Source organism: Carassius auratus, unplaced genomic scaffold (genome assembly GCF_003368295.1).
Source record: "Carassius auratus strain Wakin unplaced genomic scaffold, ASM336829v1 scaf_tig00003219, whole genome shotgun sequence".
NCBI classification, from domain to species: Eukaryota; Metazoa; Chordata; class Actinopteri; order Cypriniformes; family Cyprinidae; genus Carassius; species Carassius auratus.
The window spans coordinates 49606-121694 of NW_020523509.1; the positions used below are offsets into that span (position 1 = coordinate 49606).

At 37.1% G+C, this 72089-nt stretch overlaps 2 protein-coding genes across 7 annotated transcripts in view; both read left to right on the top strand.

Moving 5' to 3' along the window:
* Positions 1 to 7871: 7871 nt before the first annotated feature.
* On the top strand, positions 7872 to 25178 carry LOC113070165 (spermatogenesis-associated protein 20-like). Its single transcript, XM_026243377.1, has 3 exons — positions 7872 to 8072; positions 9769 to 9849; positions 24514 to 25178. The coding sequence occupies exons 1-3, from the start codon at positions 7914 to 7916 to the stop codon at positions 24682 to 24684; spliced, it is 411 nt and encodes a 136-aa protein (XP_026099162.1). The 5' UTR covers positions 7872 to 7913; the 3' UTR covers positions 24685 to 25178.
* An 18012-nt stretch (positions 25179 to 43190) lies between these two features.
* The window catches only part of LOC113070166 (voltage-dependent T-type calcium channel subunit alpha-1G), a 175081-nt gene continuing 146182 nt past the window's right edge, over positions 43191 to 72089 (top strand). For 3 of the 6 annotated variants that reach the window (XM_026243382.1, XM_026243381.1, XM_026243383.1), the window contains exons 1-2: positions 43191 to 43799; positions 44407 to 44712. In XM_026243382.1, coding sequence (XP_026099167.1) covers positions 44414 to 44712 — 299 coding nt within the window. In that variant the 5' untranslated portion in view covers positions 43191 to 43799; positions 44407 to 44413. Of the gene's footprint in view, positions 43800 to 44406; positions 44713 to 72089 lie in introns of those variants that run through there. The other 3 variants (XM_026243379.1, XM_026243378.1, XM_026243380.1) reach the window with 1 other exon arrangement.

Consider the following 72089-nt stretch of genomic DNA (forward strand, 5'->3'; position numbering starts at 1 on the left):
CCTGTCTTCGGTTGGATATTTCAACAATTGAATCAAAAATCGCATATACGATAATTGTTATGGATTGTCTGAGAGGTTGTCTGAATCGTGCTTCTAGTCTAATATTACCCGATTTAATTAGTGAAACATGATTCGAACAATCTTCATCAGGGGTCAAATTAAACGCGTAGAGCGTGTATCCGTTTAGAAAATCCTGACGGTCTATTACAAGAGGTTGATTTTTAAGATGTCTTCCGGTAGCCGTCACGAGCTGATAAAAGTCCCTAACGGCTGATCCGCTCTCATATTCCGGTTGAAACGGTTTGGATGGAATTTGGACGCCGTCTTGATATAAAGCCAAAAACTCCAGGTTAAAATGTTTAAAAGCAAATGGGTTTTTATCATACGCCCCTGAAAAGGCTGAATTTTCGGTCATTGCTAAAATGATTGATTTTGGTAGTGTCCCTAGAAAAAGATTTTCTTGATTAGATACGCGAGAACCGGCTGGGATAGAAAAATTCTTCACACACACCCGGTCTATGGGGTATTTAGCAGTAGTGCCTAGAAGCGCCTGAGCATGCCCCAACCGGACGCCTGGTGAAACAGTAACTTTTTTGACAAAAAGAGATGCTGACACAATATTGAGTCTATATGCAACTGTATCATCGCGCATTAGACAGAACTCATCTTTAGCTCTTGTCATTCTTATTTTTATATCTACACCGTTCAACATTAATTTTTCTTGAAAGAAAATGTCACTATGAATGGGGGCTAGTAATTCTATCACATTACTAGCGTTGGTAAATGCAGCTCTCTTCATTAACCCCGTATTTTCTCCAGCGGGGTCCGTAGCATCCATGTGACCCGGTGTATCTTTGTAGAACAAACCGGCTGAAAAGACACTTTCGAGTGTATCTGTTCCAAAATTAATCAGAGCTTCAATCAAACATCTGTAGGGGTAGGTACTGGAACTCTGGGTTATCAGACGATCCCCCAGAGACACATCCACCTGTGAGAATATACATGCTCCCGGATAGTTTATTAAACCGACAGGTGATCCATCTGGTATATTAGAACCGTCGGGTCCGGTTATTTTGAGTCTAGTGTATAAAAGAGTGTTATTAAGATCCAAATAATCCTCTCCCGTGCCAGCGATAAAAAATTCTAACGGTGATGAATCGTTTATTGCGGATAGAGGTGGTATTTCGACGTAAGTATTTTTTTCAATGGACGTCTGTGTCATGGGGATCGTAAATAAGTCTAACTCTGATTTAATACACTCCTCGGACATGCGATGGAATAGAGCCATGATTAGAAAATAGTATTCAGAAGTCTTTTGGTACGGACGGTTTTCTTTACACGTTTAGTGCGGGGACGCCTGCTACGTTTTGGGGCAACGCGTTTGTTACTGCGACGTTTAGCTTTCTTCACACGGCCACTCCCCCTACGTAGACGCTCACCCGGTGGTTTAAAAGAACCTCGTGACATCACCATTAACCCGTGGCCATTTTGTCCGTTATTATTATTATTATTGTCGTTATACGATCTTGATAGAGCGCTGGTCACAACATCGCTAGCTATATTTCTAGCAGCAGTTTTTAGATGTGGTTTTACTATACTAAAACCTCTTTTCAACAGAGGTAGTGCCGTCCTAAAAAGAGCTTTGAAGATGCCACCTATGCCTGCTCCATACATAACAGGACCGCCTGCGTATCCTGGTAACCCGTTACCCGCCTGGTTCCTGTAGTATGTAACATATCGCTCGGGGTCCATAGCCGCGTAATAGTTTTGCTAAAACTAAAAACTTATTTCACCGGTCTGAAGTGAAGTTTAACCACAACTTTACCATAAGTGAAACGCACGTGTTTGTTCTGATCGTCTTTAACCTCAATGCAGATATCTGTAATATTAGATTTATTCACAGGTACGTAATGCGGCTTGTCGAATCTAACACTGACGCTGTCGTTAGATGTACCGTCTATATGTACAGTTCTCAGTAGCGGCACGTACGAATCACCTACTGATTGATATTCGATCATATCACTGTATATGTACATGCTATAAAACGCACCTCTTATGTCAGCTTGATGCGGTGCGTATGTGACGACAGGTACACCGTCAGAACTATTTTCGGGTGATTGCTTTGTAGTTCCTAGAGACACACCAGAGTTTAATCCTAGAATAATAGCCAACTTCCCATAAAATATCAAAGATGTATTTGTCGGTGCTTTTAGAAATATCCTGTTTTTGATGTGATCATAACCAAGTGTGACTTTTGGTGGAAGGTTGGCGTTGATTTCTCTAACCAGAAATAGTACATCTTCATAATAACCAGGCTTTAACTTATTGCACACTTTAGATACATTTTGTAGATTTTTTTCTTTAATGTAGATAATCACATCACTGTCCTCTTTGTAATGTCTCTCATCATATCCCAGTATATTAGGATCTGTGTTAATAATAAATGCGGCATCCTCCTCATTAAATGTGTACCAGGAAACAGTATAATAAAATTCAATTAAACCGACTTCCCATTGGCCCTTGAGGTTCATACTTCTTGCTAGTCTCGTTTTGTAATTTGAGATACGATTGTCAGGGTAAACATCCATAGATGCATTACAAGGTAGTGTGATATAAAAGCCGCCCTCACTCATGGTGTAGTTTTTCACAAATGCTACTTATGACTCCTCGGGTTGTTATTTTAATGGATTCTGTATGTCCACGATCTCCTTTTCTGGTAACCATGAGGAAAACTTAGCAGGCCAGCCCAACCACTTGACAAGACAAAGCACTTGGCGACCACTCTTTTTTCGATCTAAAATCTTTTCTATTTTAAACGCTTTGTCTTGGTTCACAATGATTTTTTGTAATTCCTTTTCATAAAAGCAACCGTCGATAACATCGCCATCATAATCTTGTAGTCTGTACACTGGAGGGATTCGTGGTATACGAGCGGCTATAGTGAAATATTCCTCGGTGTAATTCTGTTCATAACCCTTCGAAAATACACCTCTAACTTTTGAAACTCTAACTACATCTCCTATTTTATACTTAAAGATAGGTGTTCCTTTACGTAACTTTCCATACAGATTATTGAACACGTCTGTCTCGTTTTCTTTATTAACGTCCAACGGTCGCATTTTAATACTTTTGTGATAACTGGCATTATATCCTTCTATAAGATCTTGTAAGATATTGTAGTAACGCTTTGAATTGATAGCCGTTAGAAACCGCCACATAAATGATTTAAGAGTGCGGTTGAAACGTTCAACACAAGACGCTTTCACATCACTCGCCGTAGCAAAATGATGTATGTTATACTTTTTCATCAGTTGTTGGAAATGTTTGTTGAAAAATTCTGTACCTTTATCAGTCTGTAATTTTTGAGGTATGCGGTTTTCTTTGAGTATAGAGGCGAATGCTTTCGTCACCTCTGCACCTGTCTTATTCTTCAGCGGACGCACCCATGCATACTTGCTAAAAACATCTATACAAGTCAGTAAAAATTTTATACCGTCGTTTTCTTTCGAAAAAGCAGACATGTCGACAAGATCTGCTTGGAACTGTACATCTTTTCCGTACACTATCACTCTATTCCGTTTGTATTTGATAGGTGCTGTCTTGTGTAATGTATAAGCGTCCTGAGATGATAGCCAATCTGATATTTCTTTATCCTTCAGAGCTACCCCGTATTCCTGTAGTACACCACGTTTTAATCGTTCTTTACCACCCAAAGAACCAGGGTGTGCAGGGTTGTAGTACACTTTTTTCATTAATTCAGACATCTTACCACCACTACTGTTTACACAAAACAATGACAGAGTTATTAGGTCAAAAGCTTTTTATTTGCAATCGTTGCAGAAGACGCATACAATTTCAATTTGATTGGTCCTACATTGTCTAATTATACATCATCTAGATATTGAAGGAATTTCACACACATTAAAACATTTTTCTCTATCATATGTTCAACTAGCATGTCAATAATTTTATATACGTCTATCGGGTCATTTCTTGACAACAACATTACACACACATCGGTTACATAAGTACAAAGACATAAAATGTTACCTATTTTAAGACTTTCTTCACATTCAGGCATAAGTTCAAGAATATTTTTAACAGTCATTTGTGGGTTATACGTGTTTGTGATGCACTGAGTTGTCATAACAAACCACACCTCCGACATGCCCCTCACAGTTAACATTTGTTTTTTTAATTTCGTTAAACGTTTATTGTCCACATAACATTCACTCTCATCATCTATAATCTTATACAATAAAAAAGTTATTTCACTCTTAATTCTTTGTTTAAATACGAGTTTTTCCAGACAGTTTGTGCTGCAGAGGTTACCCATGTCCCCACGGTTAATCAGAATCAGCAGGTGTACTCTTCTTCCAGCTGTCAACAGCGTCGTAAATGGCCTGCTCGCAAGTTTCATCCACAAGTTTCGTCCGGAGTTCTGCCAGACCTTCCACTATGTACATCTCATCTCTGAGCTCACACAGAACGCCGTCGACTACCCCCTGAATTCTTTGCTGATGCGGTGTTAAACCAAACAGTTTCAAGGTTTGTGCCAGAATGAGTTTCAGATCAGGTTTACACAATTTATGCGTGAGTTGTTCAAAACATCCTAGAAAATAGTACGCAGGTGCCTCATAGAGACATGAATGTTGTGTTTGCGAAGGATGATCGACCTGACAGCCGTAGCAATCTTTCTTCAGCTGCTTGTCAACCAGATGTTCCAGAATTATGGCAACCACAGCTTTAATGATCTTATGTCCAATCACCCCGATGCAACCGTCGACGGTGTCCGAAACGTTTTCAGGATTCGCCGTGTCAGATGGACCAGCGTGGGGAGGTGGCGGATTGTACTTTGCGAGGAAGGCGAGGTTATGGTATCCCAGTTCTGTACAGAATTTGTTCAGCCAGGCGTCATTGTCCTGCGTTGACCACGGGTCTGATGCGTTGTCATCGCATACAAAGTGTGGAGGTGTCGAAGTATTTTCTTGAGTCATGTTGGTGGTGGTGATGTCGCTCAAAGTCTATTTCCACAGAGGTCCCTGACGTGGGTATTTAATGATTATAGATGGTAGGCGGGGCCACATGAGTCCCTCTCCGGCTGGCCACACACCATTCAGGGTGAAACAGTTTCACTTTTATGTTGTTGTATCTGTCAAACGCCTCGCACCACTTAAACATTTTGTCTATCTTTCCAAATATCTCCTCTAACGCAGGCACATCTTTCCACTGAAACAAAAATTTAATCTTATAGTATTTAAGATGGTCCGCTTCAGATATCGGCCATGCGCGTTCAGGTAAATCCAGGAGACGGTCGCTGCAAAGAATATATATATAATCGTCAGCGTACTTGTTAATGTGATCCCCAAGCACTCTGTAACGCATTCCTGGAATGACACCATTCCATTCGCCTATGAATAGAGGATCATCGCCTCCATCTTTTAAATCCCGCCAGACATAATTGTAAAATAAACACCAATCTTTTACTGTGAAAAACAGATCGGGATCCTCGCACGTGTCGTACGTGACCCTTTCATCACTATCCACGGTACTCAGTCTGACCTCGCGGTTGCTCTTGTCAAAATCGTAACTACAGATACGATTGCCGGATAGATGAAACTCACGCTTAACATTGTCCAAAGGTTCGTGAAGGAAATTAGCCAGACACGGCCCATGTTTTACCTTCCTCGGGGCCAGCATTAGCTGTTCCATATCTAACTCGATACTCTTCTCAGGAGTTTTAGGTAATGATGTCGTAGCCATTGTTACAGAATAGCTGTCCAATTTTTCAATTCACAAAAAAAAAAAAAACACCTTTCGTATTTTACAACTAAGTACGGATAAATTTGCTTCAACAAAATCCTCTTTTTAAACACTTGTTACACCCAAATTGACGCCGCTATCACGCCTACAGCGGGGCAGTCTCTAGCGCCGGAGGCGTGGTTTTTTTTCCGGAGCATTCCCCGAGCCTCATTCTAAGTGTGTCAGCGATGATGTCAGTATCGCTCAACGGAGATGCCTTGACACTTTGCTGTGAGATCTTTTTTTCTTTCGTCTAACTCTCTGTCAGTAACACTCTCGATTTTTAAAGTTGTAGTTAGTGGTAAAGTACAACATAGATTTGATTTGAAGGATCTTGTCTGATGGATTTTATTTTTGATCCGCGTAATGCCTACCATATTTTTTCTTTTCTTTTTAACTTTTTATAACATCGTGACAAACGCCAAGTTTTCTGGTTTGTATCGCCGCTTTACATTCATTTCTTTTTTAGTTTGAGGTAAGGTACAAATGCTAAATGCTTTCTTTTCTAACTGGTAACAAAACACCTTTTTAAATTTTTACAAGCTCTCACATCTTTTTCACATGTTGCTTAACTAAAACACATCTGATAGTTTTGACTTGTTTAGTTGTTTTAGATAAATAACCAGTAACCTATTTTTTTTTCTTTTTTTATTTGTTACAACTTTAACAACGTTTTACACTTTTCCAACTACGAAAACAATCATTACATCGTTCCCATTTTGTTTGTGTTATAACCTTTTTTCTTGAAATGCACTGTGTACTTAAAACCTTAATAAAAACTTCCCTTATACCATTTTCATGATTTCATCCCTTTCCACTGTTTTAAAAAAAAAGCACATAGATCCCAACACATTTTCACCCTCCCTCACCGAAATTCCTTCTTAGGGTCGTAAGTTCATATCTAGGTCACCGGGGTGTACAGGGAGGGGAGGGGAGGGGAGGGGTGGGGGTGTACAAACAGGTGTCCAGAACAGATGGCTTTTTATGACCCTCATCAATCAAATTTTTGACACATGGTATACTTTATCCTCTCTCTATTATTCGCGCAGTTATTAGAATCCATTGCTCCACACTTCACTGTCACTTAATCCAGCAAATAAATTTAATTGTTGCTAGTGGTTGCTAAATATTTTTTATTGAAACTGTGACGCTTTTTTGAGGAATAACATTTATTTGAAATAGAAATCTTTGTAACATTATAAATGTCTTTATGCTCATTTTAATGAATTTAATGCATCCCTGCAGAATAAAACTGTTATTTTCTTTTAAAATGAAAAAATCGTATTGACCCTAAACTTTCGATCTGTTGTGCATCTCGGAAAGCTACAAAGTAAATGCAACAAAATAAAGCACAAAGAATGCACATTCGAGGTGCAGCTGATGCTTTTTATACATGTTTCCTGTGAGAAAGAGAACACTGAGAAATAGTTTGGTTACACTATACTGTCTCCTCATAAACCAGGTAAATCATTTGTATTTTTTGGCAAGTTTTATTACTAAACTCTTCACACAAGCTATACAAACCAGTTTTACCTCCAACATTCGTAGTTACAATTTTTCATGTTTGCTCAGCTTGTAAATGCAATCATTCTGACTTGACTTGCACGCATTAAATGGCCATGTGTGCTGCATGCGTCTTCTAAGGAGCAAGCTACCTGATATCATCTGCATGAGTTTAGTTGGAACAGCATTGCTGCTATTCATCAGTCATCGCTTCCATCCCTCTCAGCTCCCAGATGCAATCAGCTCATTACACTGTGACACGAGGCACGGGAACCCACTCCCAACACCCCCTTTGCACACGAACAAAGAGCAGATAAAGAAAATCAACTCACAGCTCCAGAACCACTTCACTTGTGATATCAGACACTTATAGCTCGGCTTAAACTGATAAATGTGCTCCAGTTAAATTGATATTGCAACCATCAATATTACGATGCAATTTCTTCCAGAAGCCAGACTGTTTGCGTCAGTGTGTTTGAAAACATGGTTGCTATGCTGGACTGGACTTATCTGACTAAAATGCTATTGTATCATTTCCTTTGTTTATTTATTTATGTATTTTTACAGATCAGGATGGTGCCGAACCCAGTGCGAACTCTGTCTCAGCCATGAACTTGCTACGACTGTCCCACCTCACAGGCCGGCAGGACTGGATACAACGCTCCCAGCAATTACTGACTGCCTTCTCTGATAGACTGATTAAGGTTCCAATCGCCCTGCCAGACATGGTCCGCAGTGTCATGGCCCAGCATTACACCCTTAAACAGGTAACTGCAGTCTCGTCCTGAACTACTGAATATGGAGTTTAAAAGTCCAGTTTCACTTGTCACATCATGTCCAACTGATGCAATGGCAATGAAATGTTATTTTTTTAACCCTGCTTGACTGTGAATAATACAATAAGACAGACATGTTCTCAAATCCCTATGGTAGAGTCAGACTCCAATCTCAAGTCTTGACAGTGTTTTCACTATATGCTTGTGGCTAGTTTAATATACACTTTCTAAGGTTTATATTTGAAATATTGTCAATATTTATGATTGAAGTAAAACTTTTTTAAACTATAAATCAAGTATGTATGTTTGTTATCTTATTTGTTATTTATTTATTTTCTAATTTACCATTATTATAATTAATATTTGTATGTATTAGCATTATATATTTATTCATGAATATATTTACATTTATTATTAATTGTATTTATTTATATATTATTGTATTTAAATATTTATTTACATATAATACTACTACTACTACTATACTACTACTACTACTACTAATAATAATAATTATTATTATCAAATGTAAATATTTACATATAATAATCATTATTAACAATAAATATTGTTTACAAATTATTTATTCATTTACTTTTTTTAACCCAGAAGTGTTTAAAATAATTATTGAACAATTCTTTTTGCCTTAAATGATTATTTATTAAGACTCCAGGCAGAACTGAACTAAGGATAGACCATTGATCAAGGGACACAGTTCTTAATGATTTTCCTGTTCCTACTGGTTTAGATATCCTGCAGGTTGATCAATACACCTGTAGTGTTATATGCAGCTGACCGCACCACCCTCTGTACGTCCTTCCGGTCCAGTGTTTTGCTGCTACTGTACCAGATAGTAATGCAGCCTGACAGGAAGCTCTCCATCATGCACGCAAGTTTAACGATCTCAGCATCTGGAGAGCCATCCTTAACTTCCCTAGGCATGTTTTTGCCATGCCAAGCAGTCTGGAAGATACAACTTAGATGTGTCAAAACCAGCCAGTGAAGCTGGTTGACCACAAACGTCTTGCTGGTTAGGATCTCTTGGGGGGAAAACAACAAATCAGCATGTGAGACACATATGCTGGCATCACATAGTGTTATTGTTAAAGTATCGATTAAAAATATAAATAAAAAAAAGAAAGAAAGACACTTACTGACCCTAAATTTCTGAACCCTACTCTCTAACCTAGTTGATATATCTGATCCCTGATTCCTAAGCTTTTTTTGGGATATCAGTATGACCCTAGTAGGTACTGTAGTAGGACCGATACCCAGTTCATCTGTCTTCACTATGAGGACCATTAGTGCTTGGATCTGTCACAGATCAACTAGAATGATACTGCTGGATAAAAGTTTTCCCTGTCAGGCCATTTTCCCAAAGTTTCCTCTTGTTCCTGGACAATTGTATGAGCTGTGAACATGTCATGTGAACATGTCAGAGCTCACCAGCGGCAGAGAAGTCATCAGAGTAGGAGGAATAACAAGACAGAGGTCCAGCTAAGGGCAGCCCACTGCACATCACACCTGCCCACCATATTACAGCCCCATACAAGCAGTCCTGACCCTTTCTTCTTATTCTTTTTCATTCTTCTCGTATTTGTTCATTTGGTGGTTCATGATTTTTTTTTTCTTTTGCTCACAAGTTTGTTGTTCTTTTCTGTGTAACAATCTCTTATTTTTCTTGTAGATTGTTATCTGTGGCCAGCCTGATTCTGAGGATACTGCGGGTTTGATTTCCTGTGTCAACTCTCTATTTCTGCCCCATAAAGTAAGTGTGCTTTACTCTCTAAGGCAGAGCACTGTTAGGGTTATTAAGGTCACTCTAATTGGGCGTTTCAATCAGTCCATTTAACTTTGAAATACTATACGAGACAGGGTTATTATAGTTTACCAAAAAGTAAAATACCAATTCTCCGCCCACAAGTGACTTTTAATTTTTTTATTAAAATAGAACTGAACTGAAATCGACGTCTTTTTTAATCTGCCATAATTGACATGTATATAATAGATTTTATTTTTTGTAACACTGGCTGATTTTTTTCAGATTTTTTTCTCATACATGACACGTTCATTGGTTTTCACAGAATACCTTGTGCATTGGAGCACAGTCATGTTAATGAGTTCACTAAAGTAATCTCCAGCGAAAGGTCATGTTGTCCGATGCTGATGCACACACTGCGACGCAAGGGGCTGGGTACAATGGCTACCCACCACACCACATTTTACATTTTGGAATAATTAGTAAATAGTTACGAGTTTTCTGTAGACGTTAGCCTTAGGCTTGGCTTTATGTGGATTTTTTTCTTTCGCTAAAGGTCATAGCTCAAGATAGCATTTGCACTCTTCCTGCCCTTGTCCCTCCGACTGCCCTCTTCTCTCACAGGGTGACAGAAAGAGGAAACACACATGCTCGGCACACCTGGCCTTACAAGTTTTAAGTGTGAAATACCAATAGCAAGCACAACAGAATACACCCCGAGGTAACCTTTTGCCATTGATCCCTGTCCTTAAGGTAGGAATAATGTTAAAGTTTGTTTTTAAACTAAATGTATGAGAGCGATCAGGAATGGAAAATTCGTCCCATTTCTCTATATTTCTGTTGTTACTGTAGGTGGCTCTGTAGCATGGTGTTGGGAGTTTGTAAGCATGTGATCGTACACTCCATCAGGGAACCCTGAATGTCATATCTCGTGTCGAAGAACAATTTCTGAGTTTGATCTCCTCATGGTGCATCATTTGTTCCTCCCTGGTGGGGCAAAGGCTTTGGTACATTCATCTTTTTTTCCTCATTATACCCACATTTATGTAATCTTAATGATACCGACTCTGTGAATGACAAATGTAAGGTCAAGTCACATTCATTCATTCAGTCGGCTCCATGAACTAGAAGTTTATTTTTATTATTTTTTTTGTATTTTATTTGAAGACTTAATTTAAAGATTTATTCACTTTAATATACTCTTATTGTGCATGCTCTTTGGTTTGCAGAACCTTTCATTGGGATTTAATAACTTTCTTTGCTTCTAAAACAAATTTTCTGCTGACATAACCAAATCTGTGTAGGTAGGAAAATGAGCAGTATAAATATATTATACAGTCAAATCCAGATTGGAAAAATGAAGTCCTTTTCTACATTGTTTCCCAATGTATATTCTTTTAGAAATGTGTCGCATTTTACAATTGCACTTTAAATGTTGCTCTAGGTTGTTTCTGCAGTCTTGGTGTTTTCGGTTTTTCATAGTAGTCTAGTAGGTATGAGAAATGTAATGTCTCTTGCTCCTGGCCAAATGTAATATTTGACTTGTTTAGTTATGATTGCTTCTTGCCATGTGCACAATATATAGCATGATTCTTTTTCTGTGTTTCGGAGATACAGGAGTGTGTGTCCCTTAATGCAGAGAAGTCCTGCTCCTGTCAGTTATTTGTACAAATCCATCCCTGCCAGTCTGATCACAATTAAGCACATTTACTGTTGGTTAATTATGGGAATTTAAAAACATAATTCACCAAATAGTGAACATTTATTTGCTCAAATCCATGTCATATCAACCACTTATGATTGATTGAGAGACCGATTTGTGTTTGTTTGTTTGTTTTTTCTATGGGGCACACAGAGGGGACTAAAAAAATCGTAAAAAGGTTTTGTTTTTTCGCAATTTTTTTTTATTTTTATAAAACCTACTTTTTCATACTCGTCCTAGTTGTGACAATTTTTGATTGTCACAAAAATTTAACCAGATTATCTTCAGACCATGCTAGCCAAAAGTTTATGTAATTAAAGTTTCGTCTAACCGTTCTTAAATAACACGCAAAAGAGTTTTAAGAAAAGCACGTAAAAATGCATGTGAGGCTGTATCTCCACAACGGTTAGACATATTAAGACCAAACTTGATGTGTGTTATAACAAGCATGACCTGAGACTGAGACATTTTCCCATGTCAGCCATTTTGGGGCATCAGCATTTTTACATTTTGTCATAAAATGCTATAATTTACGAACGCATTGATGTATCGTTACGAAACTCAGTAAGCATCTTTGACACCATGCCTGATGGTACTCAAAAAGTTCGAGTTCCAGTACCGTTGGTCCAATTTTCACCAAAATCTAGTCAGATGATTTTCCGACTGGTGACTAAACGTTATGGATTTGGATAGTGCCAAACTGCATCTGAGGCTGTATCTGTGCAAATATTTGACATTGACACCAAACTTTGTATGTGCCATTGTCCACCTCACACCGACCATGCCACATTAATTTGGTAACAGCGCCACCCATTGGTCAAAAGTGATATGCCAATAAATCATATTACTGGTCGTATTTATGATTTTTCAGCAATTTTGACTAAAATAATCGTAAAATGGTTTTAATTACTCATTCCTGCAGTTGGTCTGAATCTTGCTTCTGTAATGCTTGGCCCCATAATTTCTTCTATATAAAATCTCATAGAATTGAAGTAAGCATCTAGACCGGTCATTTGCCTTGGCCAACTCATTTCTCATCACTCATTTGATCCCAGAGCATTTGAGCACAAACAAATTCATCATAATGACATACACTATGAAAGAAACATAGTACTGAAGGCCTCTGAGAGCTCCCTGTCTTTCAAATATACAGTTCACAAATGCAGTTCCTGAATGCAGTCTTACATGTCATTCTGGAGAAAGAGCGTCTGCTAAGAGAAGAACACAGCAGCTCAGTCCCCTTTTCATTTTTAATCTAAATTCAATTGTATGTGCTCATCTGTTCATTTCACATGTTAAACAGGGTTCACATATCCCTTGGATTTGATTCAAGGAGAGAAGAACTTGAAACCGTTGCCTAGGCACAGCAAGATGAAAACCAGAAGAGGCTGCAAGTAATGAGTTCGTCTTAGTGAAGCCAGTTAAAAAAAATGCAGAATTTCATGATAAAGGAATTGCTCTCTCTTTTGCTCTCTCTCTCTCTCGCACATACACACATACTTCTCATTGCCTGGCTGTGACTAAGCCTTAGATGGACCCTGGTCTGAATTGTTTGTTTAATTGACTTGGACATGATAGAAAGATCCGCGTGCATCAGGTCGTTGATTGCAAAGTCGGAAGGGCATACTGAAAAATAGATGACTCTGTTATTGAGTTGAACCAGCAGTCAAATCATCATCCCTGCCTTAAATCCCTCAAGTATCACTATTCTTAGACAAATGAATAAACTACATTCTTTACCATGTCATATTCTCTGCTAAGAAACCAGCTTAGCATGGTTCAAGATGGTTAATGCTAGTTAGTACTGGCTCATGCGGTCAGTTTATAATCAACCTACAGCAGGATTTTGCATAGTTGAATCATTGTGTAATATTAGTCTTTTGCGGCATATTAGCATGCAAAACCAAACAAAAGGAGTCGGCTATTTAGCCACCTAACTTCTCAACATTGAGATAATATGAAAACCTTATTTTTCATTCACTTGTGGTTTTTCACACACAAAACTAAGGCCATTAATCCAATGAATGCATATACAGTACATAATAGATGAAGCAGAGATACAATTGCTTAATCTACACGTGCAAAAGTTCTGTAACATTATTTATTTATTTATTGATATAAATGAATGCTCTTATTCAGCAAGGATGCATTTCATTTATCAAAAGTGACAGTAAAGGCATTTGTAATGTTACAAAATATTTATATTTCTAATATATGCTTTTCTTTTGAACTTTCTATTCAAGAATCCTGAAAAAACGTACTAGACTTTACACCAAAATATTAAGCTTTTTCAACATTGATAGTAATAAGAAATGTTCATATTAGAATGTTTTCTGAATGATCATGTTACACTCTACACTGCTGTAATGGAGACATTATAAAGTATATTGAAACAGAAAGCATTTTAAATTTTAATAATATTTCACAATATTACTGTTTTTACTTTTTTGATCAAATAAGTCTTGGTGAGGATAAGAGACTCCTTTCAAAAACATTAAAATCTCATATCGACTTCACACTTTTGGATTGGTAGTGTACGTAGATGTGTTAGTTCAACTTGCAAAAATTTGAGGGTGTGATTGTGGTCAGACTAAAGAGTGTACAAAAAGATCATTTAGCGCTTTTAGTATGGCTGAAATTTAACTTTTAACATTTTTGAATTGTGATTAGAGGATGCTTTCATGTACCATGGGCTGACATGTCTGTTTTCAGTTGCATGGAAAGATTAAGCTACATTTCTCTCTCCTTTCCTAATCTGTGTTTTTCATTTGAAACAAGAGAAGACACATAATTAGAGAGGGATAAATGCTTCTCACCTGCAGAGTCAGGACATGAATTAAACGTAATGAGAGCCATCATCTTAAGTCACTGAATCCGCTAGAGCCAGCGCTTTGTCTCCATGGCATTGGGTATTCTTTATAAACAAAGAAAAACAGAGCTTGCTCTTACTCATTGTAGTCATATAAATCCTGGCAATGGAAAGATCATGCATCAGTGTTCCTCAAACACACACATACATATTACTTGCAAATATTAAAGGCACAATCGGGTTTCCTGTGTGAAAAATGTGAAATTGAATCTGAGGCCTTGAGACTGTGGAGCTGATGAGCTGATGCATTGTGCTCTGCTTCCCGTCTCTGAACCAGGAGCGTCAGTGTGACACTGGCTCACCTTGCGTGTTTGTGTAGATCTAGCTGTGATGGATTTAACCTGAACTCACCAAGGGTTATCAAACCAGCATTATCATTTAAAGTTGCACTGCCTGGGTTGCCTGTCTGCAGTAAGAGGCTGCCTTTAGTGTGCACTTCATAGTATGTACCCCTTCTATTATCAAACCTGTTTGTTTAGCTTCACTGGAAATCTATCCATCCATCATTCCATCCATATCTATTTATATAAACAAACCTTTGTCAAGTAGTTTAAAGTTAAATACAAATTGCTATTATTCACCCAGTTTGCTGCGTAAATAGAAATGGCATTATTATTTTTTGTTCTTAAAGGGGGGGTGTAATGCTATTTCATGCATACTGAGTTTTTTACACTGTTAAAGAGTTGGATTCCCATGCTAAACATGGACAAAGTTTCAAAAATTAAGTTATACGTTTGAAGGAGTATTTTTGTTCCAAAAATATCTCTTCCGGTTTGTCACAAGTTTCGGAAAGTTTTTTCCGAGTATGGCTCTGTGTGACGTTAGATGGAGCGGAATTTCCTTTTATGGGTCCTGAGGGCACGTCTGCCGGAAGAGCGCGCGCTCCTGTATAGCAGAGCACTGAGAGCACAGACATTCACTAATCAGAGTGAGAGCGAATTGTCACAAAAGAAGTGTGTTTTTGGTTGCCAAGGCAAGACAACCCTGCACAGATTACCAAAAAAAAGAAAACAGCATTAATGGACCAGTGGATGGAGTTTATTTTTACAGAGCATCAACGGAGTTGTGCAAGTGTTTTTGTTTGTTCCCTGCATTTCGAAGATGCTTGTTTTACAAACAAGTCCCAGTTTGACGCCAGATTTGCACATCGTTTATTTCTTAAGGATAATGCAGTCCCAAAAAAAAAAGGGTCACAATCGTGTGTTGGCACCGCAGGCGGTGAGTAAAACTGCTTCAAATATCTCTGTGTTGTTAACTTAGCTGTCGGCGTGTAAGCACATCAAGTAAACAACATGCGATGTTGTCATCAAACTGCACTTTCCACATTTACAGCTTAAAAAAAAAAAAAAAAAAAAAAAGACGACATAAAGTGGAACTTAGTCACTTTCCAAAACCGCTTAGCAAATATAAACAGTTTCAATACACACCACATAGAGACGTCCTGCTGTAGTCATTGCTGATGCTGCTCTTGTTAAATTTCAGCCTCTGGATCTGATTCTGGATCATAAATATATGCTGAATCTGACTGTTAGCCATGGTTTGTTTTGGATGATGGTTTTTTCCTCACGGTAATGTCACAGCTTCCTGCTCTCAACTCAAAAGCCTACTGGCGCTTGTGATTCTTTAGCTCCGCCCACACGTCACGCCTCCAGGCGCTCGTGTTTTTCCGGGAAAAATTGGTACAGACTATCTTTCTCTTATAAATATAATAAAACTAAAGACTTTTTGGAGTTATGAAGGATGCAGTACTACTCTATAGGTACTCCAGATTAACAGGATATTGAGTGAAAACGAGCATTTCACCCCCCCTTTAATGGTGCACAACTCTAATATTTAAAATGGTGATGCTAGTCTATGTAAACTGAATCGGCTTATGAACGTGTGGCCCTGAAGTGATCTGAGAATTGCAACTAATTCTCTGTTCGTTACCTGAGACCTTACTGTACGCTTCACTGAGTTATACAAAATGAATTATTCCCGTTCCACTGAACTTATTGGGTATCCCCTGATCGCCATGCCTTTGATGCGATAATGGCGTGTTCAGCCTCATTGAGCATTTGGTGCAAAGTATATTAAAGGTTTATGAAGACAGACCTAGCTCGAGTGTGTGTTACGAGGACCATACCGAAAGAGCATTTTTCACGATACATTAGCCAACCACACTAGAAAATCTCTTTTAATTTAAATCCAATTATTGTATCATCTGTTCCTTCGTTTTAGGCCGCAGAGTTTAATTGTGGGGAATGTGCTGTATAAGAATCTCCAGTTTTTGCAGTCTCCGTTCTCATCTGTTCTTACTTATTTAATTCAAATTTGCTAGAGGGACACTCGAATTCAACACACTTTTCGAAATCATTTAATCCCACCCGTTGCGTTCTGCAGGCATGATTAAAATCGCTGGAATTAATTTATCCATACTTTAATTAGGCAAAAACCCATGTTGATTATTAAGGTGGTATGGTAGGGGTGCAGATCCTCATGGGGCTTGTTACAGTAGAATACGAGGCATTAGAACAGCCACTGACTTCATATCCCTGATGATGGCAACCAGCTGCTCACTTCAGTCATGTGATTTTCTTGTGCTCATAGAAAGCCTGTTCTGAGATCAATTTAGTTCATCCAAATGCATAAGCATATATTAACACTGACCAAGTCTTCTATTGCCCAGAGAAAATGCTTGTTCATTTAAAAGTGCATTTAATTATAACTGCAATCCAGGGATGTGGTTTTCATACACGTTATTCCTTTGAGTACAGAGGAGACTGGAACCTGTTAAGTGCTAATATTTCTAGTGTTCATCTGAGATGGGATTTCAGCAGTACAGTAGAGCATGGACCTTTGTACCGCAAGAGTTCTAGACTTCGTCTGATTACTAAGACAAATGGGCCTGAATCGCTAACAAGGCCTCGAGACATCCCAAGAGCCTGAGAGGTCCCCAGACTACCCAACGAGAGCGAAAGAGTACAAAGCAGAGGTTTTAAAAAGCCTTAGAACCTCAGAAACAACACAATGGTGGATTATAGTAGATCTTAGAAAACTAAATTGTGGAGCAGTAACACACAGTAACCAGCATATTATTTTCAAACTTCACATTTCTGATATTTCCTGAAGAGATTGGCAGAGTCTCTGATTTCTTTTGCCTTGTCTTTATAATAATAATTAATGTCAGCTAATCTCTTGTCTCATATTCTCAAAGTCAGGTCACGCGTCATCATCATCACTCATGTCTAATAAACAGTCTAACTCTGCGTCTTCTTCTTCAGGGGAGATGCTAAAATACACCCACACACAATCGGCAATACTTTCCGTTACGTCTGTCACACAGATTTTGTGTTTAGAAACAGTTCCTGAAAGTAATATCCGGTAGTCTAGCTTGTAATATCTATGATAAAAGCCATTTTTTATTAATTATATTTATTTATTATTAATACAATTAAACGTAAAATGCTATATTTTTAAACTGAAATTTATATTACATTATTGTACCATTCTGCTTTCTTAAGACTAGTCAGAAGGCATGAGATTAATTGTGATAATTGTGTTATTTTGACAGTTTAGAAATAGTGAAGATAATTATTCATTTTTATATATTTATGAAGAAAAATTTGTATATTGTATCAAATATATTTAATTTCAACTCGATTGTAATATATTATGTTAGCATTCGTTTATTTTGTTTATTTACATTTATATTTATTAATTTATTTGGTGAAATATTTTGCAAGGAGGTCACTATGTTTTGGGGTTCTAGGCATCTAAACAATTAAAAACCCTTAAACTAAGGCTCGTCCACAGGGAGACGCGTTTCTGTGAATACGCACAAATTTTTTATCGGATAGGCGTTTCGTCCAAACGCATCCGGCGTTTTCGTAAGGTGAAACCGGGTCCCAAAGTGGATAAATTTGAAAACGCCGTCTTTGCGTTTTCGTCTGGACGGCTAATCCGTATATTTTCACAAACGATGACGTCATCAGCCCACGTCTCCCCCCTAGTCAGACAGCTCTACGTCACGTAACAGCAACAAAAACATGAACAAACACTGAACGATTGTCTTTTTATTAACTAACATTAACACAGATTAATAAATGTATTATTCCATGTTCGATTGTGTACCACGCGCAAGGTTTATGAGCATAGTCCAAGTCTTCTTCTCTGTTTTTAGTGTATCTCTGTGTCAGAATTACAGCGCCACATACTGCTCTGGCATGTATACTACATCGTTTTGCGGTTTCGTGTGGACGCAGATATTTCTTGAGACGAGGAAAAAAAAGATCGGATTGGGGTAAGCTCCTTCTCCGTGTGGACGGGGCCCAAAGCATGATTAGATATTGTTCATGTATTAGCTAAACATGTAATTTAGCTAATTTGTGGCAAATTTAAGCAAAGGGAGCAAATCTTATTGGACATTATGATTTACAGTCTGTGTCCAGTCCTGTTTATTATTTATTTATTTATTTTTTATTTATGTCCTGATTTCAGATCAGTGTAGTGGCTCGGCCTGTCAGCAGCTGTGATATGTCACCAGCTCTCTGTATCTAGCACTCTGCATTTAATACACACTCACACACCAGATAACATCGGCCTATGAAATCACCTTAGATGTGGACCATGAGGGAGATGGTCCCTTAAGGGATGGGATGATGGGTTGTCTTTGTCCATCATCCTTAAATCAGCTGCACTCAGATTAAACAAGGTCTTTGTCTGTGTTAATCAGCATCATGACGAGAAATGTTTTTACTGCAGTCCTTCTCATTTCCTCAGAAGCCTTTTTTTTAGATGCTCTGAAGTGTGAAAGTCACCAAAAAGCTTCTTGAAATAACCAATCAAATTCATTTGGTACTATTCCTTCCTCTGAAAGTATAGGAAATAATCCTTTTAACTGAAAGTGCTTCGTTAAAGGCTTGAAAATGTGCACCTGTATAATATACTGTATAATATTATTGTCCACCGTGCAAGATACTTCCATTTCCATTCACTTTCCTAAACTAAGTTGAGAACTTAATGATACGATTACCTGAAAAAACCCTGGAAAAACCTCACAGAGAGAGACTTTTAGCCTAAGCCTATGCAGACAATTAAAATACCTTGCAAGTCTTTTATCCTCCTTGCGAGAGTATTTCCGCAGGTACTCCACCTCATGGGAAATTGTCACTTTAGTGTTTCTTTGCCACCGGATGAATCCCTGACAAGCTTTAATGAGCACCCCAAGAGAGAACTGAGTGATTAGTAGGAATTGGGCTTTAGAAGGACAAGCCAGTGTTCTTCATTTTCAGCTAGCTTAGCTGTTTTTAAAAATGGTGCAGTCTAATTTATGCTCGGCCTATGTATTGCCCATTTGGGATCTGGACACCTTGTGAGTCAGGGTCGGAGATGCTTTGACCATCTTACGAGTTGATCTTGATGTATGCGTAGACTGACCTATGCATAAACCTTACAGGAACAGTCAACCCTTAACATCATTATAAACTACACAGGATCACAGCCACTCAGACCAGAAGAACAGAGTCTGCAGAGGTCAGGCGGTAGATCAGATGAAATAGATCAGAAGAAAATGTTCTCTGCTTAGGTGGTTGCCCTTTTCACACTTTTTTCTCACTTTGAGTTGTGGACATTGCAGGAAAGTATAAGCTTCTTCCTGTCGCATTGCTTCCTTATCTGTTGAGTGTAACTTTGCTGATTGTGGTGGTGAGGTGAAGCAGGTCTTAGGCCTTGTCCACATATTTACAGATATTTCTGAAAACAGTTTTCACCTTGATTTATTTTTAATTTTTTATCTTTTTTGTTATATTCTTTTTTTATTTTTTACCAAAATATATTTTAAATGTGGTCATAATTTCAGTTTTTTTATGGTTAATGTTTATTTTACATTATTCAAATTTTCATATTTATTTTACAGGTAAAATGTACATTCTTTTCTTTGTTTTTAAGAAAAGAATAAAAAATTCAAAATTTTGTTAATATTTCATTTTCATTTTTCACAAACAGTTTTACAGTTTTAATCCTCAGTTTTGTATTTAAATCTTTTCCACACCAGTGTTTTATTTATTTATTTATTTTTGTGAAAAACTTCCTTTTAAAAATTTAAATTTCGTCAATATTTCAACATTTTCACTGACTTCAGTCAGTGTTTTTACTCAGTTTTTTATCCTGTGTTATCATTTATTTATTTATTTTAAATATATAATATACACATTTTATATTACAACAGATACAACATTATATGACAATTTATATTTTTAATCAAAACATGAAAAACTCCCATTGATGTTTCATCATTGTATCTGTTGCTGAAACACTTGAAATACCTTCTACTCCACCTACTTATTCTGTACAGTGGTCTTTACCTTTGAGGGAAGTAGACGAAGACACCAGAATCAATGAGGTCATGATGCTCCATTCCTCTCCAACCAAGAAATAAACGTACGGCAGATAATTAAATGACTAATGGCTGTGTGCTCCACTTGTGCGCGCTGACAGCCTCAAGCTCTCCAGAGAGGCTCCATCCTGCCAGGAGAAGAAGCTGATGAAATTCCCCAGACTAATCAACTGTTTGTGTGTGTGTGTGTGTGTGTGTATGTTTGTGCCTGATTTTGTGTGTGTGTTTAGGTGAGAGTAGGTAGGAGCTGACAGTCTGGAAGAAGGATATCAGTGCATGCTAGCTGGGATGGAATCACGGCTTAGCTCATGGGAATTTGTGAATCAGAAAACAGAGGAATAAGAGATGGATTCATGTGCGGAAGCGTTTGTAGCATAAGCACAAAACACAGAAGATGAGATCTAATCCAAACAACACTGGCAAAGCCAGCTGCTATAGACAGACCAAAACACCAATCTTTCGTCCGCTAGAGTGGGGGAAATATTTATTTGATCCCATGCTGATTTTGTAAGTTTGCCCACTTACAAAGAAATTAAGGGTCTGTAATTTTTGTGGTAGGTTTATTTTAATGCATAGAGAAAGAATACCAACCAAAGAATCCTGAAAAAAACATTATATAAAGGTTAGAAATGTATTTGCATTTCGGTGAGTGAAAAATGCATTAGATTCATTATTATTTGTATTAATCAGAACAAACTGTTGTTCAACTATTCATGTATTCCTTGTAAAGTACAGAAGGAGGTCTCAGATTTACTCCCCTACTCAAATCTACCATTTATAATAGATGAAATAGCATTTGAATATAGGATATGACCGATATGAACTTTACCACCAACAGCCTGTAGATTGAAGGTATTTTTTATATATACTTTATTTTTTGACAGATTTTGTTTAAGAACACAAAAACAGAAAATGTAAACCAAAATATTTACCACAAGACACTCGGTTTCAGAGAGAAAAAAAAAAAGAGAAAGAGAAATAAAAAATAAATAGAAAACCATCTTTAAGAAAAAAAAAAAAAAAACTTTAATTACAAGATAACTATTACATTTATTCAAACCCTCTGGTGTGACCCCTAGAAACATAGTGGGAAATGGCACATCTATGTTAAAGCATATTACCTTTGATATAAATTGGCCTGCCCTTCCCCAAAAATGCTGAATATGAATATGAAAATGCATAACCAAAAAATCTGCTTGTAAAGAACCGCACTCCCTCAAGTAAGGGTGCTGTTTCCCAGAGAACTTAAATTTTTGCATAGGGGTTATAAAAAATCTGATTAAACTTTTTCCATCCAAAATCTCTCCAGATTAATTAATGAGTCATGAGTTTTTCATGAAAGAAGCCATACGTCTTCTGATATTTCCTTCCTCATGTCTTTCTCCCATCGCTGTCTGACGTATTCCGTAAAATTTTTAGTCATTGAAAAGACAGCACTATATAGTTTGCCTATGTCCCCTTTGATATTTTCACCCTTATATGCATCTATAAAATCTGGATCAATTAAGAAAAAATATCAATTAATGATAAAAATCCTGTCTGTTCGATCCATGAAGGCCCCACCTTCAGGGTTCTAGTGGAGTGGAGGGCTGTTTTGGCAGCAAGAGAGGGGCCAACACAATATTAGGAAGGTCATAATGTTACACCTGATCGGTGTATATTAGACCTCTCCTAGATTTATTCTATTTCTCTTTGATAAACTGATAACCAGTTACACTTTTTGGTATTTATATTTAATTCTAAGACTAACTCAACTCGCAGCCCACAAAACCAAACACATATGTTTGTGCGGCACCTATATATGAAATTATAGGTACAATTATCTCATATTAAATTATTTTATTATGTTAAATTATGTTATCTATATATGAAATTATGTTATTATGTTATGACTTAGACATTTTTACACATATGAACAATATTATTGTTTCTTTTAATAGTACTTGGCGGCCCACCTGCAATACCATCACAACGCGGCCCACAGGTTGAAAACCACTGTTCTAAGATATTATTACAATAATTTTAGAAATTTTGAAACTTTATTCTGGATATATTACTACTTTAACCTTGTAATTTTGTTACTTTATTCTCAGATTTATTCTGGTATAAGCCCTGTTATGAGATTATCAAAAAAATAATAATTTTGTCCTCTTAATCATATTTGTTATTTTAACATGTCACTAAAATTATGGGAATTTTAAACTACGAATTATTAAGGGTGGTTTGAAACACTGCATTATTACATTATAACAAACTCCACAAATGAACTTTGAGAAAGTCCAGTCGTTGCTTAACCCCAGGCCTCACGCATCTTTCCAGTTTTTGTTTTGTCTGCTTGTCATTTTTTTATATGTTGCCTCAGTGGACTGTCACAGCTCTTTGAGTCAGTCTGGAGACAGCCTGCGTGAGGTCACAACAAATATGACAGAAAGCCTTGCCAGGCTGCTAGCGGGGAAAGTAATGATGCGGAATTGTCTCGGCCCCTGAGATGGCAATGACGGCAAGATCCTCGCAAACAGACAGTAACAATATATCGTGCTTAGAAGTCCAGGGACAGGTTTCGCAGAGTTGAGTTGTTAACCACGTCTGTCAAAAAATCACACAAGAGTGTGTGAAACCCAGAAAGCAGAATGTCTGGAATATCTTCCAAAAAGCTGGTCCTAAACTGAGCCTTGAGAGCTGGCCTAAGATTTAACCTCTGTCATATTCACGAGCACTTTCCCGTGCTCTCCTCCTGGATTTCACTGAGCTTGGGCTTGGCTGTAAAATCGTCTCACCGAGGAAAAGTAGATTTACTCTTGGCCACTGGGCAGCTCAGCCTCTTGCTCTTCTCTCTTCACTGTCTCCCAACCTGCTGTGATTTTGTTCAGTTAAAGGATTTTTCCTTCCCTGCTACGGGGGCAGGATCTAGTGTAGCTACCACAGTGTCCTCCCCTGCTGCTGTGCCAGTCAGCCCCCCCGACTAGAAATGGCCCTGATTGAGCTGTTTCAGACCCCCCCTCCTGTGAAAGAGGTGAAGGAGCGGGAGGGGTGTGATGCTGCAGTATGCATCAATCAATTGAATTGAATTATTAAGGCGCAAGCTTCTTTGCACAGAGCTACAATTGCTTTTTTAATGCTTTTCGTTTAATATTTTAAACATTGCAACAAACTTTATTCTTAACAGTAACCCCCCCCCCCCCCCCGAAAACAAACAAACAAAAAAAAAAACAATACATATTTATACTTCAATCACACACCTTTAACCCCGATGTGGTGTTCATATTTTTGTCGTTCAGCCAGTGTTTGTGTGTCTGGTTGACTTGCCGCATTTTTGGGTTTTTAATTCAACACAATCAAAAATTGTTATTTTAAAATACTCTCAACAGCTATTTAATTCAACTTGAACAGTGTGTTAGTACTGTTTTATTCATATTATATTTTATGCTAATTAGTTAAAAGTGTGAATGTGACCAAGGACAGGTCAGAGTCATCTCTTCCCATAAAAGCTGCTTAATAGGGGTCCCAGATATAAACAAAGACTGTAGAATTGGACCACTGATGGGTCTGTCACTATATTCGCCCTGCCCTGTACTTAATCATGGGTTATTACTTGCCAAGAAAGCAAAAAGAGCCCTTTGGGTCATAAATTTGGCATTATAGTAAAGGTATATTACTTGTGCTCTCCTGCTCCCACCATCTCACCTAATTGTCATCATGACTGATTTTTCTTCTGTTTTCTTTCAGGTCCTGATATTGGCGGATGGTAACACAGAGGGTTTCCTTTATCAGAAGCTGCCTCTTCTCTCCTCCCTGGTTGCTCAGGACGATAAAGCCACTGCGTATGTGTGCGAGAACTTCGCCTGCGCCCTCCCGGTCACCTGCCCGCAGGAACTGAGGAGACTGCTGCTGGAGTGAGAGCTGCCGTCACACCACACAAACATCACTGTGCCATCTCTCCATAGTCAGACCTCTATATCTCATATTATTATGCAAGTAGCAAACTACAGTCATCAAAAAAACCGTCACACTGTAAATTAAATGCACTATAAGACATTATACAGTGGCAAGGCAAACCTCTGGGGCTGCCCTAGTTGTGATGTTCTGCCTCATTTTAGACCTGTTATACAAGATGGTAGTCTTGGGAAATGGAAATACAATTGAATTGTGAGAAGGAACGCTGAGATTAAACCTTTCAGAGGTTTGCCTCATGGGATCAGTTGATCTCGGTCAACCTGCTTTCTAAACGATCAAGCATGTGACGAAGCAAACCTTTCTATGCAGTGCAGCTGATCAGCCCTGGATAAGCAACATGCTAAGATTTAGAGTGGAATGTCACACACAATGTATGTATACTAGAGCTCAGACTAAATGTAATATAATAAATACTCACTGAGTAACCTTGTGTGATGTGGTTAATCTGTCCATCCCATTAACGTGCTGCTCAGATTTACAGGGGTCTCATAACAAACATGACGATCAACTAGAAACGATATTCAACAAAACATTCATAAATCGTTTTTTTTAGTATGTACACAACTGTTCAAAAGTTTAGGGTCATATATTTCTTAATGTTTTTGTATTTATTTTTATTATATATTGCACTTTAGTAACATCTTTACTGATTAAAGAGTAAAGATTTTACTAAAGTAACTATGTTAATATTGTGAAAGGGGTCTTTTCAAATTTATTGACCCTTTTTTAGACTCCTGAACAGTAAACTTAATATGTGTAAACTTAAAGATATATTATGTACAGTTTTTTCATAAGTTTAAGGTTTTGCAGGTTGAGCACTTGAATAAAGCCTAAATATAGAATGTACATAAACGTTGCATTTCTAATAGTTCAGTTTTTGCCATTGCACCAGTTTTGATGTACACTAAACGGGTGTAACGCGGGAAGCCATTCTTTAAGTGCAAAACCATTGGTTAAGACTCAATAACTTCTATACACGACCCTTGTGTAATGCAGTTGTTACAATTTTAATGGAAGAGTGTAAATCCTGTCCCCCTTCTTCAGTGCCTGATCAGAAATGTTTTATTGTAATATTTAACCTAACCACAAGAACTATTCTTTACCACTTAGTACTGGTCATAGCTGTTAGCTTACTAAATGAATGTAACATTAAAACTGAGGATTTTTTTAAAATCTATGTTAATTTTATGCAATGTGTCATTGAAAAGCCATAAATACACTGTAAAGTGGATGTATAATTTCTAATCAGGCACCAAATAGTAAAAATAAATACTTATAATATAATGATAGATTTAACGATAGGATCTTATCCAGCTCCGGTAGAATTAAAAGGGATCAGTCCAGTATAAACGTCTAATGCAAAGTATACACAGCAAGTGCCCCCCAAAAAATATCAAGAAATATGGCATTGCAGTCATGCTGAGCAAATGTGTCTAATTATAATACCGTTCAGATATGCGGAAGAAGAAACAACACTACTTGAGTTGGGTTTCTTGAGAGCTGCTGAGCGATGCGTCTGTTTCAGCGCGACAGCTCCTTCCTCTTCCACCCCCGCGACTTTCCCAGCCGTGGGTGACACAGAAAGATAAAATTAACCCATCTGCAGAGCTACAGTACCAGTCCATTGTGAAATATGCTCAGGTTTGAGTGTGCCGAATATTTCCTGTGTTCTCTGTATGAGCACTGCATTGTACAGATGGCGTATAGCAGTGACACCATTAAAGCCCAATGCTAGGAAATAGATAAAGGAAAAAACACAATCCATTTTCCTGTGTGAGGAAAAAAATTGCTCTGGCCATGCTAAGCAATGCGGCAGGCTAATGCAGACATATCTACCGTCAATACATGCTGATTTCAGCTGCCTGTTCTCCTCTTGTAGAACTGCCGGGAGCCACGTTTCCCAGTGTTTGTGTGCAGACAAGTGCAGATTTTTTTTGCGGAGGAGGAAGGTGAAAAGGGGGCTCTGCTCCAGTTATGTCGAGTCCTGTCTTTGTGTCTTGTCAGGAGTTTGTGCAACCATGCTTTCGTCTGTCTTATTTTTGCTCATTCCTTCAACCAGCTGAGGGTGATGAAAAGCTCTTTGGAAACTCAGTATCGGGGACCTATGGAACCTCAGTTTGGTAACATGATGGTAGGACATCTTTTGTTGTGTCTGCGGTCCCTGCAACAGTCAGTATTTTGTTTACAACTATTCGGTGACAGGCTACCTGCTGGAAGGACCTCTGTTCCTGTCACATTAGAAGGTGGCTTTCGTGTACAGTTCACTCTAGTTTAAGTCCGTTTTGAAAGAATAGCTGCCGTGTTGCTCAAGGGCCGGGACTCTAAGAGCAAAATCCCTTTGGAGATCATTACTGCATAAGATTTGTGAGCATCACTGAACCCTCCTTACCTTTGCAAGATAGCTGAGTAATAAGGCCACAGGAGGCTCACTGTGCCCCGCGGTCCATGAGCCAGCCTGGTAGACTAAACCTACTAGTATTAAAAATTATGAAATTATAGTATGAAATAGAATATCAAATATTATTCGTTTTATTATTTAATGATAGTAGCGTACAAAAATGAGAGTTGTTATTAGAATATGTTCAAATATAGGCTTAGATTTAAATATTGGTGGTATTTTTATAAAGAGTTTTATGCATGCAGTATTTTCTTCGTGTAGGCTGTTTTTTATTTATAAGAATATGTAATGAATATGATGAATAAAATAATCAAACCTAATAAAGAATTGCAAGATTCAAAATCATAAATTCAGGTGTAAAATTCAAACCATATATTCGGTTTTTCTTCAATTGAGACGTGTTGTAGGCGGCTAACATCATTAAGAACAATTTCGTCATCTGAATTGTTTTTATTGACAACCATTAATTGACTTTAATGATCTCTGTTTGTCAGCCTGTCAATCTTTTTCCAGCAGTCCCATCTTTTAAAAGCAGGCTTCTTTAAGCAACTTCCAGTGGGTCCTCGTCAATGCAGACTGGGGAAAATGGCTCTTCAGCTGCTAAGTGTGTGAGTGTGTGTATTGATTCTGCTCTGTGTGAGACCTTGGCTTATTGGCTGATGGCTGGTAGGATACCTGTCCCAGAGAGAGGAACCAGCCACTCACAGATTTTTTGATTGATTATGGATCATATCGTCGAAGATTGCAACTTTCACACAAAAAAACTGCTCACAATACTTACATTGTATGACCTCAATATCACAAAATTATTGTGGACAAAAATTTACAAAAGATTGCAAGACCAATGGTAATTTAGCACTTGTTGAAACACACAATTTTTAAAACACAGGTGAAAACTGTTTTTTTGCGCCCTTGAAGGGCACTTTGGGAAGTGGAAGCCATTTGTAGGGACGTTTCAGACGAAAGTAAACAACTGAATCACTTTGCATAGGGCCCTCCCAGAAGTCTGTTAGCAAAGGGAACAAGCCATGGTCACTTCACGGAAGTGATTTCCGTTTGTGATCATGTGATCTTCAGTTAGGAGATCTTGCAATGCATTTTAAAACAACGTTGTGGTTGATTTAGACTTCACATACAAACTTAAATACAATATGCGGTAGCACTTTATTTTACAGTCCTGTTCCTCATGTACATACTATGTATTTATTATAGTAATTACAATAACTATGTAATAACTAGGTACTAACCCTGAACCTACCCCTGAACCTAACCCTACCCCATATAGTTACCTTGTATTACCAGAACTTTCTTAGGTAAAAATACACTGTAAGTACACTATAAGTATGTTAGTACACATACTGTAAAATAAAGTGCAACCCAATATGAAAGTATTCCGTCTAAGTGAGCGTGCAACTCTGTTAGACAGGCAACACTATCACTGCCCTTAAGCATCGTGCAGGATTCCCTGCACAAGTCACACTCACAGTGTGGTATCGAAAGGGAACAACTTTTATGTCATGTCGAGATCACAAGAAAAATAAGTTGTGATAACAAGAAACAAGTTTTGTTATGTCGAAATCACAACAAAAATAAAGTCCTGATCAAGAGAAAACAACTTTTACAGATGCATCTCAATAAATTAGAATGTCGTGGAAAAGTTAATTTCAGTAATTCAACTCAAACTGTGAAACTTGTGTATTAAATAAATTCAATGCGCACAGACTAAAGTAGTTTAAGTCTTTGGTTCTTTTAATTATGATGATTTTGGCTCACAATTAACAAAAACCCACCGAAACTTAAAAACAGAAAACTTAACAAGACCAATAAAAAAAAGCATTTTAGTGAATTGTTGGCCTTTTGGAAAGTATGTTCATTTACAGTACATGCACTCAATACTTGGTTGGGGCTCCTATGCTTTAATTACTGCCTCAATTCAGCGTGGCATGGAGGTGATCAGTTTGTGGAACTGCTGAGGAGGTATGAAAGCCCAGGTTTCTTTGACAGTGGCCTTAAGCTCATTTGCATTTTTTGGTCTCTCATTTTCGTCTTGACAATACCTCATAGATTCTCTACGGGGTTCAGGTCTGGTAAGTTTGCTGGCCAGTCAAGCACACCAACACCATGGTCATTTAACCAACGTTTGGTGCTTTGGGCAGTGTGGGAAAGTGCCAAATCCTGCTGGACAATGAAATCTGCATCTTCAAAAAGCTGGTCAGCAGAAGGACGCATGAAGTGCTCCCAAATTTATTGGTACAGTAAATGGGTGCAGTGACTTTGGTTTTCAAAAAATAAAATGGACCAGCACCAGCAGATGACATTGCACCCCAAATCATCACAGACTGTGGAAACTTAACACTCGACTTCAAGCAACTATGAGCTTCATCACCCATTTCTTCAGACTCTAGGACCTTGGTTTCCAAATGAAATTCAAAACTTGCTCTCATCTGAAAAGAGGACCTTGGACTACTGGGCAACAGTCCAGTTATTCTTGTCCTTAGCCCAGGTAAGACGCCACTGACATTGTCAGAAAACACATAGTTTGCAGACACCACCAGTTATTCATAAGTTTTGGGCAGTATTTTTTTTTGCTTATTTTTTTATTTCTATTGTATTTTTTATTTTAATTTATTTTATTTTAGTTTTCATTTCATTATATAATTTTTAGTTTAGTATTTTTTCCTGGAGTATTTTTTTCTTCACACTAAATATTCACTTAGAAACTGCTTGTAAATTTCACAAATTACAATGAAACAACAATTGACACACTTTTGGAGTTGAAAGATTGAGCTAGTATTTTCTTGCTAAACATACACCAAACATATTTTATTTACAACTTTCAACTTGCCAAAAAAAAAAGAAAAAAAAAAAGTTTTTATTTTAGTTATGGCATTTTAGGGTGGCAAAAAACAAACAAAAAAAAACTATTATCATTCTAATAATATTTTTTATTTCGCTCTACAATTTTTTATTTCCATTTTTTCTGTGTGTGGCTTTGTTTTGTTGTAAATATCTTTTTATGATTCATCTAGATCTTTATTTTTATTTATTTATTTTTTTTATTTTTTTACAGTGCAGTTTATTTAGTTTTTAGTTAAGATTTGCTATTTTAGGGTTGCCAAAGGCAAAAAAAAAAAAAAAAAAAATGCATTTCATTTCTGGAGTCATTTTTGTTTGCATTTTTTCAAAAACGATGTTTTTATTTTGTTTAGTGCCACTGTTTCATTTAGTTATTGTTTTAGTTTTCACTACTGATAAATAACACTGTGCAGGTTGTTTTCTGAATATTAGAAGACAGTTTGATTGTTTGGGAAACCTGTTTGAAAGTTATTGTTTTTACAATTGATTTAAGTGCAGAGAAAACACATTTAAACTTTACTAAATTTAATACAATTGTCTTTTCCTAAACCATTTAGTATTTTCCCCCCTAGCTGACTGATTGGTTGTTTTCTCTTTCAATTTCTTTTTTTGCAAGCGCATCAAAGCTAGCGGCCAGTCTTCACAGAGGAGCATTTCTGCCCTGGTCTGCTCTTCCCAGAGGAGACAATTAGCCATCACTCTGCCACATGCTCACATACAATACACACTCCCTGACCAGCAGCATGTGTCACCCAACTGGAAAATTGTTACCATACAGCAGCAACAATGTGACTCCATGTGTCATCAGCTGGCTGGTAGCCTAATTCTTCAGCATGTATTGTACTTTTTTCTTTCTTACAATGTTTCTAGCTAGACCGACTAGATGTAGTGTGTGGTGGGTTTGCACTGACACTGCCGGTGATTGATTTGGTTTTAGTATTCTCTGTTGCCCCAGTGCCCTGCACACGAACTGTTGTTCAGGAACGGACCTGGCCATACATATTCATCAGTAAAGAAGGTCAGGGAAGAGAGGAAGAACACAAACACAAGGGACCGTGTTGAGGCAGTAAATTCACTCCAGTGCGTCGCGGCGGTCGGCGATAGACGTGACATTTCATTGTGTACATACAGAGAGTGGCAGACAGGGAAGGAGAGGTCAGTCATTTTTGTTGCGTTGCAATTGGGTAATCATATACAGGAAGACACAAAGGAGCTGATGTGGTCAAGCGAGGTCAGTGAGCTCTTGGCAGAAGATGCCTACTGTCACGCGGCATCACTTCAGCATTTAGAGGCTGCCTCTGTTTCCTGTCCGTTCTTTCAAACCATTACATAAATCAAATGCAGCCATGGATCTCTCTGTGCCTGGTTCCTGGCTCTGTTTCTGATCAGTTCCGGCTATTACATGCCTGTATTCTTGATCGGGAAGATGCAGTCCTATAAGGTGATGCTGTCCCAGAACTCAGTCCTGCAGGGTATAAGAACATAACAGACCTAATGTGTTGAATCGCTTTATTTTCTGCTCGGCTTCTATTGTGTGGGTGCCATCCATTCTATTGAAGATTTTAAAGTTGTTAAAGGATTGGTTCATTTTCAAATAGAAATTTCCTGATAATTTACTCACCCCCATGTCACCCAAGATGTTTACGTCTTTCTTTCTTCAGTCGAAAAGAAAGCTCTCCATGACTTGACGTTATATGTAATGACATTGAAAAGGTCAGGCATGATGTTGGTCGAACTACTTGTTTACAAATGTGGAGAAGGAGGACAGTTGAAAAGTTATTGTACGTTCAATAACACATATTCAGATTTTTTTTGTAAACGGCATTTGACTTTGCACTTTCAACTTGTAAAAACTGAGTCAGTACTTCTGTCTTCATCACGCGTACACTTTTCAACATAATTACGTATTACGTGAATTCATGGACTCGCATCGCAGAGCAGCGCAAGGTGAGCATTTCTGTTTATAAAGCATATAAAATTTATTTTTAATGACCGATCGTTTCTCTAGATAAGACCCTTATTCCTCATCTGGTATCGTGTAGAGCCCTTAAAAGCTTTACTGAAACTGTAATTTTGACCTTCAGCCGTTTAAAGTCCATTATAAGGAGGATAATCCTGGAATGTTTTCATCAAAAACCATAATTTCCTTTCGACTGAAGAAGAAAAAAGATGTAAACATCTTGGATGACAGAGTTGAGTAAATTATCAGGAATATGTAATTTGAAAGTGAACTAATCTAAGATTTTTTTCCAATAAAAACAGTAATAGTGGGAAATATTATTACAATTCTATTTTAATATATTTTAAAATGGAATTTATTTTAGTTTTTTTTATTTATTTACTCCCGTCTTCAGTGTCACATGTTCATTCAGAAATCAATCTAATATGCTGATTTGGTGCTCAAACATTATTACTATTATCGTATTATTAATGTTAAGAACTGTTGTGTGCTCAACCTTTATGAAATAGCCTAATAATAAATAAAAAAATACAGTGTTTTGAAATTAAACAGATTAAAGCTGCAGTCCTAACTTTTATTTGGTTAAAAATGATCCAAAATCAAAATTTTAGCAAGTACATGTCCAGCCACTGTTCAAACTATTGCCTTTAGCCCGATTCACAACAGTCAATTAATAATAATGTTTTCTCATTTGAAGTCTACATAAAATCAAAATTTAGACCAGGACATTGTTAATCTTGATGTAAACAATTAATCCACTGAAAAAAAATGGTTTGACTTTTGTAATCTCTAATCAAAATCTAAACATTTACTTTCGCTCTGGAATGGCATTCCTTTTCTAAAGACGTCAGTTTGACGGCTTGGGCAGAATATTCTTAAACACACAACCGTTAGATTGCTATGAGTGACAGAGTGGAGAAGCGCAAACATAAAACCATGCCCTCTATTCAGTATTCATCAGGCTTTTATGGCTCATACAGTATGATAAAAGAGAATATGGAGCTAAAACAACAACAACAACAACAATTCATGAACAAAGATGTGCAATTTTGTGTAGTTTGCTGGTTATAATAACACAATGTAAGATGAAATAGATTGTAATGTAAATCGATGACATGTTTATAAAAGTATAGCAGACTACATAAAATGCAAGATGCATGCAACTATCAGTTAACACTCTATATCCTCAAATAATATGACTTAGATGATATTTAAAGGCTTAGATTTATCATTAAAGCTCATAAATTCTTATTTTTGGGTGGGCTGGGGTGCAGAACAATGATGATTAAGAGATGAAGACGTTAACATAACGTAAACATTTCTCCAAAGACTGATGTATCATATTTGATACTTCAACATGATTTTTCTTAAAAGAAAAAAAATACTGTATGGAAAATATTAAATAAACCTGAGTTACTTCAGGCCAGTAAGTGTTCACTTTGAAATATTAGTAATGATACAAAAGTTATGGAAGATTTATATTCTGCAAATTTTGATGAGCCTACCACTTACAATAAAATTTTATGATAATAGTATTTCTTGGTTTTGTAACATCTGTTGTCCTTTGCAATTGCAAATGTGTCCATAGAGTTGTATCAGTGATGTCCCCATGGCCTCATTGTTGTTATATCTGTTTAATCTAGTTTTAAATTAACCATGTATGTTTATGAATGCAGATCTGTTGTTGTTTTTCCTCTTCTTATAAGAATAAAGGCAGACAATCAGTGAATGCATTTAAACAATTGCCATCTAGAAGTAATGGTAATACATTTATGATCAATATGTCTCTAATTATTTCAGGGTTACTCTTTGTATTTCACTCTTGGCCTTATTTATGTGCTGATCATTCAAAGCTAATATTTATTAATTTAATTACATATATACAGAGGAGGAAGTTCGATAAGAAAGCCTCCACATTCAATTATCCACATACAGCCAGAAACCCACGTTGCTCTCCCGCACTTGTGAGATTTATTGGGTTTCACCAGAAAGTTCTTGCATGTGGGATTCATGCTAACTAGAGCAATGGTGGCTAGTGGGAAAATGGAGAGACTAGTTCATCATGTTAACCTAGTTACCTGAAGCAGACGGAGGCGGCAGGAAAATCAATTGTGCCTTTCATATGCAGCATCACTGCCCTCCTCTTACATATTCTGCCCTAATGATACAAATGACCATATGGCACATGTGGAGTGTAACCCCGTTTCTTACTTATTCATATATATGTCATATTTAGCAAACGCTCCTGATCATTTTCTCCAGAACTGTTCACTGGGTTGATTGGTCCTTGCTTACATCAGCTTATTTCAATATAGGTGATGTGAGTTTTATCTTGTTTTAAAAACTCTGACTAATTATACTGTATATGTGCCAGGAAGCATGTTGTTTCACTTTTTGTTGATAGGATGAGGTTAACTAAAGGCTTTTGCATTCAGGATGCATCTATTCATCATATAGAGAGATTCTAATATCTCAGATGAGCTGAGTCTGATACTGTCATCCTTGGGGCTGTTGAAGGTCCCAGGATACTTTGAAAAACTGGGAATGAAGAGAGCAGGCCAGTGCTCGACCAGAAGTGTGGCCTGGCAAAACCAGCCCTTGACATTTCCTTGACATTTGTTGACATTTCTGAACACGTGTTGACAGGAGAAGAGGAGTTAATCAAAACTGGGCGAGAATATTGATGCGCAACTGTCAACAGGCAGTGCCATCTGTACCCTCACGGTCACGGAGGTTAACTGCATGAGCTACAGCTGCTGTACTGTTGTTGATGATGGGTGACTGCACACATCAACACAAAACTATGTTTTGCCACTCCTGGTGTCACCAAATTGAATTTTCAAGCAGGATTTCAGATTCAAAGGAAAACCTCCCCTGTTAAAATAAGAAATACTGTCATAATTCAAAAGTCATAATTTCATGATATAAAGTCAGATTGTGCACTGTAAGAAAGAATCTGTAGAGTAATTTAAAATTTATTGGTCATTTTTTGTGCCAGGAAATAATCATTCAAGTTTACAGACATTTCCTCTCTCTCTCTCTCTCTCTCTCTCACACACACTCTGTGTGTTTGTGTGTGTGTATGTATGCCAAAGCTACTTCGACCCAACCAGTATTGTATAAAGCGCTATACAAATAAAGGTGACTTGACTTGCGTGTGTGTGTGTATTCTATGATAATTAAATGTTCAAAAGAACAGCATTAATAATACCTTTCCCCCATAATAATAATAATAATAATAATAATAATAATAATAATAATAATAATGGTATGAATTTTTTTTTTTTAATATCTCAGACTTTGGATGTTGTACAAAATTATATTGAACACATAGTACACGTAAAGTAAACATTTCTAAATTCTAAGGCATAAATTGTGATAATGGAATTTTTTTTCCACTAGAACTAGAAGATGTAAATGGCATTCCGTAGTTTTGTAGTTCTGAATGAACGATTTCTTTTTTTATTCCAAACACTGCTGCCTCTACATCTACATTTCAAGAGAAAACAGAGCATTCTTCAGAAGCATTTTCATGAACTCATGCTAGCTCAATGAAATCACTACGCAAGCGGCCAGCATTCTTTCCTGATGTGCTCGCTTGGACATTATATCGCTGCAATTAAAACCAGCCAATGCCCTTTGTACAAATATGGAGGAAATTATTTTTAAGAATTTTATCTAAGCTCTATTATCGTCAGTGGCAATTAATATGACTCATTCGGGCATTCAACGTGCGACAGAAATGCATGCACATTTCAGAGTGTTGACTTGTCCTTGAGAGAAGCTCTGAAGATATGGTTGAAATGCCTCGGCTAATCGAACGCAGGGATCTCCAGGAGAAAATCACTTATTTTGGCTCCACTTCCTCTCTCCATATCTCCTCTGACCGAATCACTGCTTCCCTGCTTTCATAGCAGCTTACATGCAATGAGAGAATATAACTTCTGTGATAAGGCCGGGATAGAGTCATAGATCAAGCTGTTGCCATAATAAATCTTTCCTTACACTCATTGACCATCTTTTGCTTGTAGTCTCTTTCTGAGGGCTTGGGTTGTGGGCTTTTCAGTGGAGATACGGTAGCCTACATATGTTTAAGGCAAATAGATGTTAAACACAAAAAAAAAAAAAAAACGTGTGCGATAAAATGCAGGGCTCTAGATTCTTCATCATATCTTCAGCTGCTTCAGTTTTACTTTTGAATATAGTGTCCACCATGCAATCAAAAAAATAAAAGGATAATTGTGACTTTTTCTCTGATAATTTGGGCAATTGTTTCTCATAATTGTTTGTAATCTCTAAATTCATATATTTTTTTCTCAAAATTCTGACCTCACAAGTTTGACTTTTTTTCAATGCTGAGTTTACGTATCACAATTCTAATTCGTTTTACCACCATGGAATAATAATAATAATTAAAAAAAATTTATTATTACTTTTTATCTCACAACTCTGTGTTTATATCTCACAATTATGAAAAAGAAGTCAGAATTAAAATTGCAAATCAAAATAATTTTTTTATCTTCTTGCAAAAACAAGCTTCCATAATTCTCATGCTGAATTTTAAGTTTTGCAAAAAGTAAAAAAAGGTGGTAGCAAATGCATCAATCAATCAATCAATCAATCAATCAATCAATCAATCAATCAATCAATCAATCAATCAATCAGTCAATCAAGCAGTCAATCAGTCAGTCAATCAGTCAATCAATCAATCAAATCTATAAACAGATGGAAAAGCTTTATGTTTGTAAATGTATCTGATATATAGTAGTCATATAACATGTCATTAGAGTGCTTTGAACATATTAAAATGCACAGGGAATGAAAATATTTTTACCACAAAATTGAATTGGTATTACCTCTTCTTTATTTAATTTTAGGTTTATTCAAAAGCTCAGTCATTTTATGCCACTATAAATATTTTCATACATTCCCACACATTCTACAGGCCAATAAAATGTTTCAAAAGCACTGGGTGGGAGGCCTCAAATATGTCCTGTACAAGATTTACTCTGTTATGTGCAGTAACACCAAATCATACGTATGTATCTGAGAACTGTGGAGTGTGTGTGAGTGATGTAGATTATATTGTACCTATAACATCTGCTCAGTCTGCCCTGACTCTCTGATCTGCTTTCAATTTACATTCCTGCCTGGTGATTTCTATCACTCCACTTTGATAAATCATACAGTGATTTAAATAAAGGCAGTCCCACGCTCGGGCTCAAGGAGTCACGCGATGGTGACTGAGGTTTAGCTCAAGACAGCAGGAAAGTGACCACAGACAGATATATAAACTCAGATATTTTCTAAAACCTACAGAAGCAGCATTTTAATGCATCATAACTTCAAATGCATTCAAGATATATTTATTATCGTGTGATTCCTGGGAATTCTACCAGTCTACCACTCAAACTATCTTGTCCCCGCCTTTTAAATAAAGGCAAAAAGCACAGAAAAAAATAAATGAAAAAAAAGCAACAACATAAAAATGGTGGTGAACAAGTACTCTCAATTCTAAAATGGTTTTCTATATTATAGATAGATACCATATTTTCCGCCATATATAAGTTGCACTTTTTTCATACTTTGGCTGGTCCTGCGACTAATAGTCAGGTGCGACTTATTTATCAAAATTAATTTGTCATTAACCAAGAGAAATGAACTAAGAGACATGAACCAAGAAAAAACATTACCGTCTCCAGCCGCAAGAGGGCGCTCTATACTGCTCAGTGCTCCTGTAGTCTACACTGAGCAGCGTAGAGCGCCCTCTCGCGGCTTTAGACGGTAATGTTTTCTCTTGGTTCTAAATAAATGCGATTTATAGTCGAGTGCGACTTATATGTTTTTTTCCTCACCATGATGTATTTTGGGACTGATGCGACTTATACTCAGGTGCGCCTTATAGATATTTTAATATGATGAATGTTCTTTTTAGGCTACAGGGCTCTCTGGAATACTTGATTCTGATTGGCTAATCAGTGGAATCTGTGGACTTCAGCGGTCAGATACAAACGGTCAAGCAGCATTCTTAAGAGATGTATGCTGATTAATGCTGTATAATAAGGAGGACTAACAGCTGCTGATGGAACAGATATGGTGTGACGTTGTTCAATAACAGTCTATGGGAAAATTAAATTCAGTAACAAACACAGCCAGCCTTGAGATTGATTGTTGCCTTAACTGTTGCTCGGTTCCAAAGGTGGGCTCACTCTCTCAGTTTCATACGAAGGCAACCTGAGTTTCAGTTATCAGCTGAAGTGAAAGTTACCTCAATGGACGTTTTAAAATGAATAATAAATAAAACAATTTAAACTCATTTTAAGGTTTATTTTACTGTAATGACAAAAGTGATTTAATGATGGTTAGAAATACAATCTATACAACAGATCTGGAGATGATGCAAGCAAGCATCAGAATGGATGGCCTCTTTACTTGATGAAAACCAGCAGGCCAGCTTTATTTCACCCAGTCCTATCAAAGTAGGTGTAAGGGCTGTCAGATGGAGGCAGGTTGTGACCTTTCTGCTCTTATTTATAAAGCCCAGCTGAGGCCCCTTGGTGAGAAGCTCCACTTCAGTACAGCAGTGAGGAGAAAGGAAAGACGGAGGTCAAAGGTTAGGATGACCCAGCCACATACTCAGTCTTCCCCTGCTCATTCCTGCACTCTCGCTGTCATCGATTGCTCTGTGTTTCTCGCAAGGGTTCCCAGGCTCCATCTAAATCTCAAATTGGATTCAGCGGGAAAAAAACTGATGTGGCAGATTTGACATTTTTGACAAGGAGAAATCAATCAACTGACAAGCCATATAGCTACAATAATGGCCAAACTGAAAGGTGGCTATAGTTCGATATTCTTAATATTAAATCTTTAATATAGGGTATGATGGCTGTCAGTGATTAAATCAACCAATCAATAAAATCTATCGTGTTCAGAGTGAATTTACAATGGCAGTCAAGATTTACTATAGAATGACTGATTAGAGTGAGGTGTATTTCAATATTTTTGCTCTGCCAGAAAACAAAACAGATAACAAAAATATATTTTTAAGTAGTGTTCCTAATGTTCTGAGATGTTCTCTAATCCCAGAGCCCATGATAACTCTCTCCTCGCCCCCAGTGGATAATGGCGGAGCTTTAGCAAAGTTGCTGGCAGGACGTGTTCTTTCAGAGGGGAACACTGACTGCACAACCCATTACAGCCAAGATCTTCTACTAATGACGTCTGGAGGAAACTCAAAGCAAAAGATGAAAGAAAGTGCTTTGAGGGCTTTTAGTTCTTCTTTCCCCCCGACTTCTGTGCCACAAAAAAAAAAAAAAAAAAAAAAACTAAAAATACTTTATATTAAGCATGTCTTAATTAACACAAAATGAAACAATAAAAGAAAGTCTCCAAGGTGATGCATTAATAATTACATATTGCATCAACTCCTATTGCAGTCTCTAATTCTGTTCTTCTAAATTTTAACACTTTAATAATTGATTCATTCATTGATTATATTTGTAAAAAAGGGAATTAAATCAAAGAAATTACAAAACTTATTTTCCTTAGTAAATATTTGCATTCAGTGTTATTAATTGTAAAGTCTCTCTCTATGCATTTCATGAATTCGATTGAAATCGATTTTCTGAAGTTCATAAGCTTCCATCAGCTATAAATTCAAATGCTACACAAAATCATGAACATTATATCATCTTAATGGCATATTCTATTCCAAATATATGTCTGCTAGGCTTTCATCATTGAATGCCTGTAATTAATTAATCAATATAATTCATTACCTTTGGTGGGCAGAGTGTAATAAAATGACTTAAGCATAGTCTAGTAACTGGTCATCATAGTGGAATCGAAGTGTTTAATCACTTAATTTGATTTAAAAATCAGTTGTGGAAGCAGGTTATTGACTTGTTTTTACAGACACAGACAGAAGATTTATTCACACAAGAATCATTTCAGGTTTTCAGTCTCAATTTTCTTATCATGTTCAGCAGTTATATGCTATATTCTACATTTTAAATAATATAGTTCCTGGGTCATTTTGCCTTATATTTTGTAGGATAGCCTATTTAAAAAGAAAAAAGAAAAAAAGAAAGAAAGAAAAGAAAAAGACATAAAGCCATTCTGAGGTTAATTTCAGATTACACACACACACACACACACACACACACACACACAATAAGAAGGTTTCAATATAATTTCATTTGTAGATGCACATTTCTGAAGTAAAATTTGGGATTAATATTTCTGTGGTAATATTGCAGACATTTTTTGCATTCATTATTTTCTATAAGTGCTGCTGTAAACATATATATATATATATATATATATATTCCATTTAAACCATGTTTTACAACCCATTGAATATTTCTACTGAAACTGGTGAAAGTCTATTGCATCAATATTGTATTTACTCAAACACTTTTTTTCTCCGTGTGCTCCTTGGTGTATTTTTATTGTTTTACCATAGGTGGCAGTGAAGGGAAATTAAGGCTTTACCCACTTTTACATGCTATAGCACTTTAAAGTTTCAATGTAAAGTAGAGCAGCGCTGTGCAGAAACTGGGTCTTTTACATTTGATCATATTTTATAGACATGATTAAAGACATTCTACCTGTGTGTTTCAAGGTGTTTTATAATGTGCAGCCACACGTTGTGAAATCTCTGGAGCTTAGTTTTTAGTTATTCTAATCTACAATGACTTAATAATAAATCACTTTAAAACTCAGTAACTGCCTTAGTTGTATTATGTTATTTATTTATTTATTTTTAGAACAAAATTGGCCGTAAAAGTTATTTTTAACCCTAAATATTCTAAACGGATTTAAAGGTATCCCAAAAATGAAAATGCTGTCATCACTTACTCACCCTCCAGTTTTCACAAACATGTTTGAGCTTCTGTTGAAAATAAAATACTTTTTTTTGAATAATGTGAAAAATACCCTTTTGTGTGTTCAGCAGAAGAAAGAAAATCAAACAGGTTTTTAACAATTTGAGAGTGAGTAAATGATGACATAAATGTAATTTTGTGTGAACTATCCCTTAAAAAAAAAGTTGAATCTTGAGAGAAAAAAAAAGTTAAAATTAAATTTATTGGCATTGACTTACTGATCCTTTTATTTATTTTATTGTATTATTTTTTTTTACTACATGATACTTGAGTTTTTAGTTAGCCTGCATAATAATTACCTTTTAAAATTCAATATTTTACTGAATAATATTTAAAATATTTTATTTATTTATTTATTATATAGTTCAGAGTTGTCCAAAGTGTGTTAAAAGTTTTATGAATAGTTTAAATTTTCAAGTACCAATCTAAGAAACAATTATAAATTGCAGGTTGTGTGCTGAAAAGTTTTCTTTAACATATACTAACTCACATTATTAATTAGGCCTAATTACAGTGTCTGTAACCCAATATTTCTTGCATTTCTATTTTATCTAAATTTGATTTCAGAAATCATTAGTTTACTCAACTGAAAATTTTTCTTTTGTGTTTTATACATTTTCACAGTAGGCCTATTTCAATAATGTGAAGAATAATTCAGCTTAAAAGGTGCCATCTGTAATGTTTGGCAAAAAAAAATCAAGTCATACGCCACATTCCATACCAGATGGGGGCAGTATGCCTCAATAAAGTGAATTCGTCTACTCTAGAGTAACAAACGAGAAACGGCAAAGTCTCTATGCTCCGCCCCTACTTTCACAACAACACTACAGCCATAGCTGAAGCCTAACTGTGCGTTCACACCACCGGCGTCTAGAGCGTCAAAAATCGCTCTTGCCGCTCTGCTCACGACGCTGCAGAAAGATTTGTGAGCACTCAGACGCTCTAATGTAGATTGAATGCTTATTTTGTATTTAAAGCGGCCGCAATGCAAACAAACTTGTTGATCTCGTGCAGACTAACCACAAGGAGTTATAAGTTAACCTCATTAAATATTGTTGTGGACGAAATATTAGGATCCTTTACTTAAAATTAACAATCTCAGACACCTTGGTCCATGTATCACTTTTAATTTAGTTTTTTATGTCCCTGTACGCAAACAGGGACACATCATAGATTAATACAAACGCTAAACAGCAATAATCAACCTGTCCTTTATTCTGCTTAGGAACTAATGTGCCAACCCTCAAGCATTCACCGTGAGACACACGCAATTGACTCTTTTCACACGCTTTCACGCCACACATCAATTTTTTCACGCACAGAAAAACCACGAAGCAAAGAGGACACGGAGACCAACAAACTAGACAGAGCAGGTTAGTTATGATATAATAAAATGGGTAACGTTAAGTTATAGCTAGCTAATTATCAAATGCAGCTACGGTTAGCCATCGCTAACATTTCTTTCAGGTGCATCAGTTGTCTCCAGTGATTAAAAGCAGTGCCGATGTTTACTCTGGTTCGGCTCCTTTTCTTATCGGATTTGATTTGTGATTCTGAACGCAGTTGTTTCCCTGTAACGGGTGGTGGTGGTCTCTTGCCAAGGGCTTGAGTCATCCTTTCTCTCTCTTCCCTGAACTGAAATTAAGTACTGGGCTGTAGTTCAGGTTCAGGCATGCCCACAAGCCGCGCGAGTTATTCGTGTATTGCAGGTTGGCTGGTGGTTATGTTGCCCGGATACCGCCTCCCATGGCCGAAACTGGTATTACGACACCTGTCGGGCCGGGGCTAGTAATGCTAATGCTAATTAAGGTTGATATCTCTGCAGCACTATAACTTGACATTTTTTTTATGACATCATCGCCCTTATTTCTTCTCATTCTTTTGATGCGTGTAGGTCATATTATGGATATTTTTACCTCAATTTTTGCATATGGCACCTTTAAACAAAGTAAATATATTCCAGACAATATTTCCATCACACTGGGAAGTCTTTATTCATTGAAATGTACATACAGTTTAGGAAGTGTTCATTGACGTCAGCAAATTTGAAAACTTCTGCACTGATCGTTCTTAACATATGTAGCCTAAGCCTTGACATAAAATGTCCTTGCAAAAATAAACATGTTTGATTTATATAGCGTCTTTAGTCTGGTCCAAAACTCTTCCTAGTTTTATTGGCTCAGTGTAAACAATACGGTTCCAGCTGTTTCACCAGACATGTTAGTACAATGTTGATTGACATTTCTTTAATGCAATCAAAAGAGAGGAAGAGTTATTGTCGTCTCTGATTGGTGGCCGCGCCTTCAAGGGGCGGGGATTGGAAGTTGAATCCGAATCCAGCTGTGAATTGGTTCGCATGAGCGGATTCGTGCTATAGACCGTTTTGCCGACTGGGAGAATCACTGAAGACTTGTGAATTTTCGCAATAATAGACTAGACTTCAGCATAGAGAGCTCTCTTGCGCATCCTTTCAACACGAGGTTAAGCTTTTCTTTTTCATATGCAGCCAGAAAATCACTGCTTGCAGCTTTAGAAAAGATTCTGAAGGATTTTACTGATTGTCTAAGGATCTATAACTGTCACTGTTGTGAATACTTTTGAGCATTAGATCCTGCGGTGATCTAACAGAAAAGAACAAAACATTGAATTGTAATCTTTGATCATTACTTTTAAGTGCGCGCACACGGAGAACACGAGCGAAGCGCACAATTGAGGATCGGGAAGTAGTTTTGCAGGACCTTGCCTTGTTTTTATACAATGTTGAAATCTTAAGGCATGATGTCCAAGACAAGTCACTGAGATGCCCATAAACCTGCTTGCGCTGTAACTGCCACCTGGAAACTCAGCCTGCGAGCTCCAACTGATCCTGTTCAATACCATCATTTGGATTGCTTTTGCAACAGAAATGATCATGCGATGAGTAAGCTCGATTTGGGCACATTGTCAGAAGCAATTACAGGTAAGAAATCAAAATTTAGAATATTTGCCTGAATTATTGTTAAAACAGAATCTCGCTCATTTCCTGATCATTATATGGTGTGCAATCATTTTAAAATATGGTAGCAAGTTTTAAAGTAAGTCATAATTTGTATTTATTCAAAATGTAGAACTATTATTATTATTATTATTATTTGTAATCAAGGATATATTTAATGACAGGACACCAAAGTACCATATCGTATTGTTTGTGTGTCTTGTTTTTTTTTCGTAGTAGGCTACAGTTCCATCAATTTATTACTGAATACCAGCCTGTAAAATTATAATAGTCTCAAAATTCCTGCCTTTCATATAATATAACCTACTCTTCTTTTGTTCAAATGTACCGACGTTAATAAATAATACGCATAAATTATATATATATATATATATATATATATATATATATATATATATATATATATATATATATATATATATATTACAAACGAGTAGGTTGCATAAAATAGACATGTATGCTCTTCTACCATGGCTTTTAATCGTTCATATTCTTTATACATTTCATAATTGCGTAAAAGATTTATATTTAAATTGTGTAGCTGGTAATGCTTGCATTTTCTCTCCTCAAGGGGGTGAATGATGGCTGAAGATGGAGGAAATATATCCGAGGATCATCAGTTGAGGGAAGCAGAGGGTAGCTCCTCTCTTCCAAGGACTTTTATACGACTTAACGACCTGTCCGGTGGCGGGGAGCGCAGTGAGCTTGAGTCTGATGGAGGCGAGAGGCGGGAGAGCGCAGCTGGAGCAGCCGCGGAGGAGGCGTCCGCGTGCGGCGGGGAACCCTTGCCCTATCCGACTCTGGCACCGGTTGTGTTTTTCTATCTGAAGCAGACCACGCGCCCAAGGAGCTGGTGTCTGAAAATGGTTTGCAATCCATATCCTTTCAAACTCAAATCCTCACCTGGATGCCATTCACCTGTTCAGGTAGGACGCGCTCCGGCGAACGCCGCCGGGCGCTGTCTGAGGTTTGAAAACAACGTATTCGACACATTAAATAGCTAATAATTATGTCTTTCTTAAGTTGTTTTCTTTGGAAATAAGGGAAAACGCGAAAAAAAAAAACTCTCAAACACACACACATATTTTTAAGTCCCCATTGTGTTGATAGTTCAAAAGCTACAAATGAAAGTGCTTTAATTCCGATAGTGATGTGAAGGACAACATGATCCTGCAGAATTTATGCGTCTTGGCAAGCATGAAATGTTGCCTCAAGAGGCTCATAACTGTCTTAACACAGTTTTGTGCGTTTGTATGACAAACAAGCTGAGGAAAGTCATTATATTCCATTAACTGGCCAACAAGGCATCACTCTGAGGCACGTTATGACATTAGCCCATTTATTAGCACTGATGAGTTAAGTTATTTGCCTTGTATTGTCTTGAATTACTTGAGCAAAGGACTGTGCACACAAAGACCTTAAATCATCAGAATTTGCTAATTACTAAACATCATGGTATAAAGAAATGGCGAATGGGATGTCTGTTCTCAACAGAAAACAAGTATTTTACAAGGTGGATATGTATGATGTGATTCATACGAAAATGTGCAATTTTTAAATATAAGTAAGCATTGAGGTCCACCTCTAAACCCGACCATCATGACTATAAGCAGATCGTAGGAATTAGCCACCAATTTGGCAAAACATAAAATAGTTAAGAATTGCTATAATTACAATTGTGTAGGCAGTGCCTAAAATTCTGCATAAATTGCATTGGGTCTATATCTTCATGGCAATAAGTCCATTACTTTTAACTTTTTACAATATCAGATGAAGGATCCAAATGACTCCCTCTGAGATCTATTTGAAAAGAAATCAATAGCCAATATTTAAGTGTAAACCAATCAATCCTCGCTTGGCTTTCAGTAGGAGCACCTAACAAGTGGTTTAGATTAGTCACATCTATCTAGTCCTAATGACTGTAATTTTTAGGGTGTTGTTAAAGCTCTCATCCCCGCAGCAGCGAGATGATTTCATTTTGTATCTTAAGAGGACTCCTTGTTTAGCTGCCAGTCATTTCGCAGAAAGAGGAGAAAACGGACCTGATTGCAAGCATGTGAGGAAGGGATGTGGTTTGCATGTGTGAGTCAGAGGTGTGCACTTGCAAGTATGACTGATTCTGGGTGTAGGTGATCTGTTTGGTTTTCGACGGTCTCGCAGCAGCCTCGACCGAAGGAAAGAATGCTCTTTTGGATCGAAGGAGCTGGCTGGATGTGATTGTGATGTCTGGGCTCAAATGCTTTGTTTTTCTTCAGTAGGAAATATGATGAGCTTTGTGGCCTCTGAATGGCTGCCCAATCAAACACACTCATCTTTCCCCCATTCTTGTTTCTCAACCTCCTCACGCTCTTCCCCCATTAGACAAGCCCACATGCCTAAAACATAAGCCTTGCTTATGAAACACACTGCCACTGGGTGTGAGTGAGCCTCGTGGTTCTCTGGGCCAAATGGTTTGGTATCCTCAAATATGATACAGTAAAGTCTGTTTTTGCCATTGCATTTTCATGTTCTTAAATGCCACTGTTTCTGCCGCATTTCTGTTAGTTCAGTGTGCTCATGCGCTTAGGCGAGGAGGACTGAGCCAAAAGGGATCCTATTAACTGTGGTCAAGAGAAAGATGTGGAATTCCCTCTCCTTGAATCATCATGCTGCACAGCTGCACACACAATCTGTTCACCGTCCAGTCGAGATCAATGAACAGGCTGGCTGTTTATTTTGATTTAAAAAAAATATGAAAAGGTGGTTAGGTAAAGTAACTGTAATACAGTCAAATGTGATACTGATTCCAAAATACAGGAACAAAACATAGCATACAGTGGCATTTGCTTAAATGGGAGTGTCCCCCGTGCATCACAGATTTATGTGTCAAGACAGCTCATCTCTTACGGTGCCGTCTCATGTAATGATTCCTTGGGCAGCAATTTCTGTTTTTAGATCATTGTTGTGTTGTGGAGTGGGTTCTAAATCTCTGGGGCTCATTATTATCAGAGAACTTTTATTTATATGTATAGTCTTCATAGATGACCTTTAATACATCTCTGTAGCCATTAGATAAAGGTCACTGTTTTTTAATAGTTTGTAAAGTATCTCAGATCGATCTTCCGTTCATCCCATTGGAAGCAAGTAAAAGTGTTTGCCCTATTTGAGATTCTTTGGACAAGCTCATTTTTGTACTTTTTCCACTTTTCCACTTCGAATTTGTCCGTCTTGCATCGTCTGACAATCTCATTTGGAATTTGGCATGTGCGTCAGTTGATCACTCAATCAGTAAATGAAAAAAGTCTCTTTGTTTTATTGATTCGCAAGTAATGAAGGAGTTTAAGTCCTTGTGCGTCTGTATGAAATTAGTATATGATTCTGCAGTCTTTGTGATTCATCATTTTGTGTTCGTATCCTGTCAGTCATTAGATCTTTTCTCCCTTGAGTGTTACTCTAGCTTATTGAACCTTTGACTTGTCCTCTGTCATGGGGTTTTCTCTGGAACCTCCAGCATGTAGCTTCGGCATTCTGGGAGTGTTTGTGTGATTTGTGTGTTCTTAAGAATGCTTGTGTGAGAGCGAGAGAGTGTTTGGGCGACTCAGAAATATACTTCCATTTGAAAGTCTTCTTTTGAATGTTGGGACTAGATAGTTCATTGGTTTGAAATTGAAACAGTAATCTATTTAAATTATTAAACGGATTTAATTATATAAATAATGAATTATTGAATTTATAAGTGATTTTAATTATGCAAATATTATAGAGTCTGCATTACGGCTGCATGATTATGACAATAGTCAAAACTGTCGATTATTCCCTTGAGATTGTAACGGCGATTATTAATTACGATTGGCACAATTTACATTGAATGATGTTTATACCATTGTTTGATGCAACTGCATGCCATATTTTAATATGAAAATAAGCAAGCTTAAAAAAACTTACTGGCAAACTTTTAGTACTTTTCTGTAATATTAAGTCTCAAATGTCAACTATAAATCGGATTGGTTTCTTCTTTAAATTATATATATATATATATATATATATATATATATATAAAATGAAAAATATGAATTGTATTATAATGTTATACTAAAACTAAAATTAAAACAATGGAAAAACATATTATGCACGCAGAATAACATAAATGGACTTTGAATGATTAATTGCCATTTTGATGATTACGTAATTGTTGCATCAGTAATTGTTCTCGCGATTTAGAAATTCGATTAATTATGCAGCCCTACTCTGCACGTGTTGCATGCGTAACAGTTTGTATATAATGTGCATTGAAACACAAAGCTCTCCAGGTTCCACATTATTGCATTTTTTTTTTGCATTTTCTAGATATCTTTGACACTGTAAGTTAATTTACAAATTCAGTGAAAACCAATAGAAATTGCACCTTAAGGAATAACTAAAAGTAGACTGGAACACTTTCACAAGTACAGTGAGCATAAAGATATCAGTCCACTTGTCCAATTGCAATGTGAACTTTCTTTTTTATTGTTTGTTTGTCCTCCAATTTTTCATTAAAGCCATAGAAATTGTTTATTGTACCACATCATTATAATTCAAATTGTTTTTTTATTCTATTTTTTTTAACCATATTGTGCAGCTCTACTAAACAGCAGCTCATTTAAGTTCAGCGGTTGTGGGAGAAAACAACACAAACAAAACTAGAACAGTTGCTTTTGGTCACATTAAAAATAAAATGAATACAAATAATAATAGTTCTTCAGGGATGTTCACACTTGTACTTTAAAAAAACTTAAACTCAGGCATCTTTCAGTAGACCCAAAAGTGATCTCAATGGAAAAAAGAGAAAAAAAAGTTGCAAATTCATTCACATTGTGTCTAAACTTAAGTGGATTCATATGTAGATTTGCAGATTTTTTTTGTCCACCTTATATATTATATTTATATATTATGCAGAGAGTTTGCAGTCAGTTAGTAATTATGTTTTTGTAGATGTGTGTTTTTGGTCTTTCTCTATGTATCAATGTCAGAAGCATTTATTTCCCCATCAATTAAACTGTTAAAAATACTGTAGAAAACAATTTTGGAAATTGCAGATTCCTCTGAAATGCTTACATGAGAGAATTATGTGCCATGGTGATACTATCTGTGTAGCAAGATGCTCAGATTGCTGATGCAATTTTAGGAAGCAAAACAAAGTCTTCAGTTAGACTTTAGTTTATAAACACTGATAAGCTTCTGCATGCAATTCTGCTTTTTAAGTAACAACTTCTATTTGAATTTGTCATAAAAATTCCAGCTGAGCTACACTCTCTTGGTTAACATCAAAGATACTTATTTAATAGCATCTAACATAAATCTTACTGGATCCTGTAACACATCAGTGCACTAAATAATGTATGAAACATTAATGCAAATAATTCTATAAGAAAACGAGAGAATAATGACATTATTAAAATCACATGAAAAACCAACAGGACCTCCATTGTTAGGTCGACTGTGTCCTCACTCCATCTAAGCTACTAGATCTCCCAAAATGCCACTCCACATCCTCATTATAGACTTAGACATCACAGAACTTTCTCTGCACATGGCCAAAACACTATCAGTCATCTCCAACATGCTCTACTATCTGTGATGACACTGCAGACACACCCAACAGTAGCTCTTTCAGTCTCAAGACCATCTCCAGACCTTAAAAAACAAGGTCAGTAGTTAAGCATGTGATAATGCATGTGGTAGATTTTGGACTTCTTAAAACGTTTTTTTTTTTTTTTTCAGTGAAGACCATAGTAAAACCACACACTATGTGGCTTTGCATTTAACTTTTAAGCACCTCACTAGTCTCAGTTGTGTTTTTTTCCTGTGGATTTAGTGTGATAACTGAAAAATCAAACCTAACTGTAATCCTGGGCAGACAGCAGACATCTTCTCAGGACACAGAGGATATTTCAGTTTGGTAGCTGTTGTCAGATCACTGGGTTTAGACTGGTTCTAATCTGTTCTTATATATGACTATTAATGGAATATCATAAACATTTATTAGGACTACAATGTAACACATCAATTTTGTGTGCTGAATTCTAAAACAAAATAAATAATAAAACAGTGTTACCATTAATAACTATTCTTTTTCTATTCTATCTGATTTCTTTTTATTTTTTTTATTATTTAAAGCCCTTGCTATGTGTACTGTGTTAAGCTAACTGATTCTTGTTATAGCACTTATACATGTATATCAAGTATATCAAGATGTGTTCTGACATACAATACAATAGAGTATTTACAATACAATATTTGCTGATACCTTAAAATATACCTCGATTTCTTACGATTCAAGGACCAACAGTCAATGTATTATCACCTTGGAATTATAATGTTCTTTATGAAATTTTTATATAAAAAGTTTTAGTTATTCAAATATTCTTATTTGAATTATTTGATGTTATTTTTTAAGTTGTGTACATTTTGGGACTGATGTATGAAAGACACTTGTTTCTCATATCACTATGGAATGCAAAAACTTTGAAGTTCAAGAAATGAAAGCTGCTCAGAATTCTAGAAGAAATTGTATAATTCCAAGTTGACGACATTCATATTACCAGATACATTTTTATTAGCCCACAAATGTTACCAAAATATAACATGAACATTTAATTGAACTTTAAATCAATACATATTATTATAAATTTTATTTATGCATCAATCTATAATGATGCAAATAGTATGAATTATTTGTTTTAATTGCATACGCAAAATAATTAAATTCATTGCAATTAATAGGATTACAAATTATTGATTGACAGCAAAAATAAAAATTGAAACATTTATTGAAACAGAAATTTTTAACTAATTTAAAACTTTTTTAGACAAATCCTTCCCTCCTTCCTGACTGATGTCATCAGCTCTATGGTAATATTCCTCTCCATGGTGTCATACTTGACTCTCTACCACTGAGCACAGCCAGAACTTCCAGACCTGGAAACATGAGGTGAAAACATGCCGTCTGAATCCTTTTCACCTGCTGTTGATGCTCATTAGTTACCAAAGAACTCCTGCGTATTGTCACAAATCGACATTGCTTGTGAGCCAAATATGTGATTTACATCAGCTATATGTGTTTCAGGATGTGCAAGAGAGCATACAAAAATACTGTTCATTAGGAAATGATCCCTTCTTGAGTTACTCTCTCACTTTTTTTTCCCAAACTGTTTGTGTTACTGGCACGTCCTGCTACTGTCTGTTATGTACTTTTAGAATATTGCCAATGTGCTTGGCTTGGCAGCATTCTGTTTCTTATGCATTGTTACTTCTGCTATAATTGGTGGTTTTGTTGCCAAATGCTCATGCTGTTGATTTATGAAGACAGATTTTGACTCTGGAGGCAATCATTGCACTAACTATTGTCAATTAATCACAATTTAGACCCTGATTCCTTCATTTGACAACCAGAAACTGAGCATAAACATAAAAAGCTGCTTAAGCCGGAGGAATGAAGCCAATTTTGCCATGCAGAAAATCATCATTTCATTTCTCTGTGTTCAATATTTCATAATTCCATCTTTTCCTTATTTTTTTCCCCCTTTTTTAAGGCTTCCCTCCCCATTACACATTTCAGGCTGAATCCCATATATATGCCAAGTCTGTGAATTAATGTACAGTGGCTCATTACAGTGTCCTGTCAAAGCCAGACATCTATAAGCCCCCTATTTGAACAAGAAGGGAAGTTATAATTACCACCAGACTAGTCTGTCCTTTAAATTAGTCCTCTATTAAATGTCTTGCTATCAGCTGAGAGCCACTGGTGCTGTATGCTGTGCTGTATCTAAAGGCCTCAATACCGAACTCTTGTTTGCCCGTACAGTAGAGGCCGTTTTTCTTGTCTGGAAAATATATTTGAACATTAGCTTTCCAAATGAAGATGAAGTCGGATATTTGATCACATAAACCTCCTTGTATGAGAAGTCAGACCCTTTTAAAATAAAACCAAACTGATCTGTACTCTAATAGTGTACAGCATGTGCAAAATACATTGCTGTGTTAAAATTTCTGTTTTTATGCATTTATATAAGCTAAATTAGTGGTTGACGGAAATTAAAGTCCCTTATGCTGCAAAAATAGAAGTCAGATACATGACCCAATCAGAACAAATTATCGACTTGTGCCAATAATTACAAATAAATTTGCACAATATATTTGCCCTTGGTTGATCTATAACCAAGCGAAATTGTAATTTTTTTTTTAAATCCTTGTGTATTAGACATTTTCATATAGAAAATTGTCTCTGTTACTCTGCTGGTCTTGATAATGAATTAGTTGGAATTTGGTTAACCCAACACTTTTGTCAACATAAAATTGTCTATAACTTATGTAGATGGTAAAATAGTGTATTTCTGCATATAAAGTGTTTCCAAAAATAAAAGGCATGCGTTTAGACTTGTTTACCCTGGTGGGTTTCTAAATGGGCAGTTTCCTCGACAATCAGTATATCCAACTGCTTCATTTGGAATATTTACTCATCATAATCTGTCTGTATATTTGACCTGATTTCACACTAGAAAAAAGAAAGGTGGTGGAATGAATCAAGCTGAATTGGTTGTTTGAAAAACACCCATTATTATCAAAATGTCAGACGTTTGGAAAGCTCTGCCTTTTGTGTTGTTCTTTGAACACATTTCTATATTTCTTTTCTATATTACCTTTTGTCACTATTCTTGCATGGCCGCCCCTGCCAGTCTTCAACCTCTCAACACTATCTCTACCTCTCTCTTTCTCTCTGGGCTGTTCCGTGAGATGTCTGTAAGTTTATATAGGAATCAATCCAGGATTTTCCTACCAGCTTTTTCTCATTAGAGAATTGGAGGGGACTGGAGAAGGTGAGGGGAATGGCATGAGGCAAGAGAGGTGGGGTAAAGAGAGAGAGGGAAACTGGGGAAAGTAGGGGTGAGATGTATGTTGGCCCACCTTACCGAATTCCCAAACGGCCTCTGAAGCTCATTACCTCTTCCACTTGTGTTTACTTTCTTTAAGTCTTATTACCATTACGATTTTACCTTTCCTTTCCCTCTCACACACCCCCCTTCCTCTGCACGTTAAAACTTAGCACATTATATTTATTTCTGTTGATTCAATAGTCATGGGAAAGAAACATACAGAATTGTGATCTTTATTGCTTTGAGGTCAATTTTGTTGAGCAGTTTTACACCTACAACATCAAAAACAGACTTAAAAATACTGGATCCACAGGGAAGACTCACTCAGTGTTTTTCACTAGAGAAGACATCGATGCTGTGGTTTAGTCTTTTCATGTGTGTTTGGTAGAGGTGTGTGGTATGTCCAAAATCTGGTATGAGCAATTTTATATAGCATTATATATTTTTTCTGAAATCTGACCTCGCCATATTTAAATGTATATTAACTGTTCAATGTCGAAATTAGATGTTATAAATTGTAATTTTTACATTTACAATGACTTTGTTGTCATCTAACCCTCATTTAATCTCTGAAACCACTAATAATTTAGTAGCTGTTAGTTGTAATCGTTATTTAATCTCAAAATGAATATCGCTTATTACGCAGTACATTATAATTTTGGTACCTTTCTCTTCTGGTGGCAATTCTCTTGTAGCTTTTAAAATGATTGATCTTTAGCTTTTAGTGTTTAATGTAGCTTTACACACACACTCGCACACACACACACAAACACGCACACTCTCTCTCTCTCTCTCTCTCTCTCTTTCTCTCTCTCTCTGTCACACACACACACACACACACATATGTATATTTATAAAATGTAATTAAATAGTATAGAATTTTAATACTGGCTATAACATGAAAATAAGACTTTATAAATGAAAGCTAATTCCATGACAGCCATGACTAAGTCAGTAAAAATAATATTATAATGCAAATAGTTCTAGACTTTAATTTCTGAACGGATTCTTACATTAAATGTTGATAAGATAGCAGATACCATCCACTCCTGTGTTTACGTGCTCGAAGGTATTTGTGCTATGTGACTTGTCAGGAGGTGAGGCGTGATTCCTTTTGTTGTCCCAAGCTGGGATGTCCAATTGGCCATGGCTTTTTTGGCTGGAGCAGGTGACGTTGATAGACCCCAGGACTGACCTGCACATTTATCAGTGGCGTCCTCCCCTCATCACCACACTTAGAGGCCCTTCAACCTGCCCGGTGTCATCACAGCTCCAGTCACGATACTCAACCCAGAGTCTGGGCAAAGAAAAAAGAAATTTCTTACTGGAGATAAAACCTCTTAGGTTATAAATATCTCTTTAAAGCTGAAAGTATAGCTGTATACGGCTGGCACGGTATGAAGTTCTTCCTTGTGAGAGATCAAAAACATCTGCTTGTATGTTTAAAGCACATTTGACCCAAAAGAAAAAAATGAAAAAAAAAAAAAAAAACTACACCATCCAGTCCAGTAAAACTGATGTGACTTGGTTAAAAGGAATCCTGTTGTGCTCTAATAATTATTGTCCTGATCTTGTCCAAGCAATCCCCTGCAGAACTTGAAATTAAAAAATTTTCCCAAGCAGCATACCTCAATATTCTCCTGCCGTAATGCTGCCAACACCTAAAAAGTGAGTGTAGGGGGTGGAAGCCTGGGGAAACCTTCCCAGAATTCCAGCATTGTACAGTAATTATAGTGTAAAGCTTCATTGGTTTTATTGGGATCCATCTTGCCCTTATCATCTCTAATAATAAGACAACTTATCAGGGGGAAGTTTTGGTGTCTCGCAGTCCTGCTGCTGCTTCCTGTAGTTGATGAAAAGCCACAGTGACATTTACAGCTTCCAAACCATTATAGCCTAATAGCGTTGGGTGATGCCGTCCTCACCAGCAACAAATAAGCAAGCGAAATTTGGGAGCTACTACGTTACATTTGAATGTCATGCTATTACCTGAACAGGCCCGTGTTGTAATGCGAGCGGCAGTGGGAGAGCTATAAAAAGGGAAACCTTAACCTTTTACTGCTGTGAATGGGAGGATGTTAGTCCTGTAGATTTGGCGATTATGACAAGACAAAACGGCCACAAACAGAGCTGGGCTGTTGACTCTGTGCAGCTGTCACACAGAACCAGGCCGCTTGCTGTTAGCATGGGATTTCAAAATCTCTCACTTGCACTTGTGTGGAAAATTCATCTTATGTTTTATGGTTTATTCGGTTTAGATTTTTTGGTTTTGATCTGTTGCGTTTAGTTCGAGGATATCTTAAGCAATCATCTCCCCATGAGGCCTGGCACGCAGAAATTGAACAATGGCGTCTGTAATCTGGCCTAGATTAGTCATCGCAGTCAGGCTTCCCCCATGTGTTTGGCTTTTTGGTTTCATTTTTCTATGCCCCTTTCCTCCCTACGAGCCCCCCACCCTGTGTTTTATTGGAAATTCATTGTGGGGTTGTAATCTTGTTATATGGAGTTGTTTTGGACCTTGGGGAGTTTGTTTAAATGTTCAGTTCTTTACATTAGGCAGGAGATACAGCAAATAGATATTGCCTGTGTGTGTTTTTCCTGATAGAGCTGTCTCGTGTGTACGTGTTGCTGTCACACTGAGTCAGGGGGAGTAGGGGAGACACAGCCCTCGTGGTTTTCGTGTCTCTTGTTAACATTTTTTGTTCAGGATTTCCTACAAGATGTGGCTACAAAAACAGTTCCAGACCCCCTCGACATCTCCCACTTGCTCCCTCCCTCTCTCAAAACAGAAAAAAGAAAAAGAGAAATCTGCTTTTAATTTAAATATAAGTAGCAATACACTAGAGTCTTCCAGGTCCTAAAGTCCTTTATTTTAAAAGCAGATAGCAAATATGGAACCTGAATACAGAAAAAAAACACACACAAAAAAAATCCTCTCCATATTTAAGACACAGTAGGGTGACCAGATATCAATATAATATAATATAATATAATATAATATAATATAATATAATATAATATAATATAATATAATATAATATAATATAATATAATATAATATAATAATATATGCACTGGCATTTTAGAGGCATTCTGTGTTCATATACTATAGTTATTGCATAAACCTTGGTTATGTTTGTATTATTTATGTAATATTGTAGTATATTTTTATATTTTGAATTCCTGATCCACTCGCCACTAGAGGATCCATGAATAAAGGTCTAAATGTGTGGTAACATTTTACTGTTTTTGGTGAATTTTTGCAGGCAATATCCAGTCATTTAAATAGGAAACCTACAGTATGCAATCGAGAATTTCATATGAAGGTGAAAGATTTCCCAACACATATTTAGCAACAGGTTTAAGTTTTTCACATAAATTTGTGTCATTGACCAACAGAAAGTTGACTGGATTGAATCTGAAGCAATATAAGAGGCCCTTGAGGAGTGACAGAGGAGTTTGTGAATGTCCAGAGGATATGAGCGTGAATAAAGAAGGGGACAGTATGGAACTGGGCGATGCTAAAGTGACAAGTGGGCTGTGAGTTCGCAGGCAAAGGTTGTCTGTTAGTTGAGTTCCTCTTGATTTCTGTCAGTTGTGTTGTTGGGGGTGGATGAGATACAACAGAGCCTTTAGAGGGTATCGTATTTTACACCCGCCATCAAACTCGACCTCTCCTAATGATATTGACTTTATATGTGTCCTCTTACATCCTTGTCCTTGTGAATCATTCAAAACATCAAGGCCTTCAGAGGTTACAGCTACAGAGATATACAGTGACATCTTCAATATTTTGAGCACTAAATCACACATGTATGGGGAGCGTTCTTTGATACGTCAGAGAAGATGAAAAAGGCCACAGTCTTGTGTAGTGTTGTACACACACTGTCTCATGGGAAGCAAATGAGCGCCTTGGCCTCAGACTCGGTCGCACCACATCATTTATCTTGTCCTGTAGAGTGTAATCATTGGAGTGCTGTGCAGTCGCTCGGGCGGTCTGTGTCCGGGGAACACCCCAGGGGTGCTCCCGCCTTGGAACTGTCCTCACTGGTGGATATGCTGACCTGGAAGAGAGCAGAGGCATCGTGGCAAAATAATATATATGATATGATATGATATGTTACATAACATTACATTATACTATAGACCCTTTTACAGTTGGTAAACAAGGTGACGTATTTGTGTGGGCGGGGCTTAGCTGGAGGCAGAAAGATTCCCCTCAACACTTGAATAAACGGTAGCTAGCGAGTTTTCTTAGCTTGTTTTGAATATTGTTGCTGAATATATCTGCTTTATCTGAATATTTAAGGTCACTCACTGTCCGGGACCGCGATAATTATTTGAAAAAGTTAACTTTAACGGACGGAACCAGATTGGTCGACCCGTACACAATCACTCATTGTGTTATCATATTTTGTTCTATCTAACCAAATTGGCAGCTGTGGCCTAATGGTTAGAGAGTTGGACTAGTTACCCGAAGGTTACTGGTTCGAGTCTTGGTGCTGGCAGGAGTTGTAGGTGGGAGGGAAAGAATGAACAATGCTCTCTTCCACATTTAATACCCATGGCTGAAGTGCCCTTGAGCAAGGCACTGAACCCCCAGTTGCTCCCCGGGTGCTGGATCTATAGCTGCCCACTGCTCAGAGTGTGTGTGTTCACGGTGTGTTTGCTTCTCACTGCTGTGTGTGTGTGTGTGCACTTGGATGGGTTAAATGCATAGCACCAATTCCGAGTATGGGTTACCATACTTGGCAAAATGTCATGACGACTTTTTCACCAAATGTGCCTTTTTAACCAGTTCGCAGCATTAGACTAAGCTAATAGACTAAGCTGTTGGCTTGCTAACCAAGACTGAAGCTGCATCCCAAATGATGCACTGTACACTATGCACTCATACACTATATACTTATGCACTATGTGCTCAGCCATGTAGTGCATGAATTATATAAGGTTATTTTGTCATTCATAATTGGTGTCTGATAGCCCCTCCCCCTTCGTTATGTAGTTAAAGCTGCGACAGTTGAGTGCATGAAGTGTCCAACATTCCACACTTCGTTTTTGTGTGTCGTCCGGGTGTTTAAAGTGCACTTTTTCTTTTTGGAATTTTTAGTGTGGATGCACTACTCACACTATTTATACTACAAAACGTCATCTAGTGCATAAGTACGCGATTAAGGACGCACCTTGTTTGAAAAGAAAGGAATGTTTCTTTTTCCAAATATTATATGTGTTATTTATTTATAAAAAAGATATGTTTATACATATTGATTATAACTGATACATATTAATGATTTTTTTTTTAATGCATAAAACCAGCTTAGGCTGGTTTCATCTGTTTTTTGTTTGTTTGTTTGTTTGTTTTTTTTCCCCATAAAAAAGTTGTTTTAGTCAATGGAATAATTTTGAGGTTCATGCTAGTGGTTGGAATGCTAAAGAATAACTGTCTCTAGGGCTATGACTGACATCGCCCCCTATTCCCTTATATAGTGCACTATTTGAAAGTAATTTAATAGCTATTTACTGAATAGCCATTTGTACTGATGTCCTCAATAACGTGTGTCCAATCAGTGTACATAGCTAGCTGCTAGAGAATACCCATGCACCGTGAACATTGTGCTGAATGAATTCCTGCATCTTGCAGCAGAACATGATGTCCGCAGCACTTCTGCAACACTCAGTGAATTTACTCGCTCATTTTCATCCACTCATTCACTGGACTATATTAATGTAGTAATGTAGGGAATAGGTAATATAGGGAACCACCTATGTATTCTATATTGCTCCGACTAAGACCTGACTAATTGTTAGTGGAATTGGATGTCAGTTACTTTCGTGATCAGTTATCAGATTTATTGATTAGTTGTAGCAGCCCTAACTCACATGCCTCACGGAACAAAAAAATTCCAGCTTGCCATGCACACAAAAGAGAGACAATCTGCAAATCAGATTCAGACCATGTGACACACTCCCTCCCTCTGAATCCCACAAAGACAAACGGTTGGCTGAGCAGATTTTCAAGTGTCTAGAGCTTAAGATGACTCGCTAAATAAATCATTTTCTCTTAAGTGTTCATTACTACCATTTAATTGCTAATATCATTGTGTTTTGTGGTTAGGAGGTGCTGTGGGCTTTCTAGAATAATGATGGCTCATAGGAGGCCTGCTCTTAATAGTTGCGGGCAACATTGTGGTAAACAATAACCGTATAACTTCTCTCCACTATACTTTTTTTTTTTTTTGTACATGATCATTGACAAATTGCACAGTTAATAACTTGCTGAAAGTGCACTGAAGAGCTTTTACAAAGCATGTGAATTATTTAGCTAACAGCCAGTTCCCTTTAGGAGATCTGGACACACAATGAGCAGGGCAGTAGATTGTGCACTTGGCAGCATCTTTAGACATTGCATTAGGCATATGGTGTTCTTTTTTTGTTGGGGTGGGGGTGGGGAGGATTATTTTGGGAGGGTTTTTTATAATTAATCTTTGTTTAATTTGTAAAAGCATTTTATTTACAATTATTTTAAATATTAAATATTCAAGTGTTTCCGGTTTTATTTTTTAGAGGGTTTAGGGGGAGTTTGTGGGGTTTTAAAAGTATTCTTCAAGTTTACATGTTTTATATTTATTTTTTAGTTGAAATATTTTATTTTATTATTCTATTAAAACTCTTCATTCTCAGATGTATCCCCACACTTTTCGCTCATCTGACCTGATGGGAAGTCATTTATGTAATAAGTGCTCAAAAAATATTCCCTTTCAGAGGAGAATGTCCTCCTGAACAGCGGCCAATTACTATGCATCAGCTGCCTAGACTTCCCGGTCTTCCCTCTTTATCTTTTTTCTTTCTATTCCCTAACCATATTTATGTTTTAAGCCACTCTGACTGATCAGGTTGTGCATGGACAGGATAGAGCACCTAGAAGAAATATGGTATAGTGTAAAAAAACCTTACAAACCTAAGCTTTAAAAGTCAGGTAGTGCCTCAAAATGATTAGTAGGAATGCTCCGATTATCAGTGCAGAAAGATTTTGTTTCCCGACAGCCTGATTAAACCCATGCACCCTGACTCCATTGAAGTAGTGTTGCAGTAAAGGAAGACTGATTGGAGCTTGCAGTTTCACAAGTGTTTTTCAGTTTTGTGCAGTATGCATGAGACTGTCAGTGAACAGACTGTAGGCGCTCTATGGGCGTGCCATCAGAGACTGTGCCTACACAACTACAATAGATAGATTTGGGATGAAAACAGCACAGCTGGTCGGTCAGTGGCAGCATGAAGCCTGTGACCAATATAGTTATTATGTGTGCATTAACTAAACACTAAACATCATTCACATTCACTTCTTGCTCAGTATCACCTCCCTCTTTTTGTTTTGTGGTGTGCTCTTATTTTTCCCAGCCAGAGTAGTCAAAGAGATGACAATTTCCATTTTTTAAAACTGATTCTTGCCTTATTTTCTCTCTCTCTCTCTCTCTCTCTCTCTCTCTCTCTCTTGCACACGCTTCTCTTTCTTTGTTTTTTTCTACCTTTAATGATTTTTTTTCTCTGTGTGTTGGTTGCCATGGTTTCCCTCACAGAGTGTATTTGAGGTGTGCAAGCCCGCCCATGCCTTTAGTTTTTATTGTGTTGTCAATCAGCCTGACATCTCTATTGACAATCTCAGTTTGAGAAAACACCAGGAAAGAATCTTGGCTTGAGCAATTCATACAAATAACCGCCATGTCCAGCTCTGGACTGTTTCACTCTCAAGACTTTTATAACATTTAAAGCCTACATTAGACCGTATTCTGCTTGTTCTTCATTTCAGATGTTTAGTTCCTTTACTTTTGGTAAGCCAAAATGTTCTTTTCATCTCCCATTTCTCTACAAAGTTATATCTATGTGTGTCTGTAAAAAAAAAAAAAGTAAAATAATAGTAAAATCATTAATTCTGTTAATTGAATGATAATTTATTTATTTGTTTATGCTACTGTTCAACATTTTAGGGTAAGATAATGGTAAAATGATGATGGTAATACTTTTATTTAGGATGGGTGCATTAAATTGATCAAAAGTGAAACTAAATATTTATTTATTATTATTATTATTATTATTATTTTTAATCATCAGATAATTCTGAAAAAAAAAATGAAACCAAGAAAAAAATTGTTTTGGTTATGGTTTTGACAAAAATATTAAGCACCACAAATGTATTTAACATGAATAATAATAAGAAAGATAAAATGATTTCTGAAGGATCATGTGACACTGAAGACGTAATGGCTGCTAAAAAATTCAGCTTTGCCACCACAGGAATAAAAAACATATGATGGCAAAGCTGAATTGTATATATTATTAATATGTATATATAAATATAAAGCAGTTATTTTAAATTGTAAAAAAAAAAAAAAAAAAAAAAAAAATCACTAATTTATTGTTTTCACTGTGTTTTTGATCAAAAAAAAAAAAAAACAGCCTTGTCGAACACAAGAGAAAAATCATTAAAAAAAATCTTACTGACCACAAACATTTAAATAGTTATATGTATGCCAAAAGGTTTACAGTTTGTTAAAACCTTGTTGATTTGTACACTACAGACACCATTATTTTCAATTATGTGAAAATGACAAACTTGGGTGCAAAGTTGGACCTGGCACTGCTAAGCCAAATATTGTTTATGGCAAATTTTTGGTTGTCTGAATGATCAGCGGGGTTAAAGATGAAACTTCTCGAACTTTGAGCACCAATATGTGACACTTCGATCAGAATTCAGTGCAGCTTTGACGTGACTCATGCGAAAGAAACTTTAGCCATATTCACAATCCCAGTATCTCTAATAAATAATAAATAAAAAAAAACAGATACTGCTGACATCTTTTCAGGAGCTCTACCCTTTACTTCCCTCTTATTGATTTTTAAACCTTGACAAGGTTCTGAAATTGATGCGTTATATCTTTTCTTTGAGATCTATGCAGAATGGTTTTTCCCAATGAATGGTTCACTTGTCTTCAACCTCCTTTGTTTGTGTGATGAGTTAAGGCTGAGAGCACGGATAGGTGCTAATGTGACCTATGAGACTGTGAGATGATGACAGGTGGAGACAAAAGCACACAGACACGCCTCAGAGCACTATTATCCAGTCTGACAGGAAGTCAGTTGCATGTGTCCATGTAAAGTTAAGATTTCCTCCTCCTTTAAAGAGCTTATGTGAGCGTTTTTGATGGAGAGAGCCTAAATCATTATATGTTTTTGCGATTCCATGGTGGAGAGGTTTCAGTTCTCATCGATGTGTGTACACACAGTTTAAATGTGCCAGAATCCCAGTGCAATGGAAGCTGAAAAGCTGTGTGTGTTTGTACTTTTCCCACTCCCATTTATTGAATGGTAGCAGTGACAATAAAGGTTGTGGCAGCAGATGCCTCAGCATAAATTTCACTCTGAGGAAGAACAGATTAAAGCTCTCAGGAGGAGATAAATGTTTAAGAGAGAAGGATGAATAAGTGCACAGCAGTTTTCTATAGTAATTTGCATGGATAATAGACTCTAAATAGTTTGAACAGTTTAAAAACCACAAACACTTCTCATTGACGATTGGTAGGATCACGCGGATGTGCTCTTTTCCTGCTTCTTTTTCGGCAAAGAATTTATCTCTTCAAAAGCAGAATGCGATCCTGTGTAAATAAGTGCAGATGGATTATTTTTTAAATGCTAATTTGTTGAATTATGCTAATGGTAAAATGGAAAAATCTGTTAAATGAACATGGTAAAAATGTGTTCAATTAAACTAAGGGCACTAAGATCTTATTGGTAGCTGAAAAGATAATCAGATTCACCAAAATATTTAATAAACACATACTTGAGTTGAGGAAAATTATTTGTTGAATTTTATGAATTGCATGTGTTTAGATTTTGTGGTTATTTCAACTGCTCAAAAGTCATTACCTCTTTATAACATGATGAAGGCATGTTATTCTCTTTACACAGATACTATCTGAAATCTGAATCTATATGAAGTCACAATGCTGAGATACACAATCGCATGTTTTTTTTTTTTTTTGTCAAAATCTCATTCAGTTTGGCTTTATATCCCACAGTCAAGACTTTAAGCCACAGTTGTGAGATATAAAGTTGCAAGTCACAGTTACCTTTTTATTTATTCTTTTTAAAACTCCAGCTCTGTTATCCAGCAGAAGGACATCTGTGTATGCTAGTGTGTGCAGGCACAAGCACGGCAACACAAAAGGGAGCACTGACAGTGTGTTTGACTTTTAAGTTTAGAGTTTATACCACTTCTCCATATTGTGTCCCTTGAAAGCTTGGAATGGTCTGAGTGTACACCATCTGCCAGTTTAATTTAAAGTTTTTTAAACCTTCCCATCATGCTGAATGCACAGTATCAATCTTGCCACATGAGAGCTTTTTTACACCAGCAGTGCGCCTTCTTGTATAATTCATCTGTATAAATAAAGAATTACTGTATACTCAAGGAAGCTGTGCATCTATGTTCATGTCATTTATTATTGTACTTTTCCCTGGTGCATTATTGTTTAGGGTCCTTTGGTCACCTGTAATAATTTTTTAAATAATGAAGAAATATGTTGGCTGTCATAGGTGAGCCATTTCTGTCTGATATAATGGAGTATGTATGTAAAAGCACTTTGGTTCACTAAGTAGGCCGCTGGGATTGGGGGATCTTCACACTTTGCTTTCATGAGCCCCGACAAACACCACCATCAGGAAAGATGTATGCACAAGCAGATGAGCCCAGCTAACCTACGATTCTCAGCCACCCGCAGATGTTGGGAATTTCTGGATTCAGCAAAAGCGAAGCGACAACGCTATTCATCACAGGCTTATGAAAGTGGGACAGCGTCTCCTCCTCTCTTTATACTACTTACTTGGTTCATCTCTCTACTTTCACTGCTTGATTGCTCGTGTAGGACGAGTCAAACCCCTGTGTAAGTTTGCTGAAGGCAGAGAAAGTGTGTATCTTTTAAGTGTCAGGTTTGTTTACTCTATTCACTGCCGCTAATGTTGCTTTTAGGAGGGTGGACGTCTAGAGGTGGATATTCTCCCAAGATCAGAGTGTCGTCAGAGAGAGTTGCTGATTGCAACACACTGTACTTGAACTGTTATTTGACATATCCTAGTGAAATAGGCAGTTCAGTGGGGGATTTTTTTTTATCTTTATCAATTGGTATTTGATTGGATTGTGAAAGGTGGGCATTACATTGCTTTGGATGGATAGCTATGGAATTATTATTATTATTATCATTATTATTTTATTGTCTAGTAGCCTGCTCGGCATAGGTGATGTCATCATCTAAAACTTCCTTTTTTTCCCTTTTCTGAAGAGCAAGTTATTACTGTAAATTCACTCATCTTTAGGCCATCAAAGGTGTAGAGTTTGTTTCGTTGTCTGAACAGATTTGGATTAATTTAGTCATTTACAGTACATCACTTGTTTACTAATGGATCTTTTACAGTAAATGGGTGCCGTCAGAATGAGAGTCCAAACAGCTGAAAAAACAACAACACCGTAATCAACAAGTAATTCACTCGAGTACAATCTATCTATTAATGTCTTATGAAGTGAACACATCCATCATTACTGCATTTTAACTTCAAATCATCACTTTTAGCTAAAGTCTAATCTCACTGTAATCAGCACAAACTTGGCTATAATAATATGTGAGCAGCATGTATGTACATTATTTTGTTTTTGAGAAAACAATTTTTATGCGTGGTTAGTAAAAAACTAAAAATTGTTAATCACTTGAATAAGGCCAATAAACACATACAGAACATTTGTTCCCAGGACTTTTGAGAACTGGAGCTTGTAGCCTGCCGTGGTTTGTTTTTTGGGACAAATTAAAAGAACAGCATTGTTTGTTACATTTGTTACATTTACATTTATTTGTTACATTGTTATTATTTACATCAAGCTTTTGAATGGTATAGTGTAGGCTATATTGTTATTGAAACTTCATAATGTTTCACTTGATTGTACACTTAGTCAGGAATTATAGTTTGGAAAAAGTCTTAACTAGTAAAATGTTTACACGTTATGTGAAAACTAGTACAAGTATATACATAAATAAAAAAATACTTACTCATGTTTATGATCTCTGCTGAAAAAACCGCTTCATTCTTTTTTTTCTGTGGAAATCCAAAACACAAATCCGGAGGTAATCCCCATCACATCTTCTTGGGGTGAAATATGTCTTATTACTCCCATCGCGAAGCAAACAGTAAAATAAATAAAAAACTTGAAGAACAGTCTTGCTGCTTTGTTTTCTGCATGGGCGTATTCAAGCTGCTCGCTTCAGTGGAACATTATAATCTCAAAAGCGTGTTCAGTGTGGGGGTGTGGTCACATTAGAGATAATGAAGAGAGACGTGAAAAACAGACATCGCATTGTTTTCATATGGATTACTTTTTCACAATATTTGTTTTCGGTAGCATTTAAACGTTTAAAAGTAGACCATATCAAGGTTTCTATAGATATATCTCTCATGTCTCTTCGTTGAGTGTTCACTGAGTTACAGCTCATTTTAATTACGAAATTGAGAAAATGGCTCTTTAAGCGTATACGCGTGAATCGACTTCAAAGGGTTAATGTTAAAATCAGCCTTTACTTGTCTGTATGTCTAATAAGTACTTTCCTGCATATCACTGGCATGAAAGAGCGGTGACTGGTAGCTTCACTACTGCCTCCAAACAATAAACAAAAGAATAAGTGAAATTTTAGACTCCAGGGGAAGTCTGGCGAGTCTGATCTTTCGCCTGCACCTCTCCGGAGACGTTTTCTTTCTCCTCTCTCACTGCACTTTCTCTTCCATTTATTCATTCCCAGCAGGATTCAGTTGTTTCCTCTATCTTTTGCACACAAATCTACACGACTGAAGCTCCTAAATTTTAAATAACAAACAAAAGAGCTGAATTTATGCAGTGTTACGATTATCTTTCGAATCCACATGTTGAACACACAGACTAGAAATGCTTCTATTATGGTTCTCTAATGCCTAGAGATTTTTTTTTTTTTTACTGATCCTCTTGTCTAGAATTTGGAATCTCCCGGGAAGCGCTCAGATCAGTGTTTTGCTTTATAGATTATGGGGCAGTATCACAAGTGGGTCAAAATGAACACTTTTGCAGATCTGTTAGTTGTTACAAATACACATTGTTCACCACTGTGGCCACAAAGAGGATGATATTTGGACAATACAGGCTTTTTTTCATTTGTTTCGGATGAAAGACCCATGTGATTAATGCGATTAGCCACAGATCTTGTTTAGGGGTATTTTAGGACCCTTGTTTTTCCTCTCAGCTCCCTACCATAGCTGCCAAAATGTTCTGAGATCAAGTTTTGATATGAGGAAATACCTTCTGCTAGTATGGGGACCAGAACATTCCCCTGATAAAAGCACTGATCTGAAAAAGAAAAAAGAGAGGCGATCTGATTGGATGCTGAGCTGAAATTAAAATAAGTATCACTGAACTGGCTTTTGGCCTTGGTGCAAGAACAACAGCTCATTTTGGTGTTTCCTTGGCCTGAGGTCAAAAGCATAGTAATAGGATCTAATCACTCCGTTTTAGTCCCGTTTCGATGACCTACCTCTCTATGCTTGAAGAAAAATGGCATTGTTGTCTGTGATGACTGCTCTTGCAAAACTACAACATGTGCAAAAAGCACAAAAAACCTTCTTGAGAACACTGGCTTTATAACTGTTTAGCATTTAATCAAAGCTCATGTGAAGCATGAGTTGCTTTGAATATGTGAAAAATTATAGATTATGTCTCTACTGTTGTGTTTTTATTGCCAGGTACATAATCTGTGTGATAAAATTCACACAGGGCTTGAAATTGCGCGGCTTCCATGCCGTTAGGAAATTATATTCATCTATGCGCTGATATGATGAAGTTGCTAATAAACCCATCAGTTAGCATTTATGTGCACTGCAGAAATGTGTGTTGAGCATCAAACTTGAGTAATATATGAATCAATTCGTCCCACTAATGGTCAATAAAATCTACCTCTTAACTGTTCTATCTAGCTGTTGACCAAGATGGTGTGCAAAGAGGAGATCCCTTTTCACTTCAAGGCTAGAGGTTGAACTTTTCCTCTAAACATCAACATCCTCTTTTGACTGTTGACTGGACATCCTCTCGTCACTCATGAATAGTTAGCTAAAAAACCCTTATTGCCTTGTAGAGGGCTGACTTGTTTGTCTTACGCCCTGGCTGAAAAAGTTGATCTTTTTCTCAAAGGAAGTAGTATTTAAATATGCATAATTAAATTAACAGTTTATGAAAATAAATTTGGTCATTATTTAAACATCTCTATGTCATTGTAAATGTTAATTACCCTTTTTTTCTTCAGTGGAACATTTAAAGAGAAATTATGAAGGTTGTAACTACATGGAAAAGAGCGACTAAACTGACAGAGGCATAGGCTTTCAGACATCAAAAAGGATGCGAAAATACCATAAATGTTCTATATATGTCTCAAGCCCTTTATTCCAAGTCTTATGAAGTCTACTGAGAGCTATGCGTGAAAACAGTCTCAAATTTATGCGGTTATTCACTGAAAATCTTCATTCATTCATTTATTAAGGGGTACATTTTCCAAAGGCATCATTAGTCAACCAAGGCCATATGCTTTGTCTCTATCAACAGAGTTCAACGATCCAGTGTTTCCTCAAAGATTCCTCAAGTCATCCACAGATGCCATTTTAGTTATTTATCTAAAAAATATCTAACATTTAATTTGATCTCAAACCAATAATTTAATTCAAGTTATTGCCCCATCACTTGGGTAACATCATTAGGAGCAGTTAGTGTTGAACCAACGTGGTTTGATTGACGGATGTGCAAAAAAGTTAACTACGGTTTCAGGGAACAGTGACTGGCTAGTTGATATCTTCCAAAATTCATTGTATAATTATAGTTAAGCAGTGAGTTATGATGTTGTACTAGAAACATACCACTGACTGGCTTTGTGGACTAGTTCATCTGATTCAGTGAAAAGAACTTGCTAAAAAGAATAATACATTCATCATTCTTCACTACTTCTCTTACAAAAACTCTAGAAGATTTAGGGGGTTGTTGTCTACTGTATTTCAGTTAATACGGTCTGCTCACAGTTTCTAAATGCCAGTCGTTCTGTATAGATTCAGTGTTTTTAGTCAAAGTAAGGCTCAATAGGCAGCTTCCTCAGGGAGACGGTGTGGTAAACCACCAGTGTGCCTTGTGTGAAGCTGGAATTTCACCCAACTTTCCTCCCACCAATCGATTGCTTTAGCAGTCAGTCATGAGGGACAGCAAGCGAGCAGCACTGTGGCACTCATACTGCCGCTTTGCTCTGTCCTATTGATGTGTGTCCCACTTTCACACTTTGGAAAAGACCAATGTGCTGCCTATTGCTTTACTGTAAGCCCTGTCTTTCCTAGATTTTTCTTTTCTTTTCTTTTTTTCCCCCCTAGTTTTTGTTTTATTACAATTTATGGTATGACTTGCTGTCTCACTCTCTCTCCCAGGATTTTCCGTTCCCGGTTCTACAGCAGAGGCATGGGAACCAGGCGGGGAAGCCTGCAAATTATTGTTTGTTTTTGTATGTCAGTATAGCTAGTAATACCTCCCTCGGTCGTGCAGCCTTAGCATTGAAAATGATGGATGCTTTTTTGCCTGATACAGTCCTCTTTTAGCTTCATCACTGATAGCAGAAAACCGAATAGGCCTTTTTGCTCTAGTACTGTTTACAGGAAGCCAATAGAGAGTAATGAGTGTTTAAAAGCCGCTGTTTGTACACACTGGAAGAGTGGAGAGTCTTATTTCCGTGTTTGTTATTGACGTCCATGATGTTGTATGGTGGTAGCCATGACAACGGTCCCAGGCTGCACTCTCTGGAGTTCGACCATATAACGATTCTGTCTGTTTGACCCTAGGGGGCTTGTCCGGTATGCGGCCTTGACTGCTATCTCTCCACCAATGTGGGACTGTGACCATTTTTCTTTTATCCATTTATGCGTTTCTGTCTTCCTTTTGAAAAGCAAATCTAAACAGTGTAGGAGGGTTGGGATTATGGTGTGGATAATGATAGCTCATGAGTTGGCATTAGCGGTCACTGGAGGCTCTAGAGATGTATGATATATCAGCACCATATTGGTTGTTGGTCGATATAAGAGGTTTATCTTATTTATTTATTCTCAACCTTTGATATTGGATATCATGCTCTTTTTTACATTTAGATTATTTTAATACCTTTTGTGAAATGTAATTGTGAAATATAATCTTTAGCATATCTTAAAATAAACATCCAGACGCCGACCAGCAGCGCCGGTGTGTGTACACTCATAGAAAATAATGTGTTTGAATTTTAAAGACGTGGCGCGACTCAGTGCTGCACTTCTTGCCCAGTATTTGACTGCCTTTGCTGTATGGCAATAATTAACTAATTTGTGTCTATTTGTGTTCGTCCTAATGGGTAACTTCTTAGACAAAGTTTATATGTGCAGTACATCAAACGTAACTAAGATCTCCACTTAAGATTTTGTTCACCCTTAAATGATTATTTCGTCATCATTTTTTTACACTCATGTTGCTCCAAAACTTCATGACTTACTTTCTTCAGCAGAACAGAAAAGGAGATGTTGAGAATGTTTGGGGTGGACAGTCTCGGTCACCATTCACTTTCATTGCATATTTTTTCCAGAACAGTGAAAGACTGTCATTCTACCTAATATCATCTTTCAATATTCCATGTTCCAAGAATGGCATAAAGGTTTAGAACAACGTGAGGGTGGGTGAATGAATGAATGAACTTTCTGAGTGAATTATCCATTCAGATCTCCATATCTTTGAAAGAACATCTCCCAAACTCTCCTTTTACAAGCATTGGAGTCGCAGTACTTATGCCCACAGCGCTCAGCTCGCTCAAGCTGACGTCAGCGTTGCTTAAAATGCTTTTGTCTGGTACTGTAACATCTTTGTTAGTTCAGAGGTCACCATTTAACTGCTCTCTAGAGGATTCCCCGCATATCCAAGACTTTTCCATACAAGTCAGCCCCCCAGCAACCACCCAGACAGCAGAGATGGTCTGCCCCTCTTCGCCTCGTCTGCCCTCTTGCTTTTTTGTCTTCCTGTACTCATCGTTTGCTTTTGTCATATGGGGTTATCTTTAGGACCATTTGATTATTTACAGCAATTGTTTCTCAGGGTGACACCTGCAATAGAACATCTCCATTGCTCCTCTGTGATAAAACTCAGGAACTGTTTGGTTATTTCTGGGTAAGACAACTGCCTTTTACAACTTCACTTGAAACTGATGGTGGTTTACAAAAATATGCCATGTGCATAATTAATTCACTTATATTGCTTTGGTCAAAGACGGCTAACGCCAGACAGGTTAAAGTTTTCCAATCCTCGGTTTGTGTTTACAGCTGCAAGATGGCAAAACATTGGCAGGGTTGTGGCTATGTGAACCACAACAGTTTGAGGAGTGACTCAGGAATGATCATTTAGAGAATTCATGCTTGTATTTGTAGTGTATGTGTGTTGATAGTTAATTTTAGTTCTCAGTTCTTTGAAACAAGCATCCCTTAAACCAAATACCTAAATATAGATGTGAAATTGCCTGATAGCAACCCTACAGTCATTTTTTCCCCCCAAAACACTTGTTTCTGATTTAGACAATAATTTACAGACCTGTAAATAGGGAGATTTCATTAGATAATACAGTATCAATCCAAATTGATCAGAATGACTGTCACTTTTCTTGGTCATTTTTGCATTTACTTTTAATTAACAAGTTATTGTTTAGTGTGTATGAATTCTTGAAGTTTTCACAGGTGTCCTTTCACATTTGCCACAGGTTGTTAAACTCATTAACTGTGGACATGTTCCACAAGTTGAACTCCCATTCGGATGGAACCCAATCACTGCAGAGAATTCGTTGGTCAGCAAGTGATGTAATGCTTAATATCTCCTTATCTGTCCTGATGTAGAAACAAACTCATCTGCAACTTGGAAAGCTTTACGGTGAGAATTTGTAGAAGATTTTCATATTTACTCTGCATTTGGAAAGATATCAGCATGATGTTTTAATCATGTTCATCATCTTCCAAGCTCTGTGGTCACTGATGATATGTAATGAGAGGGGTATAAGAGTAAGGAGGTTGAGCTAAGCAGGTTCAATGTCAAAACCCTTTCTGCTTCTTCAGCCAGTTTGGCAGACAACAGGCCGCCTGCGCTAAGTGGTTCAGTGGTGTCTAGTTCTTCATGTGTTTATAGGCTTGGGGTCTCGCACAGTAACCTTGGCCTTCGAGGGGTTTTGGGTTGAGGTCCCTTGTTGTGAGAAATATGATGCTCGATTAAGCAGTGGGTCAAAGTCTGTTGCTGTAAATTCTGAATGTCACTGCACTTCAGAGACATCCTTCAGCCCACCAGTGACCTGACGAACAATGTAGGGTATGGGTGAGGATGCAAGAACTATCTTACAAAACATATTATGTCTGTTTCCATCTTGTTGTTGCAGCTGTTGCTGTTTTCATCAAGTGATTATCCTGTTTTGCTTGAATTAGGATGGATCTGGCCTGCAATGACGAATTGATGCATGGTTTTGAACCGCCAGGCATGAGTTGTAAACAAGATACAAAGAAAGGAGTTTACTGAGGAGGGGAAAACGGCAGCCCACAGTAGCTGTAGGCTTTGAATAACTTTGTTGAAGCTCACCACTACAGTCTAAAAATTATATTGGTGAAGAAGAAATAAACAGCCCAGAAAATTTGAATTACACTGAACTCAACAGGAAGGGGAAGGGAGGGCTGAGGTCGGTATAGATGGTTATGATATGGTAATTTCAAGGAATTCTTTCTCTGTGATATTGTGGTCACTGGAATGTGATTACAGCATAGAATACTGCCTTGGGATTTTTCAGATCATATGACAGCATCAAAGCAAAGAGAGATGATTGGGTATTGGATGCCACAGGGGATGACTTTAATTGCTTGAAGCAGTCTGACGGCACACCACAAACACACTACATATGCTCTTGTTTAGGAGTCCTTCTGAAGTTTGGGCTTAATAGCATTGTATAGAAACTGAGGAGTTTAATGTCTCTCACAGACCTACAGTGGAGAGAGAAGGAAGAGAACGACTTGAAGAAGGAAAATATATATACTGTATGTTAAGCTAATGGCCCCACTGAAGCTAGCCTAAGGTAGATAGCTAGTTTCTCAGTCTGGTGATGTCTATTTCAATGGTTTTGGAGTGGATTTGGATACTTGGTCGGGCTTGGAAATCAACTGGCTGACCAACCGAACCAGTTAAACACCAGCCTTAGCATCCTAAGCCTTGGCACAAGATGCTGTTTTTTAGTCCCGC

Excerpts from the sequence above, each read along its gene's own strand:
- LOC113070165 (XM_026243377.1), top strand. The coding sequence starts at position 7,914 with ATGAACTTGCTACGACTGTCCCACCTCACAGGCCGGCAGGACTGGATA. Across the intron at positions 8,073-9,768 it reads AGCATTACACCCTTAAACAG|ATTGTTATCTGTGGCCAGCC; the intron begins GTAACTGCAGTC and ends TTTTTCTTGTAG. Across the intron at positions 9,850-24,513 it reads CTCTATTTCTGCCCCATAAA|GTCCTGATATTGGCGGATGG; the intron begins GTAAGTGTGCTT and ends GTTTTCTTTCAG.